General features: G+C 30.2%; 8 protein-coding genes, 1 non-coding gene and 2 pseudogenes across 11 annotated transcripts in view; 4 read left to right on the top strand and 7 right to left on the bottom strand.

The window, feature by feature from the left end:
• The window catches only part of LOC114382455 (V-type proton ATPase subunit H-like), a 6707-nt gene extending 6480 nt beyond the window's left edge, over positions 1 to 227 (top strand). The window contains exon 12 of the mRNA XM_028341886.1: positions 1 to 227. This exon is cut by the window's left edge and continues 386 nt beyond it. The gene's annotated coding sequence lies outside the window, so the exon portion shown is untranslated.
• An 885-nt stretch (positions 228 to 1112) lies between these two features.
• Positions 1113 to 3307, bottom strand: LOC114382448 (lysM domain receptor-like kinase 4). Its single transcript, XM_028341874.1, has one exon. It carries the CDS (start codon positions 3211 to 3213, stop codon positions 1255 to 1257), a length of 1959 nt encoding a protein of 652 aa, XP_028197675.1. The 5' UTR covers positions 3214 to 3307; the 3' UTR covers positions 1113 to 1254.
• Positions 3308 to 4107: 800 nt separating this feature from the next.
• Positions 4108 to 5784, bottom strand: LOC114369797 (annotated as a pseudogene).
• Positions 5785 to 10635: 4851 nt separating this feature from the next.
• On the bottom strand, positions 10636 to 11629 carry LOC114382440 (probable calcium-binding protein CML41). Its single transcript, XM_028341861.1, has one exon. It carries the CDS (start codon positions 11490 to 11492, stop codon positions 10911 to 10913), a length of 582 nt encoding a protein of 193 aa, XP_028197662.1. The 5' UTR covers positions 11493 to 11629; the 3' UTR covers positions 10636 to 10910.
• A 1044-nt stretch (positions 11630 to 12673) lies between these two features.
• Positions 12674 to 13126, bottom strand: LOC114369788 (annotated as a pseudogene).
• A 1784-nt stretch (positions 13127 to 14910) lies between these two features.
• On the top strand, positions 14911 to 14983 carry TRNAR-UCU. Its single transcript has one exon. It is a non-coding gene; the product is annotated as a tRNA-Arg (tRNA).
• Positions 14984 to 19234: 4251 nt separating this feature from the next.
• Positions 19235 to 25668, top strand: LOC114382431 (lysosomal amino acid transporter 1-like). 2 transcript variants are annotated; one of them, XM_028341850.1, is made up of 12 exons: positions 19235 to 19602; positions 19817 to 19859; positions 20093 to 20119; positions 22535 to 22627; positions 22758 to 22870; positions 23087 to 23264; positions 24247 to 24348; positions 24462 to 24554; positions 24679 to 24699; positions 24807 to 24865; positions 24968 to 25058; positions 25179 to 25668. In XM_028341850.1, exons 1-12 carry the CDS (start codon positions 19379 to 19381, stop codon positions 25266 to 25268), a joined length of 1134 nt encoding a protein of 377 aa, XP_028197651.1. In that variant the 5' UTR covers positions 19235 to 19378; the 3' UTR covers positions 25269 to 25668. The 2 variants fall into 2 exon arrangements, with proteins under 2 accessions (XP_028197651.1, XP_028197641.1); XM_028341840.1 differs by having other exon boundaries at positions 22535 to 22633.
• A 4907-nt stretch (positions 25669 to 30575) lies between these two features.
• Positions 30576 to 31893, bottom strand: LOC114382424 (probable galacturonosyltransferase-like 2). The gene has a single exon (XM_028341829.1). It carries the CDS (start codon positions 31890 to 31892, stop codon positions 30732 to 30734), a length of 1161 nt encoding a protein of 386 aa, XP_028197630.1. The 5' UTR covers position 31893; the 3' UTR covers positions 30576 to 30731.
• An 8143-nt stretch (positions 31894 to 40036) lies between these two features.
• On the top strand, positions 40037 to 41526 carry LOC114382416 (elongation of fatty acids protein 3-like). Its single transcript, XM_028341818.1, has 2 exons — positions 40037 to 40730; positions 40828 to 41526. Exons 1-2 carry the CDS (start codon positions 40209 to 40211, stop codon positions 41152 to 41154), a joined length of 849 nt encoding a protein of 282 aa, XP_028197619.1. The 5' UTR covers positions 40037 to 40208; the 3' UTR covers positions 41155 to 41526.
• Positions 41527 to 47896: 6370 nt separating this feature from the next.
• Positions 47897 to 52707, bottom strand: LOC114382405 (calcium uniporter protein 2, mitochondrial-like). Of its 2 annotated transcripts, XM_028341804.1 has the most exons (3): positions 51555 to 52707; positions 51204 to 51262; positions 47897 to 48590 (listed from the first exon to the last, which is right to left on the bottom strand). In XM_028341804.1, exons 1-3 carry the CDS (start codon positions 52062 to 52064, stop codon positions 48587 to 48589), a joined length of 573 nt encoding a protein of 190 aa, XP_028197605.1. In that variant the 5' UTR covers positions 52065 to 52707; the 3' UTR covers positions 47897 to 48586. The 2 variants fall into 2 exon arrangements, with proteins under 2 accessions (XP_028197605.1, XP_028197596.1); XM_028341795.1 differs by lacking the exon at positions 51204 to 51262 and having other exon boundaries at positions 51555 to 52671.
• A 17043-nt stretch (positions 52708 to 69750) lies between these two features.
• LOC114382396 (UPF0496 protein At2g18630-like) lies at positions 69751 to 71876 on the bottom strand. Its single transcript, XM_028341785.1, has 2 exons — positions 71557 to 71876; positions 69751 to 71450 (listed from the first exon to the last, which is right to left on the bottom strand). Exon 2 carries the CDS (start codon positions 71226 to 71228, stop codon positions 70098 to 70100), a length of 1131 nt encoding a protein of 376 aa, XP_028197586.1. The 5' UTR covers positions 71229 to 71450; positions 71557 to 71876; the 3' UTR covers positions 69751 to 70097.
• Between the last annotated feature and the right edge of the window lie 213 nt (positions 71877 to 72089).

The raw sequence follows: 72089 nt of genomic DNA, 5'->3' as shown, positions 1-72089 counted from the left end.
CGGTTTCAACAGTAGAAGAAATTTTATGTGAGGAATAAGTATGCATGATATTCTGCTGCTGAATAAATCAAGTTTTGTAATGTACTCGAAGTTGTGCTTATAGGTATGTTGAATTTGTTAGAAAACAAAATTTATCGTTGATATGGATATATGTATTTTCTTGAATATGAGCTAGTTTCAGAAGAATAATGACTTGAGGAATAAGTAAGTTATTGTCCTATTGACCTATTTCTTGCCAGAAAACAAATTTTGAACTTACTATTTAGCAAATTGTGCAAGCCCCTTTTCATTATTTTTTTATAAATCCTATTATTTTCTCATTGTTGCTGACCACCGAGGATTAACCTGCGATTGGATACAAGGCATTAGACTGGGAATAGCTGAAACTAAATGAGCTGCTTATTCCAATTTTTTTGTTTTTATTTTTTGCGAAAATGGTTCCTTTTAGTGTAAATAGTTTTTATACTATTATTTAATTACAAATAGATATGTATAGCATGTTTATTGGCACAAAAACATTTAATTACACAAATAAAAATGTTAGTTTTGTAAAGAACCTGACTGATTGAAAGTTCAATGTCATAACTGATATTGCAATTTGTTATTTTATACTAAATAAAGTAAGTGGTGACATGTAATAATTGGTTGACACTTACCTTGGTCCATTTGTATTAAAAAAATTGCAGAATAAAGGACACATTTCATTAGTATCTTTCAAAGATAAATGTATCTTGTGAATAATTGTAATGCTGGAAAAGGGGGAAAGAGAATATCAATATTGATAATTTGATACTTGCAACACGTGATACTTGATATCATATTCAATCAAAGCATACTGATGCGTGATTGTGTTGTTTACAAGAATCATATGGAGCTGGCTGATTTCGGAATAGTCAATTTTTTTTTCATAGATCAAGATTTTTGTTGACTCCTTTAATTTTAAAAGAATATTTTTAAGATGTATAGATAACAATAATGAAAAATAAGTGAGATAGAGAGTTATATACCCAAATAATGAAACTGTTGAATAATGACACTGACAGAACTTCTCACGAACATGCCTCTAGTTGACTTTGTGTTATTTCAAATACCTTCAGGAAGACAAGTTCGGGAAAAATTAAAGATCAAATAAATTATTATTCATCCATCTTTCTATCCTACAATACACAGCAACATTTACAAACAGAAGAGAGAAAATATAGGGAAGTGATTAACAAAACAGCTTATTGACTAATTGAGGAACCCTTTGTAGAATCAAAACTTCCTTTCCATAGACGTTTCCCATCTCAATGAAGAATCCAAGGCTTTGGACAAAGATGACACAATCTCGTGCATGTCAGGTCGACTTGCTGGATCTTTCTTTATGCAAGTTTCTATCATTCTAGCCACAAACACAGCAAGTTCCATTGGATAATTTCCTTTCAAAGAGGGATCCATGAACTCACTCAATCTCAAATGTTCACCTTCCTCGTCAAGCACCGCGCTTAAAACATCAAACAAATTCGCAATATTTCCTTCTGCATAAACATCAGCAACATCTTTTCCAGTGAGCATTTCCAACATTAAAACCCCAAATGCGTAGACATCAAGCTTTGTAGACACAAGACCATTTTCCAAATACTCTGGAGCCATGTATCCTCTTGTCCCAACAATATGCCTTGTCATCACATATTGATCACCCTCACTACCCTCTCTTTCCACTGACCTTGCAAGCCTAAAGTTTGAAATCTTTGCCCTGAAATCACTATCCAGAAGAATGTTACCACTCTTCAGATCCTTGTGTACATGAGGAGGAGAAGTGAAACTATGAAGATAGTCAAGTCCTGTAGCAACATCCAATGCAATTTGAATTCTTTGTGTCCAACTCAGAAACTTTCCCTTGATGTTGATCCAATCACTCAAGTATCCGTTAGCAGCATACTCATAAACAAGATACCAATAGCCCCCGTTAAAACAAACCCCAGAAAGACGTATAACATTTGAATGGTTCACTTTGCTCAAAAGCTCTATCTCCTTTGACACATCACCATCTATCTTTTTTATTGCAGCCAAATCCCCATTGATGAAACCGCGATAAACCGACCCTTTGATGCAGCAGCTAGGACTAAAACCATTCGTTGCACTTTGCAGTTCCTCATATCTGTACACCTTAAATGATTCACTTATGCCAGATATGATCTCTGCCAAATTTTCAGATTCTTCTTCTTCCAACTTCTTCTCTTGTGGTTTCTCAATAGCCACAGCCACAAAACTATCAGACACAATCAAAGAATCATCTTTCCTTTTATTACCACCCTTGAGATAACGCGTCCTGAAAACGATGGCACAAAGGACTGATGATATTAATGCAATAGCTCCAACAACTCCTACCACTGCATACACCCATGTTTTGCTTGATCTTCCACTAGAAGAAGATAGAGGCGGAGGTGGAGGTGTTGATGGTGGTGGAGATGGCTCAGAAGTTTGATTACTCGAGGGCTCGTCTTGAAGAGGTACAAGAAGTGTGGTAAAAGGATGAATTATTGGTTGTTGAGAAGAAAGAGTATTAGCTTCAACAATTGTCTCACTGCTGACACCAAATCTTTCACCAATGAGCCAAACAATGTCATTAGAAGCCACAAGGTAACTCAACAAGTACTTGACACCTTGCTCAGTTTGATTCTTCGAGGGACAAGCGCATCGAAGAGGAACAATGAGTTCATTTCCCGGCATTAAGTCTCCTTCGGGAATGTTGTTTTGGTCCTGCAATGCTTGACATGTTGAAAGGCCTTCAAAAGTGTTGTTAGCGATCACAAAATACGAGTCCCCTCTTTCAACCTCGTAGGATGTGTTGAACTGATAATACTGGTTGTTGTTGTTACCTGAACAAGAGCAATTGATTGGAACAATCACTAACTTGTTTGTTTCAAAGGTTCCATCCTCAGAAACAGAATTTGCCACAGAAAGTTGAGATGAGTCTGAACCCAACAAAGCAGATATTGAGGGAACAGTGTTGTAAAGGGGTTGAGCCCTGAAGGTGAGGTAAGCTTGGCAACTAGGATTCACGCCATTGCAAGTGTAGCCACGCATAGAGTTTGAATTTCCCGTTTGGCCACATGCTGTTGTGGCCAAACCAACGTAAGGTTGCTTTCCCTGAACATGAACCACCACTGACATGCTACATAACATAATCAAAGTGAAGATTGTTGTTGTGATCATAGGAAAGAGATTCATTGAAGGATGGATAATGGATTAATAGAGATTATGGCTGCAAAAGGGTTTAATGCAAACACTTTTTTCTGGAGAACAAGTGTGTTGTAGTGGTTTGAATATTTTGTTTCGTATTTATTTCATTAGTCGGAAGAAGTTTAGATGGAACGCGCAATCTTAATTAAACTGATTTATTTCATTGCCATTGGTCAGAATTGGTGGTTTGATATTAGAATATTCTTGCAGGGTTTGATGGGATATTAATGTCGTTCCGTTGACCAAATCTCATTGACATAACAAAGATAGTGTGTGCTACCGGAGTTGCATGACTCTGTCTTCCATATCATTGATTTATAACTTGTGAGCATCAAATTTGAATAGAATAAGAACGTGTTGCTTTCAATAATAAAAAACCAAAGTGTTGCATAATAGTAATAAACCTTTCTTATACGTATAAATAAAGTTCCATTCACTTAAAAAAAAAAAAAGCTTATATTGAATTATCTTTTTCTTTGGATGAATAATAGTAATACACCTTTCGACTCAATGAAATCCCCATTGTACTACCTTGCTGTATCTCTGAATCATACTTCTCAATATATGCTAAAAAGGTCTTTCTTTATGTACAACACTGATTGTTTTGTTCTTAAACTGTATACAATGGATTTTCAATGCATAATCGGGGAACAAACTTTCTTCATTTATTTGATTTGAATCCCACACTCTTACTGCTTATGCGAACCATCCTTTAATATATATCCTTGTTTTTCTTAGTACTTATTTGGTTAAACGTCTCAAAATATGACATGCATCAAAATCATATTTTCTTTTTGTAGTGTGAACATCTTTATTTGATTTAATGTGAAAATATAGGTATATGTGCATTGTAAACGCTATTTCAAACATCCACTCATTCACTTAAAATATAGAAGTTTTACTGTATCGTAATACTCGAGGTGAGATTGTCAATGATCTCACACATTTGGCATCAACAATCTTAAAACTTTGTCCAAGGCTATAATTTGGCTTTGATACTTGTTTGCCTTGCATTTCCATGAAAGAGAACCCATTTTCAAAAACATCCCCCACTAAATGAAATTCCTATGTATCTCTAATTTTATTACTGCACAAGTTATATAATTAGCATATTCCATGCATCCATTCTGTAACAAGTACCTTAACAGGTCACTAACATTGGGTCTACTAAAATACTTAATATATAATTTCTTGCTAATATTCTATTTCACTTATTAATGTTAAAGGTAAGATAAAAATAGAAATCACTTCATTAATTAGCTAGTTTGATTGCCTAGACAAATTACTTCCTTACACCCTGACATTCGTGCTATAAAGAGGTTTGATTCAGTTTTAAGGTTAGGTTCCATGCTTCCACCTATGGCATATTGCACTCATCCCTTGTAAATATTGTTCGCAACATATACATACCCATGATGAATTCTGCAATGTTTTAATTAATGAGATAATTAAAATCTTTAACACATGTATTTTTAACGAATTAATGTGCAATTTAGGGTTAGTGGAAAAATTAATTATCTTGGCATGCATTGGTGGCAATTAGGTCCAAAATAGTCATATAAAAAGTGACCTCCATGTCCTTGTCTCTCACATACCCATCATCGTGCCCAAGAAGCATAACCTTGTTTTGATCCCTAAACCAATTGTTGAAAATAGTCACATTAGTGGAACCCCGTGTGGCGTCAAGAAGATCGTCTTGGCAATCATAAAAAGTGTTGTGATCAATCCAAATCTTTGAAGTTGTAACCAATCTCATTGCATCTCCAGCAACTTGACCCAAAGTCATCATATTTCCATTAGGACCCATTATCATTCCCGAGGTTTGAGGTTGACAATGATGGATTCTAAGGTCATAGATGATTACATTGGTTGCCTAATAACAAACAAACATGTGGTTATGGGTTACAAAGTGGAATATATGCAATAAAAACGAAATGGGGAAAAAATATAATGTTAATGATAGAAGTTTAAATTAATTTTTCTTTGAAGAAAAATATTATAATTTCAATTATTTTTAATTAATTTAAAAAAAACTATTTTTTTTTCTAGAAAATAAGCCTTGTTGAACATACAAATTAATTGGAGCAAGTGATTACCTTAAAGATCATCAAACATGCATTATCAGCAATGTGGACATTGACATCTCGACCATCAATGGTGGTGAAATTGCTAATAAGAAGGGGTTTCTCAAGCTTAATATGCATATCTCTTTGGAAGGTTATCCAGACTTTGTCTTGAATCCTAGAAGCTCCATATCTCAAGGTGTTAAATTTGGGATTTATTGGGTCGTATCTAGGATCAATAACTTTGTAATGGATAAGGCCCATACCGATGTTGTGTGTCATCTTTCCAGCATAGCCCACCGATCATATGGCAAGTTGTGAATGATGTTTTCTCCATTCATGATTAAATCTCCAACATTGATCGATCTCATTTCATTACCAAGCCTTTTATCTTTGATTGTTTGCTGGCAAAAATAACTTTTGAAGTGAAAATGGTAACGCTCACAACAATTAAAACAAAGCACCAAAGGATGGAATTAGCGACTTGATACGTCATGGTTCCCTATGCTTTTTTCTTGAACTAATTCCAATTTGTAATATAACTAATTGAATTATTGAGAAGAATGGGATAACAAGAAAGAAAAGAAAGATGTTGGGTTTTAAAGGAGAAGTAGTGGCATGAGTAGGTTGAAGTGGATTAGTAATTGTTCGGACTTGTAAGTTTGTACATTGAAGCAATATTTTGTGAGGATTTCTACTGTCTTGTTGTCTTACATTTCTTGTTTTCTAGATAATGCATTTCTAATTCATTGATAATAACATATACAATTTAAGTTCCATTTGATGGATAATTTGCAACCTTTGTTTTGTGAGGATTTCTACTCATTAATTTGCAACCTTTGATGGATAATTTAGAGACTCAAACTTAGCAGACTTTTGAGAGAGATGCAATGAAATACATTCAAGTATGACAATGTATGCATGATATTGTCAACTTAATGTATCCATTTTATGAATATATTTCTTTTCTGAAACCATTGTAGTTGGCAGAGTCCATATGGCATGTCATTGTTGAACAATTAAGTTGTCTAGAGTATTGATTAAAGTTGATTAGTTATACCACTTCTGTTGATGTGATGAGAGTTTATGATTTGGCCTATATATCCTATCAACCAAAGATGTTTGTTTGTTTTATTAAATTTGGGTGATCTAGATTGTATTTTATTTATATTATATAAAAAACATCTTAAAAGAGTTTCATTCTAAAACGGTTTTTATATAACAACCGTCTTGGAATGACTGCATTCCAAGATGATTCTTATGTAACAACCGTCTTAGAAGAATTCTTTTTTCTAAGACGGTTTTTAATGGATCTATTGTTGAAAGTTAAGACTTTCAACGACATTATCTACAAAAACGATTTTAAACCGTCGTTGAAAGACATTTTTAATCGTTGTTGACTGACGTTTTTGCAGTAGTGTGTTGAAGTTGTTGCATCAAGCTTTGGCTAAGAGACTCTCATGACAAGAGAAATTAAGAATAGAGAGAGGTTAATCTAAGGTTTGATTCCTTATCTCAAATTCACAATGTAAGTGTAACAATTAGTTAAATTTGTACAATAATTAATTAACTAAAGAAAACAAGTGAAGATAACATTATTTTGGGGAAATTAACAATTGTTTATAACTAATATCAATCTAATGATTATATTTATAAGGAAGAATATTGATGAATTGTTATGTATTTAACTAAGAAATATTAAATATTCATGCATTGTTATAACAAATGTTTTTATTTTGGATAACTTTTTGAACCTATCGTACAACATTCATAAAAACAAAAAATTATATCTCTTTGACTGCATTCCAAGATGATTCTTATATATATATTCATTTGATGAATTTCACTAGTTGTTTTTATTGATTTTATTTACCTTTTACAGTTAATTATATCTCTTTAGTTTAATTTCTAATATCTATTTTTTGTATATATTTATTTAATTTATATTTCAAATTTTAAATATTTTTATTATAAAAACAAAAAATATTTTATTACAAAAGAAAACAATTTTTCTAAAATAAGTATTTGCACGGGTGTTTATGTGACTCAAAAGGAAGAAACTTATAACAATTTCTGTGTTTTTATTTTATTTTTTATGAGACTAACTCTTGTTTTTATCAACGTTTCATATTCATGTACCACATAGACAATGAATACAATTTAGTTTACAAATTAATTATTTTTGGTACAAAGTTTACGAATTATATTTAAGATGCTAAAAACATTTTATATTTTCTTAAAAGTTAAATATTAATTGAGAGGATGTATGACACATATATGCATATATGTTATAATGCCAAAAGCAAAATTTTCTATTTATACTTGAAAATTTGAAGTGTAAATTGCCATTTTTATATATCAAGTTCTACATATCAACGACTATATAATGTATTTTGAGTTATCAATTATGTAATTATCATGGTTTTAGAAAATTTTGAGGTTAGAACATTTTTCTATTTGTATGAAAATTAAAGAAAAACTAAAGACGGATTGAAACAACTCCTATAGAATCAGCTACTAGTGTTGATTAAATAGGAATTTTTATTTAAGTATTCTTTATCTAATGATTTTAATTATGTTTTTTTATTATCATATTAATGTGGAATATCTATTAATTTTCTTGAGGACTAATATAATAATTTCTCTTTATCACGATAAATAAAACATTGAAAATTATATTTTTAAATTCTCCATATCTTAATAACTATTTAATCTATTATATTCAAAGACTAATTTATTATAAACAGTAGTTTCTTTGTCTTGCTTCTGGTGTCGTGGTTTCCTTATTCTTTTTCTCATTGAACCAACAAAATATAATCATTTAGTTAGACTTTTTCTTTTCTCTTTAATGTTTTATCGTATCATGAATAATATTTATTCTTTCTATCACTCAAGATTACGAAGATATACACATGGCACCGAAATGTGAAAATAACAATTCTTTTTTACCCTTATAAAAAAACAATTCTTTTGTACCTCTTCAAGTGAATACAGATTATCCCATGCATGATCTATAGATAACAAGACCATCCAGACATTTGTCTTAGGCCTATTGAGAATGAAAATATAATTGTACATCACAATAAAATAATTGTGTTGTGTTTTAATATTTTAATAATTAATGTGAGAAAAACAAATAATTAAAAGTGAAAGGAGTAGAACTATAGATAACAACAAATACAGTGCACATATGCACACATTAGAATAATTTAAAACATTAATAAATAATGTTGTAGGTTAAAAATCTAGAAAGTTAATAAAAAATAAATAATTTATATTATTTTAAAATTTTATAAAAAAAAATAGTCTTAGGCCCTACCTTGACACGACCCTAATCCCATGTGTATGTACCAGTCTATCTGAGCATGTGACCATATAATTTAGTGGGAGTACAAACTTTGAATCGATAATTATTTTGAGAAAGAAAATAGTCTTTTTTTTTTCTCATGTGTTTTCCGCATATGAATGCAATAAAAATTTACACCATTAAGTTGATTCTATAGACTTTATCTCTCTCTTTCTTTTGGAGAAAGATAAAATTAAATGTGTGGTAAAAAATTTATAACAAGTCTGGTTTACAAGGGTTTTAAGAAAATTAGTTTAAAAATCAATAAATAATTTTTATATTAAAATTTATGTTGGCATTCTATTAAAAATCACAAAAGAATACAATGTTACACTTTCCATTTTTATCTTGGTTCCAATTTCTCGATAATGTTTGATGTAGGAAATCAGTAACACATATCAAAAGAACATGCTTTGGAGTTGTGGTACAATTGTAATTGATGTTGTAATATTAAGATTGATGATTTAAAACTTCACCGTAACTGCATTGGGGCAGTAACTATATTTCTCAACAATTTCTCACAATATTATTAATATATCAACTCAACTGCAATTGTAGTTTAAAATCACGACGTAAAAATACTCAATGATAGAGTAGAGTATATAATTTTTCTTAAATTACCTAAGAAACTCTTGTAATTAAGTATTTAATTAATAACTATTTATCATATAAATTTTTATGTATGAGTTATTTTTATAATTGAAAAATAAAGTAAAACTATCTTCTTACAAGTTATATGTTGTTTTTATAAGATATTGAAAAACTTATTGAAATAAACTACAAATGTCTTCTAAATATGACATAATTTATAATTTATTTTTATAAACGTAAGCTCTTCTTTTACTTCTCCTTCTCTGGACCATATGTATCCTAATCTTGAGTCGGATAAATTATGAACATAAAATCTTTTTCTCCAAGTGTTTAATGTACTTGCATACTAACTTAAATCCAAAATGATTGATTAATATGAACAACTTCATATCAGTTTATGTAATGGTTTTATTTAAGCTCTCTTGAATACTTATGCAAATACCTTTAAACAAACTAGAATAAATAAGATTAGAAATTCCATTATCAAGAGATCCAACTGAGTTTGTTAAATTAGATATATTAATTGTTATAAGTTCTCTATATCTCTCTTTGATTCTTAACAAAAAAATTCATTAATAATCTTTATTCACATAGAAATAAGGTTATATCCTGATAATATAAAAAAATTTATACAGTTATTTAATCATAATTTATTATATATGATAAATTTGTTAAATTTTATAATATTTATCTTAAAATAATTTAAATGATAATTTATATTTAAATGATGATATAAAAATATTTTATATTATTAATAAATAAATATTAAATTCTTAATTATACATATGGGATATCTCTTGCAACAAAGTAAACCGTGAGCTTGATACTATATATCTAACTTCTAGGACAACTAAAAGGTAATGATGCATGAATGCATGTTGTTTTGTGCACTTTTCCTACTTGTTCTTATCACTTTTACTTTAGCTTCAAGGGTAAAAGTACAATACCACCAATGACTTGACAAAAAACCATTCCAACTTGTGTATGCTTCTTAAAAGTACAATTCTTAAGCTCAAGCGAACAAATTATTTTCAATGGGCTTCAAATCCATTAACGATTCTTTATATGATAATTAATCGAAATTATTATAAACACACTCTTTAACAACATTTCCTAATTAAATAAACATTTTTAAAAAAAAAATCATAAGTATCTTTAACATATTTCTTGGATCACTTAATTAAAATTATTAAAAAGTATAAAATCATAAGTAAAACTCATTAAATAAAAATAAAAGAATAAAACATGCAAAATTTTATAATTTTTAATAAATTTTGATTAGTATCAAGAATATGTTCAATAAATTGTATGATAAAATATGTTAGTAGCATTTCTCGTAATTAACCTTTTATTTGAATAACCAAGTCCTAGGGAAAACTTGAAAAACACCATTAATTTAAAATATACCGGTTAAAATACTTAATATAATAATCTATTTGCATTTAAGAAACCTCAATTAAACCGTGCTTTATTTGAAAATACAACAAGTACTAGTTCCACTGGCCTCCATGTACATATTTACATAAAAGTTCAAGTACTGAAGCATCCATTAAACTCCGCAATTGGATCCGGTTTGGATTGAAAACAAACCATATACATAAGAGGAATGCTAACCACACATATTTCTCACATAAGAAACATGCATACTACATATGAATTAACATTTAACGGACCAATATTGATAATTAGGCCATCATTTGGTAAAACTCATCGAAATCAAGGAGCCCGTTGTGATCAATGTCAAAGGCATCAATCATGGCCACACACTCATCATAGGACTTGTCATCACCAAGGCGATGCAACATCCTTTGCAACCCTTTTGGGGTGATGCAACCACACCCTTCTTTCTCCCACACAAACATCTCAAAAGCCCTTCTTAGATCCCCTTCATCATCATGCTCATCACCACCAACATCCCTCTTCATGAGCTTGGTGAAATCCTTGAAGTCCAACAAGTTGTCCCCATCGGAATCTAGGTCATGGATGACCCCTTCAGCCTCCTCATGAGACATGTGCTCCCCAATGGACCCAAAATATGACCTTAGCTCATAGGCCGATATTTTCCCATCTCCATCATTATCAAAGTGACGAAAAGCCTCCATTAGCCCATTGATCTCTCGATTATTCGACATGGGTGATCTTGGACTGGGAGAGTTACTCGATAATGAGTTATTGGAGGAGGATCTTGATCTTCCACGATGAAGACTAAGCTTTAGTGATTTGTTTGAGAACCATTTAGATGGCTTGAGAATTCTCTCACTGGCCATTATTACAAATTGATCGATATGAGATAGAATATGCAAAGGCAATTGACCTCTCCTAACACATAAATAATATTGAGTGAGGGGAACACTTTAAATAGCTTTTAATATAACGTAAGAGGCATATGAAACGATTGAGACGTGAATGTATTATGATGATGCATATTAATAAGGAGAACTATAGCTTTTGAGGGAGTTGCTATGAAACTGCCTGGGGGGCAGAAACAAATGTCAATAAAGGTTATGTAAGTCATGTCCTTGGGAAGGAAAGTGCATGGGAGTTTCCTAGTGGGTCCCAACAAGTGGATGGAACAGAGTCATGAATCACCTCTTCTTTGTATTTTCATTTTCAACTCCACAGTCTAGCATTTATATTTATCTTACACTTCTTTATTTATTTTTTTCTTTCTCTTTAATTTACTATATCATTATTGTACACTTGTCATTTTGTCACCTTTTCTTTCTTATCTCTCTTCCCACTCAGAGTATATACACACTGTAAGGGGTTAAACATCGTATGATTATTATTCTTATAATTGAAGTAGTGTTTGTTTTCATTTTGTTTTTTCCCTTAAAAACAAGAGTCGAGTCAAACACATATTTTGAAATCATCTTGAAAAATTATATATTTTATTTTTTATAAGAAAAAAAGGAAAACATGTATTTAAAAAAAAACTAAGTGAATGAAAAAGAAAAAGGAAATGTCCATGAAAGAAGCAAGGTACGCCTTAATTGCAATGAACCATGTTGATGTCTTAAGTGCCTTCTTAATTATAATGAAAAAATAAGTAAAAGAACATAATGCAAATTGCAAAAGGCAAACTGTCAGTAAAAAAACTTATTATGCATACGTGGTGAGGCAACGGACACGTATGAGTCGGGGAATTTGAGTTACATAAAGAGGCTTTGGCTGTATACTTATTACTTGGAGAGAGTTATTTAAGAGGAAATGAGTATCAGAAACAATATTTTACCATTTAAAATAGACTAAAATGTAAATTTATTTTTCCTATTTTTATTAATATATAGTCTCTTTTAATTAAAATATTTAGTCTCTTTTACTTTTAAAATAAGTGATTTTGATCAAACAGTTAAAATCTAGCGTTGACCATCATTTGTGTGTTTTTTTTTCTTCTAAAAAAACAAATATATATTTTAATTAAAAATTAATAAAAGGGATTCTTTAACGGTGATGAAACTCTGGATTTCACTCAGGAGGTTATGAATTAAGTCTTTGGTTGGAGAAAGCCAATTAACAAAACGATTGCATGAAATTGAAGAGATCCTCTCCAACCTTCATCACCAGTCCTTCGATTTGTTTCTCCGCCGCCATGTCGAGCGACGACAACGACGCCAGATATTCAACCGACAGAGATTGCGTGTCCGCCGTCAGCTGCAGCGTCCCACCGGTGCCGGGCTTTGGCCTTGGCCACGTCAACGTTAGCAAAGCGGAGGGCCGCGCCGCAAAAGACGAACGATGATGCCAGCGACTGGATGTAGACGACGAGCTCCTTCTCCGGCGGGAGCGTGAAGCCGTTGAGTAGGAAGACGCAAACGTCCCGCACTTGGTTGTACACCTCGCCTGCACACGTCAGAAAGTTAGGGCAATTAAAAAATAATGTGTGATTTTTAGTTAAAGTTTAAGATTATTAACGAAAGTGCGACCCAGTGGAAGGTGCCGATTTGAGTGAAGTTTGAGATGTCCAGTTCGGAAAAACTACTCCCTTTTTTTTTCTTTTAATTAGAATACACTTCAATTGCCTTTAAAAAAATTAAAATACATCTAAATTTATTTTTAAAAAAAAACATATAAATGACTTTCAACGTTAATTTTAACCGTCAACAAATCAATTTGGATGAAAAGACCAAACTCAATGATTTTTCAAATAAAGAAAACTTCAATTAGCTTTAATTAAGTTTTTTAAAATCTTATAAATAAGCCTTATGGAATTATTCATTGATTAAAGTTACTAATTACCACAAATATCATCAAGCATGCATTATGAGAAATGTGAACATTAACGCCTGGACCATGGATGGTGGTGAACTGCTCATGAGAAGGTTACCTTGAATCTTAGAAGCTTCATATCTCAAGGTGTAATGTTTGGAGTTTATTGGATCGTTACTAGGATCAATAACTTTGTAATGAATGAGGTGATTACCAATATTATTTGTCATCTTCCCTGCATATTGCTCACTGAACATTTAGCACGTTGTGAACGGTGTTTCCTCCATTCTTGATTCAATATTCAACATTGATCGGCAAGAGGCACATATTGTCTATTAGTCCTGCTAGTGAAAGTGATATTCCGGTTAAAAATTCTTACAACCCTAAGATAAGGGATATGGGCAAGGCATTGTTTGTCAACTAGCTTTGTTTTGAAACGTAACGTGATCATGCTAGATATTGTAAGCACTCGCATTCTTGGCCAATTCGGGTTCCTTGCTAAGGTATTTTCAATCTTCGAAGATTTAGACGTATTAGTTAATGTTGTAGCTACAAGTGAAGTCAGTATTTCCATTTCCAAGTTCATGGATACTGAAGAATGAATGATGCAATTTAGTATTTTGTTGTGTTGGTGGATGATTTTGTCGATGGTGGGGTGGGATTGGGATGAAGGAGATAGGGATAAAGTAGTCTTTTTTATAAAAAAATTATATTTAATTTAATTATTATCTAGTTTTAATCTCAACCATTCAAATATTTTGATGATAAATCGAAGGAGTAATAATAGTGGTTCACTCATAAATCATTTGATGCACTTCTTCACCGTAGACTCCACCTTTTTCTTTTTCTTCTTTCTACCCCTCTTTTCCATTTATCTACTTTCTTTTCTTTTTTCTCCGCTCAAAATGAGTCCTCGAGACCCAATCAAATTAGTATGTATCAATTGTATTCTTTAAAAAAGAAAAAAAGATTCTTTGATGTTTCCAGAAATATTTTGGTACAAAAAGTAATCCATTTTTTGAGCGGGCTATGTTATTATTTGAACTCAAAAAATCAATTGTTTGAGGATAAATGAAATATTTATTTGATCTTGAGATAATATTTTATTCTTCAAACATCAAAGGTTTGTTGAAGAGTGAAATTGTCCAAAATCAATAATCGTTAATACTGTTTTTTAGAAGCAAAAAATTATTTCATTATTAATCGAATATTGCTTAAATTAGTTTCTCTGTCTCTAAATTATTCTAGAATTTTTAAATAAGATTCTAATACTTTAAAAGTTTACAATTAAGTTCCTAAAATTTTAAATCACTTTTAATTGAATGTCCATTAAGTTAATTGAATTTTTAAATAATTTATAGAGTAAGTTACTAGTTTAAGTATTAATTAACGAACTCTCAACAAAACCGTGACTAAATACCTGATTACAAATAAAGATGCATTTAAATATTATTTAATACCTTAATTTATCAATAAGCGCCCATGGCCTAATGGATAAGGCGCTTGACTTCTAATCAAGCGATTGTGGGTTCGAGTCCCACTGGGCGTGGTATATTTAATTTTATTTTATTTTTTCAGCAAAAAAATAATACTAGCAAAGTATATATCATTTATTTAAGATTTAATACTTTAATCATTTAAAACATTTGAATCAATTAAACCCTTAAATGAATTTTATTACATCAAATACATATTTCTCTCTATTCATCATTCCACTTATTTTTAAGATTCAGGTGAGTTTGTTTAATTTTAAATAAATAATTTTTAAACAAACACATCGAAAAAAAATATAAATTTACTTATTTTATTAAAAAATACCTATTTTAAAAAAATAAATTGACCCTTAAAAGTTATTTTATAACTTAGAGAATCAAAATTATCTTAAAAAACAATGGGCCGTATCAAACTTCTTCCACCCAAAATATATGTATCTGGACTCACAAAACTTTGGGTATAAAATAATGTCATTTCTTGAAACTAATTATTTGTAGGCAAACATTAGGTAGTAGAAAATGACTTGATTTATATGATTATATAATTTTGAATTTGACCTTGCAAGGATTGATAAGGAGGAGGGCAAACGATCATTCAGCTCACATAAAGTGGTCTCGCACTCCATTATTCCATTATAAGTTATTTCCTTTCTTAATAATTAGACTTCAGCCATTCTGTGAAGATCAATTGGGAGGCCAAATAATCCCATCTAGTTGTAGGCAATTTAGGACTTTGTATGGCGTTGGATATTTTTTTCCTTTTACATAAATAGTTGAATTACCAAAAAATAAAGTTTGAAAGTAATGTTAATATTTGAAAACTGAAACGGCAAAATATTGAAATCCGAAATTGCTGCTAAAATAGCATTCTACTTCTACATCCTCTACATCTAATCATTATTAATTAGATATTGATCAGATTACTTTAAGTGGATAAGTGAATTAATTGAAATTATAATGAATATTTAAAGATATATGTTTGTTGGCCAACAAGGGCTGACTAGTTAAAATGCTTAGAACATTCTGGTTAATGTTATCTGCTTGAGTTTCTTTCTTTCGCTATCAAAATGAAAGTATCATTCTTTCTGGATTCGCTGCATCCAAGTAATTACTTGGATATGGTCGAGGTGGAGTTTGTCTCATTGGCAAGATAAGCATTAGTACCCATTAGTTACACGTCCGCATTGGATATCAAATTGCATGCGGCGACCGACGCTGTTTCTTTGTGAAATGGCGTCTAGTCCTTCTCCTCTGTACTCATCATGCAGATTGGCACTTATAATAAATAGAACCATGTTACAACTGTAACAAGTCCCATTGGATCAGATATGAACATTGAACCTCTACCAAAAACGTAGCAGAGTAAATATATGAAGAGTTAATTAATTAGAGTAAATAAAATAATACAAATACAAGTTTACATGTTCACTTGCACGTAAGTTTATAACTTCAGTTCGCATATTTATTTTGAGTACTGTGAAATGTTGGGTTTATTATATTCTCCAAAAAAAAAAATTTAAGTTATTTTTTTTATTGGATTTTAGTTTGACTGAACCTTTTTTCAGCTTGCAAAACTTCATGAATAATCTTTTAAAATTATTTTTATTTCTTTTAGCTCTTGTTTTTTTTTATCAATGAGTCTTATATCCATTGTGAATAATCTTTGAAATTATTTAACCTTGATAGATTTATATCATTTCCTCTCTTAAAAAAGATGCGTCCTCAAATCGAGTTTATCGTCTACATCAGACAAGATTACGTCAATTACATACAATTAAAATAACATTGACTTAATACTTATGTAATGATAGATAAATTGCATTTTTTTTTTTTTGTAAACAAAAGATAAATGATTGATATACTCGTTGTGGATCACTTTGTGGTCATCAAACTGTAATGGACGTTCCAAAAAGTATACATTCATCCTTCATAGGAATCACATCACATAGTACTTCATCGTTTTACTTCCCAATAGAAAAATATTTGACACTCTTCTTACTACCAACAAATCTTTATTTCCATCTATCTTTTGGTTATCTTGATCACCTACCATATTAATGAACAAGATGAAGGAATAGAAGATGATAGCAATATGCAGTGCTGCCTTTCACTACTCCACTACTCTAATATGCCTGTAGTTTGTTATAACCACCTACAACATAATATCAGAATTTACTTAATGAGCAGTTATCATCATTTATAAATACTTATAAATAGAATGAATATATTGAAGAAAGACAGAGAAAAATTATGAATTATCTTTTAGTGTAGTTAGCATAATATAGTTAGTCCTTTGTTGTTAACAGAGGATCTCACATCACACTTGTGTTTGTTGCTTAATTTGTCTTCTTTTTCAATATTCTTTTCACCACTCAACTCCCTCTTATAAGTTTTTAAGAGAATTTTATCCATGATTCTTTTTAAGACAACAAAGGAACAATCAAGTGACTTAAAATTTAGAGAAAAAGAAAACAAGAAATATGACAAGAGTAAGAGAGATAGACACAACAAAGATAAAGATACCACAAGATCAAATTTCACAAGAAAGCATAGAGCCATTCCAACTCAATAAAACAAAATGTTGATTTTATTGTTTAGAAACTGGATTGTGTTATATGTTGTTGATGCACTCTTCAATCTTCATAGATTTTTTCTTATTCACAATTTTTTTTTCTTATATGGATTTTTTCTTTCTTTATTTTTTGACATAACTCAATTCAACTAGAACACAAGTAAGATGTAGGGAAATGAAAAGACACAAAAGAAGAAAAAGAAATCATAAAAAGAAAATAAAACAAGGCTGGATGAAATAGAACATAATAACACAAGGAATAAATAAGAGTAACACATAAATTGAACAAAGAGAATTAGACAATTTTTAAAAGGATTAAAATAGAAAAACCCAAACTTAAACTTTAAGGAACCGAAACTCTAATACCAAAAGATACAAACATGAAAATGAGACGGATCATCCCGAATAATTTAAATTTAAAAAATAAATTTAGTCTTCTTTTAGGAATAAATAAGTAGGAATATGAATAACATCATATTCATTTTATTGTTCAAGAATCAAGGAAAACTCTCAAAAAAAAAAAGGAAGAAAAGTTATGATTTTTATACAATAATTTTAGAAACAAAGAATTTCATTAAATTTAAATACTATGCTTAAATTTAATATAAAAATTTATGCGTACACATAACTACAAGGAGTTTATATTTTAACACTTTGGATATCAATTTATCGTGCATCATGTAGAAGAGTATTTAAAAAAATCCTTTGTCAACGAGAAAAAATAATAACTTTATAGTAAATATATAATATGTATTTACTTTATATATTAAATACAGGTGTTTTAGAAGCATGAGATCATTAAAATAATACATAAAATACGTATTGAAAGGCGGTATGAAAAATATCTAAGGAGTTTTATTTAAGCCTTGTATTTAGAATAAAAGACGACAGAACTTAAAAAAAATCCTTATAGAATAATTTTTAATGAATACCATATATATAATTTTATTTATAATTTTCATAAATAAAAATAGAATAATTAAAAATAACTCATATTTTACTTTCAGAAAAACTAACACTCATCTCTAAAAGCATTTAGAAAGCGTTTCCTTTGTGTATATCTGCTTCGGATAAACATGGAATGAGCCTAGCTCGCTCCGGTGTACAGCACTGTTGACCCACGCATATTTTTCTTTTTCTTTTTCTGCACAGCGCATAATATGGTTATGGTAGGTAGCGTTATTTAATTATTTATTTATATTTTCTGCACGATAATATTATTTTTATTCTTCTCAAAAACCCACTTGTTTTAATTAATTCTTTTATTTTATATTTTTTATTCAAAAATATTATTTATTACAAATAAGTTTCCTAAAACTCATATGCAAGTGTAACTCATTTAATAATAAATATTGAATTTGTAGGAGAACAACTTGAATTTGATTTCCACGTAATATATTCTTAAAAAATATTATGAGTCTTATAATCAATCCAAATGATAAGATTGTATGAAAATTCCTAAAGGTTAAAAAAACTGATTTTTTGTTGTAATGTCTCTTATATTGTTTTCAATAAATATTTATTTTTTAAAAAAATGCTACTACCATTAATAAATAGCAGCTTTGGTTTTTTATTCAAACTTTATTTTTCTTATAGTGATTTAATTTCTCTCTTTATTTGATATGATTAGGTACGTTACACTTTCTGATATGTGTTCTCAAATTACAACACAATCCTAAAAGGGCAACAAAATCCGATACATTTTTTACTCCATGTCCATGTCTTGTTATGTAATTTCAAGGCCTCTCTTTCCTTCCTATATATAAAACCAGCCTCCTGTATCTCTTTGCGCCAAGCACCTTAGTTTTCTCAGTTGAACCTCGCACACCACAAAGAGAAAAGAAAGAAGAAAGATAAATTGAGAGAGAGAGAGAGAATAATGCCACCTTCTTACTGCGTGAATGAGAGAAAACCATGTGTGAGATGGGTGGAGAAATATTTCAAAGATTGCCTTTGCAATTTGAAAGATGAAATCTCGTTTAGTTTCGGGCTCACAAGTCTAGTGTTCTGGGGTGTAGCTGAAATTCCTCAAATAATAACCATTTTTCGTACCAAGAAAAGCCATGGAGTTTCCCTTGTCTTTCTCCTCACTTGGGTTGCTGGGTTCGTCATTCTTTTATTATTTTAATTTCTTTATTTCTTTCCATTCATCTCTAATTTCATAGTCAATGCAATAGTGTAACAAACTTTTCCACTTTCTATTTTTTTAACGAAATCTTTCGGATCATGTCCACTAAAAGAGGCAGCACTGATTGACTTAAATAATTACTACTAACTATTATTATGATTTGTTAAAATAATTTTTGATTTTATGCAGGGATATATGCAATTTGACGGGATGCATTCTTGAACCAGCTACTGTGAGTAAATTCTGAACCATATGAACTGTAACAATTTGTTTGGGCATGGTAGTGGTCCTGTCCATATATGACATGCAACTGGGTGGTCTTAGTCTCTTTGTTATCATCATATATTCTGCTTCATTTTCACCCACTAAATTCTTTTTAATCTTTTAATTGTTTTATTTAACCCCCTTACTCAATTTCATGCGATTGTCTTTGTCTTCTTTTGGGAACGGTGGATGGACATGCAGTTGCCAACACAGTACTACACAGCTCTGGTAATTAATTTTTTTGCAGTATCTTTTTTTTTTTGTTCGTAAAATATTAATCGTTCGTTGATCCTAAGAATCCTTATATAGAAAGCACATGATACGAATCACCTTATTATTCATTCAGTACAAAGTACTATTCTTGAAAGGTCCTACTAACGATTGTAAATCATCTAATCTTCTCCTTAATTAATCCGTGTCTTAATTAATTAAGGAATCAACAAATAATTTTTTATTTATTGAAGATTATATTAGAAATCATAAAATAAAGCATGATCACACTTTCCAATTAAAAAAACTTTCTATTCTACAAAGGAAAATGTGCTGATTTGGTTCCAAGTTCTACTATAGGATTCCGAGGTCAATTTAGTTTTGGACACGTGTCAGCTGTTCAGTCACAACAAGCATCGTTGGCTTCACTTGGTTGGTGGTGTGGTCTGGCGCAGCCTAGAAATACTGCCAAATCGGCCTTTAACATTCATTTTAAAGGAAAAGTCTCATTTGCTCTCTCTCTTGCTTTTCCTCACATGATTTCACATTTTACAAGATATATATACAACTTTTTATTAACTTAAAACGAAAATTAAAATAATTGTGAGAGATCCCTCACAGAGATGAAAGAATATGAAGATGATATTTTGACAACTCAAATGCTAAAATATACCTAAAAAAATTATAATATTATAAATGATATGATATGATTAAAAGAAAAAAAAATATAAATGTTAGTTACTTGATTGAAAAGTTGTGTTTAAATATCATCATTGTCTTAAACAATAAGAGTAAGCATAGAGACTAGAGAGAAGTGTGAGGAGCTGAGAGGGAAGGAAGAGAAATTTAGTTTTAGTGAACACTTTTTAGATAGCATTTTTTTTTTAAAGTTACTTTTAATATAAAAGTTATATCACTTGTTTTTAAAAAAGTATAAAACTTTTTTAGTTTAACTTCTTCTAAGGAGCTAGAATAGAAGTTCATAAAGAAAAAAGGAAACCTATGCACCAGGAGAAGTCAAATAAACAAAACATATTTGAAGAAGCAGGGGTCGTTTGTTATCTGCATTGCCAAATAGTAACAAATCTATAGTTACTATATAAGTATCTACACTAAGAACTCAAATGAGTGCTACTTCCTCTAGAGAGAAGGAAAGGTTATAATCATATTGGATAAAGTATTTTAGGTAGTTTTTAATTTATTTATTATTTAAAAAATTTATTTGAATGTTTAGTAAATAAATTTTTTTTAGTAATTTTTAACGTTTTTTTAAATGTTATTTGAAGTAGTATTTTTTAAGATGTTAGCATTTAACTTTTAATTTTTTATATTTTCTTCCACTTTTATATCTAATATATTTATTTTTCTTTCTTATTACTTTTTTAAAATAAATTATGATTTTATTAGTTTTTTATCATTTTGTATTTTTTAATTATTTCAACAATTAATTTTATTAAATACTTTTAATTTAATATGTTAACTTTTGCTGTTAACTAACTTTTTAGCTTTTAGCTAGTTTTTTATACCTAATATATTTATTTTTCTTTCTTATTATTTTTTTTAAAATAAATTATGATTTTATTAGTTTTTTTATCATTTTATATTTTTCAATTATTTCAACAACTAATTTTATTAAATACTTTTAATTTAATATGTTAACTTTTGCTGTTAACTAACTTTCTAGCTTTTAGCTAGTTTTTCCAACAAAGTTGTTAGCCGAAAAGTTAACCTATTAAATAAAAATTATTCGGTAAAATTAGCTAAAAAATAATAATATCATAATTATTTAAAAAAATGTAAGAAAAGAAATAAATAAATATATCTAGAAAAAAGTGAAAATAATCTAAAAAAATAAAAACTAAAAATTATCATCTTAAAAAATATTACTTCAAATAGTATTTAAAAAAAATAAAAATTATTTAAAAAAAATTAATTACAAAACAACCACATAAACTTTTTAACTAATAAAAAAAATAAAAATTACTTGAAATATTTGCCCAACGTAACAATAATCTATATGCTGCTAATAATATATCTATAACATGACAATAAAATAAAATAAAATAATATAGTGTTCAGTGTTTTTCTAACAAGAGAACAATGAGGTTTGAACTTAAAATTACATGCATATTGTCGAGACCGTCTACCACACTAAGATAACTGTTTAGATTTTATTAGTTTAATGAACACTTGTTATAAAATACTTTAAAAACAAGAAAGTACATTTTATTTAAAAAAAAGATAAATTTACGCAATTATTGGATTAAAAAATCATTTTAATAATTCTAACATATTTTGAAGTGACTAAAATCAAGTAGGACTAGAGTTCCCCCATACTCTGTTGTAGCTAGTCTGTGTTATGATTAATCTTTTTATCCAACGAAAATTACAACCTTGATCTTATTAATGATCGGTCAATGTTGTGATTCACAGCTTTACACGATCACTACGATCGTATTACTACTGCTAATAGTATATTATGACTACATCAGCAGATGGTACAAACATCGTCAGAAGGTCAACCTCGTAAGGGTACATTTCCAATTTCTTAGATTCCTTCTGATCAAATGTGAAATTCACACACTCTGTGCTTAGGCTCAAGATTAATTAAATACTAGTTTTTACATCATCATCATCATACTTTATTATGTTACAGGATCACGAAGAAGAGAAAAAACCATTGAAGCCACCGAAACCCACTAACAAATCTGGAATCCCAATACCAAATGGCTCACCCAAGGCAGCACCTAGACAGGAGTACTATTATATGTATGGATATAGTTTCTTCTCATTTTGTCACTGGTTTTAGCAATAGAACGTTTTGTAAACAATGATGATGAGAATCGAATGACTTTGTGCATTTACCTTAACTTCCCACTACTAGGTCTATCCTAGTAACACTATTTTTTTTCTTAGAAATAAATAAAATCTTAGGAATAAAAGTGTATTTGTTTTTAATTGAATTGAATTAAAATAATTGTGCAGGTCAGCAAGATCATTGGCTGGGAGTGGCACTCCACCCTGGGGAATCTACATGAGAGCTGCTAAAAGTGGTCCTTCAGCCATCGAATCGATCGATGACTCTTCTTCCGATGACGAAGCACCTCCTGCTTCCTCAAATAATTCTGCATCCCAAGCTATGCCAATCCCACGTTCTGTTGCTGTGAGTATTTCAACTGTTTAACTCAAGCATGCTGCTGCTAACTTGATTACTAGCGTGTTTAGTTCCACGTTTTTTAGGTGATTTTCCACATCTTGAATGTTATTTTAAGAAGTTAGTAATAATTATAATTTCCACGTCTCAAACGTGATTTTTTCCCTTCTTAATGAGTTTTCAAACATGTTATATATGGTATTCATCCCAATTCTAGGATAGTGGGTGTGTTTGCTTTTCGGTTTTGAACTCCATTTAACGTTGTTTTCCCTTTTTCCAAGACAAAAACAGAGAAGAGAAGGAAGGGGAAGATTGGACTCACATTTAGTTGAACGTAACATAAAAACAAACACACATTAACATCATCCAGATACCAAAGCCCTTTGACCCCAAAAGTTACAAGTATCCTATTAAAACCTTTTATTTCTCCTTTTTTTTGTATCACATCAAATTATTATATGATTATATTAATCACTTATCTCTTTTTTCTCCGTCTCTCTTAAAGTATAAACACCTAAAGGGTGTCCAAGAATCATTATCCCTTTTTTTATATTCTCTTAAATTTATCATGCATGTTTATTATGGTCTAAATTTTGTCCTTGAGAAAGTTATTATTGTTAGACCATTGAATATTGATAAGATAGAATAATTAGTTACACTTACATTTTAAATTCAAGTTATAGATAGTTTAGTATATAATTTAGAGTTTTGTTATTCTTCCGTACTCTCTGGATATATATTTCTTATACACTCAAAATTAAATATGAATAAAATAGTAATTATTTCATCTTCCAATAATTATCATCTAAATGGCACCTCGATTACTTATAATGCCTTTGACATTTCAACTTTACCCTTAACTCACAAGTCTTTTTTCCTTGCCCAATGATGATTATTTCTATTCTAATACAATTAGTCTTCCACATTTGTGTCCTCACCTTATACTAATACAAATACTGCTATGTTTGTCAAATTTTGTGCACCATTTCAGGGAAGTTATGGAACATTTCTAGCAGCTGCTGTTAATTTGCCTCTCAAGGGTAATGCTTTGAGGCAAGGATACATAGGATATGGTGGAAGAAAACTTTTGCAGGTGGGACTTGCCAGTGGTACTGGAAACCTTAATTAATTCACACTCATCATTTTCTTTAGTGTTGGGTTTGCTTCATGGCTATAGTTGCTAGTAACTAATGCTCATCATCACAGGAGTACGAGAAACATAGTACATTTGGTCAATGGCTGGGATGGCTCATGGCTGCTATCTATATAAGTGGTCGAGTTCCTCAAATATGGTTGAATGTAAGTGTCAAAATAAACCTTTTTTTTTTCAGGTTTGAACTATATTCTTTTTAACTTTGATTATATTTTCATACATGCTTTGTTATTACTGATAAGTTATTGTCCTCAATTGTTAATTGATCAGATTAAAAGAAGCAGTGTGGAGGTAATACTCAATTAATCTTAAACTCTTGCTTTCTGATTACGAATTATGTGTGCAAAGATTAACTATCTCCACATTTTTATTTATGCTTTCCCTTTTTATCTCAACAGGGCTTAAATCCTTTCATGTTCGTCTTCGCATTGGTTGCTAATGTCACTTACGTGGGAAGGTTACAATCTTCTTTATCCCGTATACATAAATTCGCATCCTGATACATTTATTCTTCAAATTAAGTAAAATTATTTAATGATTATAACATTTGTTGATGCAGTATTCTTGTAAGAACCACAGAATGGGAAAGCATCAAAGCTAATATGCCATGGTTATTGGATGCCGTAATTTGCGTGGCATTGGACATTTTCGTATCCTATACATGCATTTCTTGATGCAGACTATTATTTTTTATCGTGTTCATCTAACTATAAGTTATATACTATTGAAGAAAGTAGGATTATAATCAAAACCTTAACAATAAATGACAGATAATATCGCAATACATCTACTACAGATACTTTCGAAGGAGAGAAGCAAAAGATGATTATAAAGAAGCGGGAAAAGTTGCTGCATCTTGATTTTTGTAGCTGTGTGCTGTAACCAATTGATATTGGATTGAAAACTTAATGGGCACCTTCACAAAACTGAGATATTAGCGTACATTCTTCGTGAGAAGTATGTATGCTGCTAATGTTTATGTAGGGATTATGGGAAATTAGTACACACCCATAGGATATGCATGTTTAGTTGTTGAAGACATGATAGTCGCTACTTTGAAGTGGTTTTGTAGATCCAATAACTGACAAGCTTGTTGGAGGACTATGCTAGGACTTCCTCTTGTAGTTGATACAGCATCACAACTCTCAATTCAACTATGTGCTCTGTAGTTTACACTCCTTCATCACAACTTTCAATTCAATAAAACATACACCTAATAATTACTATTTGAACTAATGGATTATAAAGTATTTTGGATGATTCATCATTCTTCCAATGACAAATGATGACGCAATTCAATTAATCCATGAAGTTTTTAGTTAAATTTATACTTGATGAATTGATGAATTGAACTATTATTGAATAAATGAATTGATTTGTCATTTTTAAGAGGCCTTCTAGCCTCGAGAGGCATCCTTCAAGTCAATTAATAACCTTTATAACGAGACAAAGAAAAATTACTTCCCAAACTATCCAACTTCGATAATTCAATATAATAATTAATACACATAGTACGAGAAACATAGTACATTTGGGCAATGGCTGGGATGGCTCATGGTTGCTATCCATATAAAGTGGTCGTGTTCCTCAAATATGGTTGAACGTAAGTGTCATAACAAACCTTTTTATTTTTATTTTTCAGCATTTAACTATATTCATCTTTGAGAATATTCTATTTGATTATGATTCGCTATTACTGATAAGCTGTTGTATCCTCAATTATTGATCAGATTAAAAGAGGCAGTGTGGAGGTAATACTCAGTTAATCTTAAACTCTTGCTTTCTGGTTACGAATAATGTGTGCAAAGATTAACTAGCTAGTATTAACACATTTTTATGTATGTTTTCCCTTTTCTTATCACAACACGGTTTACTAGCTAGTATCGTCTCCACTTTTTTATGTATGTTTTCCCTTTTCTTATCACAATCTTTTTTATTTTCGCTAATGTCACTTACGTGGGAAGGTAACAATCTTTATCCAGTGTACATAAATTTGCATCCAATTATATTTATTCTTCAAATTAAGTACAATAAATTAATGATTATAACATTTGTTGATGCAGTATTCTTGTAAGAACTAAAAAATGGGAAAGCATCAAAGCTAATGCCATGGTTGTTGGATGCCATAATTTGCGTGGCATTGGACATTTTCGTATCCTAAACATGCATTTATTGATGCAGATTATTGTTTTGATTGTGTTAATCTAACTAAAAGTTATATACACTATTGAAGAAAGTAGGATGTGTAACCATAACTTTAACAATATATGGCAGATAATATCGCAGTACATCTACTATAGACACTGGCGAAGGAGAGAAGCAAATGATGATTATTGTTAAAGTTAATGGACTGTAAAAACAAATTATTCTTTTATCATTTGGGGTAATTTTTTTTTAAATTATCATATGTAGATTTTTTTTAATTAATTATCATTTAAGGCCTAAAAATAATTACAACTTTATAAATAAAAGTGATAAATCTTTATGCAACTTCAATTTAATTACAAAGTCTTAATTACAGTTAGAACTTATGTGTAGAAACATAATCTTATTCTGATTTTCAACTTTTATAAAAAATTTAGTATATTCATTATTTTATATAGTGGCAGATTTTTTGGACTATGTCCCATGATTTTTACTCTTACATTAAGAGAATTTTTTCACATTAAAATTTGGGGTAAATTGGTTTCACTTGCTCATTTTTTTTAGGGGGTGTATTGGATTGGGATTTTGAGAGAATATTTTGACAAAAACAATCTTGAAGATTTTAAAAGATTATGTGGGATTGTATTGATTTTGTGGGATTTTAAAAGATTTTTTTTAAAAGACTTTTTACAATCAGGATTCTTAACCCAAGATTTTAATGGATTTCTAACACAGATTTTTAAGATTTCAAAGTACTTTATGGATTTTTAAGATTTTGAAAGATTAATACATTTTAAACAAAAAAATAACGGAAGTTACAAAAGTGAATGAAAAAGATGATAAATAAATTATAATGTTTGAATAAAGAAAATAAAAACGATAGAAATTTTAAACCTTTTAATAACAAAGTCATTATTGCCTAAAAAAATAATAACAAAGTGATTCTCACTTCATGTTCGCCTAATTATTAGCATTTCTCCACATATCTGAACCTATATTAGTCCTCCATATATTAGCATCTTCTCGTTCCTGCTCTTGTGTTTGAACAATGGGTTCATGATCATTGTCTTCGTAATTTGGTAACACTGAAGATGAAGATGAAGACTCGTCAGTAGGTTCCACTGGAAATTCATCAGAACGACATTCTTTGCGAAGAAAATTATGAAGTGCTGCACATGCCAACACAAGCTCTACTTGTGTTTTAAATAGAAATGGAGGTGCTGACTTAAAAATTGTGAACCGCGATTTAAAAATACCCTCGAGCTCTCTATCTCTATCTCTATCTTTTTCTCTTTTCTCCATCATGTTGGATATTTTTTCAAAATTCACAGCAATAGTCCCAATGCCAACAGAAAGATTTTCCAGAACGTTGCCTTGATTGTTGATCCCAATAGCGCTTGAACTCCCTCCATACTCGGATCTCCTTCGCTTGTGTCAGTTTTGTTTTTCTATGGGAACCTCTGAATCTAAAGGGGGGTGGGATGGTGGACTTGGTTGGTTTGGTGATGGAGGCTGATATGCTGGTTCATAGTTATTTGGTGTTATGAATGTATCACTATTAGGATCATATGAAAATTCTTCTATCCCAACAGTTCTATTTTCTGGTTCAAAAGTTGTTGCATCAGTATCATCTGGATCGACTGATATAGAATTATTCCCGCTAGAAACTCCACCCCCAACAACGATCTTCAAATACTCATAATCAACCATACTTTTTCCTCGAAGTTTGCTGTGACTTGGGTGGGACTAAAAAAAAAATCATTGTTAATATACTACAAATATTATAATTTACTAAATTTACAACTATTAATATATTTAAAAGATTATGAACTTAGCTCACCTTTAAGTAATCTTTCCATACATCCTCATGAGTAGTGAAAGTTTTTCCAATTGGGTCCCATCCAAAGCCAGAGTTGTTGCGCATAAGGGTTGACATCATGTTATACTGGTTTCGAAACCACTTCATCCGACTCAAATAATGACTATAAGTTTTAGGGAATTTAGTTTTTGCATTGAGTTGAGGAAGTATTATTCGTTCTACATTTTGTTTGCTAAGTGACCCATTGGCATCACGCAATCCCCTATTCATAGCATCCACCAAGAGGTGCAACAACTCATTGGTATCCTCCATAGTCCAAGATACATAATTATCTTTGTCTCTACTCTTTCCTTTGTTATTTTCTTGTGAATCCCCCATTTGATCGCTAATATATATATAAGAAACTAGTTATTTGACAAAAATAGTTATTGTTTCCTAATTGTCAAAAGTATAGTGACTATATCCCGAATAATATACAATTCAATAGAAAAACCAATAAAAAACTACCTAATAATAAAATAAGGGTCATGCTAACATGCGCACTTAGGGCACATGTTAAGGATACTTCCAATAGTAACTATGTCTTAAAAACAACAATTTTTGACTTTTAAAAAAGTAAATTGCACAACTTTCAATACAAAATTTCTATACATAATACACTAACGAGTGTCTTAAGGGCACATGTTAGCATTTTCCATAAAAATAATACTCATATATCATAAAATCATTTAAAAAAAAACTATTAACAAAATAACAATAATAATAACACAATAACAATTAAAAAATTATTAACACAATAATAATAATAATAACACGCTGTCAAAAAAATAATAATAACACATTAATAATTAACATTTTAATAATAACACAAGAAAATAATAATAATAATAATGGACGTTGTAAAAAAACAAGTTGAAGAAACAGAAAAAAAAAGAGTTTTTTATTTTGATTTGCATATACAGTACTAAAAAAAAAGCAATATGAAATCTTGATGCATATCAATTGCCATTCTTTTGATGCATATTCATTGCCTGGACATTGAAAACAATATGAATACGAAATCTTGAAGCATATACAGCACCCTTTTCTTTTGATTTGCGTAATATACATATAGTATGAACAATATTGACTATCGATTGCCATTAAAAAAATAGGTAAAATTGATTGAGAAGTTGTAAGAGAATGAACCTGATAGTGGTTTGTGTCTTGTTCGGCAGGAGAAGAAAAAGTCTTTGGAAGATTATGAAAAGTCTCAAGGGTTTGGGTGAGATTGTTGGAGGAGTATTTTATGTGTATTTCTAACTAAAATGTCTCTCAAAATCCATTCCACAAAAGAATCCATCAAAATCTATTTACTTTTGAATACCAAAAGACATTTTAAAAGTGATAAGAAATCTCAATTGAATACCAACAGATTTTGTTGCCCTGAAAAAAAAATCTTTATTGTCTTAATTGAATACCACAAGATTTGTTTATATTTTATAAAAGTCTTGATTGAATACCACAAGACTTTTTAATCATAAAAAAATCTTTTAAAATCCTTTGAAATCTTAATCCAATACACCCCCTTAGTTAGGTTTACACAAGAAGATGAGACTTTTTGAACTCTTAAAATTATACTGTGTATCCTAACAAGTAGAAGATAAATGAGATTATTGATAATTACTTTTTGCAAAAATGGGCGTATTGAGCTTTGAATTTGTATATACGGTAATAATTTAGTCGTCCAAAAAAATATTTATTCATTTTAATTTTCGTAAATTTTCAAAGAAAATTCTGTTATTACTTATAATGATAACAACATAATATCCATTTAATCATATGAAGTCATAATCATTAAATAATACTCGTTCCGTCTTTAATTATAAAATCATTCTCATAAATTTATTTGTTTTATTATAAGATTATTTTTTCTAATTTTTAGATATGTTAATTATTTCTTTATTATATATTTTTATTTAATTATTTTCTTTTCAAATATTAATAGAAAGTAATTAAATGGATATAGAAATTAAAAAAAATAAAATTATAATACAAATTAACAATTGATATTTAATTTAATGTGATTAATTAAATTATCTATTTTTTAAAATGACATAAATTAGTCAAAATGTTTTATAATTAGAGAGGAAAGGATTACATAATAGAAATTATATGAAAATCTACGATAACCAAAATTAATAAAAATCAGTCTTTTAAAAGATTAAATCCAAATTTAACCATATTTACAGAATAAAAAATCACATTTCACCCTAGTATAACCCTCTCATCAATTAATTAAGGCATGAAAAAAAAGTATATTTGAATTTTGTTTATGAAACTAAAAAAGAATGAGAAATGCTAGGACACTCTTTAGTCTTTACGCTTGAAGAGCAGCGAAACGAGTCTCGAGCAGATCGTAGGGAGCCCACAATGCGTCCAAAGGGCAAGGCCTGCCGGCGTCAAGCCTGGCCCACGGCTTCCCTTTGCCACTCCAATGCAGCAGGCTCACGGGCCCGGGGTGAAGGTCTCGGCAAAGCCCGCGGAAGTTATCTCCGCCGAGCCCGTGCTGGTTCCACCGGTGGTCCACCGCCGCAATTCTCCCGGCGAACACCAGCAGGAACGGCGGCAGTGAGCCGAGCTCGTAGATCCGCATCCTCTTCTGCAGCTCCATCCACTCCTCGATCTCGGTCGTGTACTCGCCCTCGCGCCATTGCCGGAGGTCGATCACCATTACGCCCGTGTTGAAGTAGCACGGTGGCCTCCGGCGGTTAGCGAGGACAAGCGACAGCGAGGGGTTGGACCAGAACGAGGGCGTGAAGTACGCCGAGAAGTTCGCGGAGCAGTACTCCGGCGCGGCGAGCACCGCCGTGCCAGAGAGCGGTGTCTCCGCGAGCTTCGAGATGTCGTCGACGAGGATCAAGTCCGAGTCGAGGTAGACGATTTTCGCGACGCAGGGAGGGAGGAGGGTGGAGAGGTAGCTTCTTGCGTAGTTGAGGGGGCAATCCAGTGCTGAGCGGATGGAGGTGGAGATGAGGCGCGAAACGGCGTCGTCGTCGAAGGGGTAGATTTGGAAATTCAGGTAGGGGAAGGAGGTGGTTAGCGTTTGGTTTAGCTTTGCGGCGGAGGAAGATTTAGAAGCTGCGGTGACGAAGTGGAAGATCACATTTTCGGGGCATGAGGTGTGTTGCAGAACGGAGAGGATTGCGGCCATGGAACCTCGGAGGTAGGAAACGTCGAGGGTCATTGCCACGTGGACAGCGTTGTCGGGGCACGTGTGGTTTGGGTTCGGGTGGTGGCGGAGGGTGGCGCACGTGGGGGAGTTGTAGAATTTTGGAGCTTCTTTGAAACGCTGTTGTTGGGTGGTGGTGGCGCTGGTGCATGAGAATATTAAGATGAAAAAGAAAACGAAGAAGAATGAAGGTGGTGCCATTGCGCCTTTGGTGTTGAGCGATGTGGGATTTGAGTATGTAATGACAGTGAGAGAGAGGGAGAGATATAAAACGTTTGAAGAAGCCAAAACTTGAAAGACTTCATTCATTTTCATTTTGTTGTGTGGGCCTTTCGAGTTTCAACTAAAATGAGCTGCCTCAAACACAAGTCTATGATCCTCAATTTTGTCTTTGATCTTATTTATTATAATTATTAAATTGATAAACAAAAGTAAATTGATGCTTTAGACTGTAGTCTATCTCTCCTTCTCTTTTTGCTCATTTTCTTTGAGAAAACTACAGGAAAAGAAATTACTCCATTTCATTATAATTATATTGTCTTAAATTATTTTACAAAGAACAAAAAAACTACTAATAAATAAAATACTAATTTTATGAAATTAATCCTATCATTATTTATTTATTTTATTTTTGTAATCTATATTATTAATATTATAACTAATATAAATTAAAAAATTAAGATAATAATTATTTTGATACAATTTTTTTCTTCTTAAATGTGTAAGGTCAAAGTTATACTAGTAGTATGTGTTAAACCAGGGAGAAGGCACTCATTGGAGGAAAATTCTTGTAGGCTACAAAACCGTTGAATGCATGTGGTTGTTAGTATAGAAGGTCCAGTAACCGTCATGTTATGTAGCAAAAAAAAGTCACCGTCATGTTAGATCGGTAATGCGCATTACTGTTTAAACTTTATAAAATATAAAGTAAAGTACAGCTCCATAAACACATAATGAAACTGAAAATAACAATTGTTTTTATTCTATTTTTCAACTAGAACAAAATATTGAGTTAAACATATATTTTAATTTTGATAAGAGAAATGTAGAATTAAAGAGATGAAACTGTGCATAATAGAATTTTATTTTATTCAATTCTCACGCACCAAAGACCTGATGATAAGTGAGAAATCCACATATCTACATACATATATTTAACTTTGCCATTGATTGGACATTAAGTACATTCCTACCACTTTTTCTAGTCCCGTTTAAATATTGGGAAATACAGTTGGGCACTTTTTTTATAGGCACAAGCAGATAGTATGAGTGTAAACGATATGTATGTTAGCACTAGTATATATAGGTTTTTTTTTAGTAAATTGCACTATCTACTTCTGAAAATTTATAAATTATGCAAATTATTTTAATTTTACCAATTCTTACACTAACTTTTCTTAGTTTTTTAAAATTATATATACTGACATTCTTTTATACATTATACGAACTCTCCTCAATTATTTGAAAACATTATATATACGGCACAAACTTTCTTACAAAAAGGGTTACTGCAAATATTAAAAAAACATGAAAAGTTTGTTTAATTTTAAAAATTTTCAGAAGTAGGTAATGTATTTATTCTTTTGTTTTTTATTGTGAAATTGATGCTAAGAGTTTCCTTAAGTCCATTTCCACTTAAACATAGTGTTAGTATTAGTATGTATAATTAAATAATTCATAACTAGTTAGTTTCAAATGAAAACACACAAGTCTGTGTTATATTCAATTACAATAATTAATATTTGATAGATAAATAAAATGTATTTGAGTAATAATTTAATGAAATGTAAATAATTAAAAATTCATAAAAATATATATTAATATTTAGTATGATATATTAATTTTTTAAATAAAAAATAATATATTGAAAAGAGATAAAATACTAATGTAATAAATAATTAATTTAAATTATCTTTTGTAAAGTTTAGCCAAATTAATAAATTAATTTAAATTATTTAATGTTGATTTTGTGGGGGAACCTAGATTCCACATAACACATCATATCATATCATATGTGGAGGAATAAAGAACTTTAAATATAATCAAGTCTTGATCTAATGATTAATTTCATAATTAATTCAAAAGACGAAAACTCATAAGAATATCTCGAGATTTTATTATAGAAGCAAAAGCCCTAATTAAAATAGTTACCAAAAAAAGTTATATTATATATCAGTTAAATTATTTTTTATTATTATCAATTTTTTTACTTCATTTTTTATCATTATGATTGATTAAAAGCATGATAAATATAATAAAAAAAACAATAATAGATATAGTCATTCTTTTTTGTAAGAATTACATATGTCTTCCACAAGAGATAATCATGTTTGAGTTAAGTAAGATAATTATGAATGACAAAATAAGTCTCAATTATATTAAAAAATATTATAAAAATATTATTAATGTTCAATATTCATCACCAATATAATAATAATAAAAATAATGAGATTTTCAATGAATTACTTTCATTGATTAATTTACATATATTAATGTTGGAATTATGGTAACTACAAAATAATTTTTAAAAATATAGTTTAACAAAGGAAATGGAATAATTATATATGGTATTGTCATGTGAGATCATCTATGTTTTTATGAATTAATTGATATTCCTTATTCTCAACATGAAATAAGTTATAGCTTTTTTTTTGGTATATAAGATCATAGCTATTTATTCTCACTTATTTCAGAGAGATAAGTTTGTTGGACTAATTTCTGCAAGAGATAGAGTATGTTGACTACAAAGTTGCATTTAAAAGCCCTACTTTTGCGAAACAAATCCCAAGTAAATGTATCATTTATTGGCATGTAAGGCTCACATGCCGTTTCATAAGGGCATTTCATGTTTCATGGAAACAATTTTTTACAAAATCTCAACGTGTGCTACACATGGCAAAGCCTACCAACTATTGAGTTGGCAAATACCAGAAAAGAAATGGCTTAAGTAGTAGGATATCGATTCGAACCGATGGAAACTTGATGTATACCAAACAAGGATTGATCTTTTATTCAATTAATAGAATTTAAGAAGACAAACTACATTGTTAAATAATATAAAAAAATATTTTGTTTTATGACCTGTATTATCACATGATAATGATAAATTTTACTCCATCTTATTTATTCAGGCTACATTGCCCAAAGATGGTGAGCCTTATGTGGACCTGTGCTCCTTTAATTTTAAACCTCCTTCCTGGCCACGAATATGAAGGATCTCTTGTATATACCCACCTTTTAAAACATATCTGGAAAAGGTGCTCTCATAATTTTCGTGTGCATTTTTTTTTTCCCTTCACAAAACTACATGTATATCTTCTAAAATAACCAATCTTATTCAAAAGATTATTATGAGCTACCAAATTTTCCTTTGTGCATTTTTTTTAAATTTTAAGGATTTACTTGGTATTTATCTCCTAATCTTTTCCATTTGGACAGTTGTCTTCTTTTTATTATGAATTTGTTATCATTTTTTCATTGTGCAGAAAACATTATACTGTTACAAATCAGATATTAAAAAAAATGATGTGCAAGAAAAGTCAAATTAGCACCGACAAAGGAATGGCTGGCTTGCCGGGTCTGGCGGCCAAAGACGGCCGGAAAAGTCATCTCTGCTCAAAGGGTGCCTAGTTCACTGTCTCAACTTTTTTTTTTCTTTTTCTTCTCTAAAAAACAAATTAACATTTCAAAATTCAAACCCATTACATATAAGTATTCTCTAGTGGTTTGTCATGTTCCTAAGCGCGTATTTTGGGTCTGGCATTTGGAAGCAAATTATATGTACATACTAGAGAAATCAACCTTTTTTTACATTAAAGATTTGGACCCACAGTTCCATATGCTGGGATAATTTTCTATTTTGCTTCGTATCCCTAAAGCCTTTTCTTTTAAAAAAAAATTAATATATTTCGAGTATCTATTTGACCTTCATTAAAATAAAATAAATAACTAGTTGGTGGGAGAAACAATATTATAAGCGTGCCAAGCCTGAACAACTTCCTTTTCTCTTACCTTTATTGACTCCTTTGGCTATGCTCGGAGACCGGTACGATTTGTTTGGTATCATGAGACATAAATTGAACCAACTTCCTAATTAATAATGATTTATTAACTGTCTTCTACATTCAATTATAAGTTGATGCATGCCTACCTGAAGATTAGCTTTTCTTTCCTCTTTGTTTATTGTCTACGTACAGTGCAAAAGAACAACCCATATATAAAAAATACGAAACAGTCAAATCATGAACGTTAAAATACCACGGACCAATGGCCCCAATATACAAATACCTAACTTGCCTGCTTTTAATGCCAAATATTGTGTACGTGTATGAGTTTTACGTCATGCTTAAATTCCTAGATGACACGTCGAAAATTTGAAGTTAAATGCTATATTGGTATTGCGATTCACACTATATATGAAGTTCGTTCACACTCTAAAGATAGGTGTGAGATGGTCGTACGCTTGGCGGGGTGATGAGTTATACACAATGTGCTTCCAATTAAAAAGACATTTGTAGATATTAAAGTGATTCTGAGGGAAAATATAAACCGAATTAATTTGTAACTAGTTTTCTCATAATAACTTTATTTTTAAAAACATTGACCTGATTTAAATTAAACTGAATTAATTTGTTTTACATTTTTAGGGATGATATGAAAGAGTATGGATCCTCTTTCGCCTCTCCAACAAATTTTTCCATCCAGGATAAATTAAGATCATGTATTATTTTCGCTCTCCATCTTGATTATTGTGTATTAATGAATTAAGGGAAATAGATTTGACTCAATTAACAACACATTATAAATTTATAAGAAATAATTTGAATATAATTCTCACATAATATATTCTTAAGAAAAGATGAATGAATCTATACCTGACCCATTTAAAAGTTATGACCCATTTAAAAGTTAGACTTTACCTAAAAACTTGTTTACTTGGCCTAGTACATAGAAAGGCCCATAAGAAGCCAATACGCCTTACAAGGCCAACGGGACTGAAGATTGAAAGATGACAAAACATTTCAATGGGTGAGTCTCCAATTGCAAAACTGAAATGGTTTAAGAAAGCCTTCATTAGAACACAAAAATGGATGAGAAAATCATAGAGAAATTGCTCGAAACCTCTAGAGAAAACATACCTTCTCAATGAACCTAGAGGCAGTGTGCGAGCCCAGAGCTTTTTGCCGGAATTGGTGCATGGCAAGCTAGCATCAGAGGTGTGGCTAGCAATAGAGGCAGTGGAGGTTTTGACTTGTGAGCTTCTCCACGCACCGGTTTTGATTTCTTATTTTAGGGTTTGAAAGTAGGCCAAGTCTATCGTGGACCACTTGAAAAGTGGTTCATTGTGGACAAGAATTGTCAATCGTTGGATGAAATTGTTATCAATAACTATTACACCATTCAATAACTTTCAATTGAATCATGTTTTCTTAAAATTTACTATTGAATTAAACGTTTCTTTCACATAAATTATATATACAAATTTTTATATTACAATGAAAATATGATTATGTTATATAATGTGACGTGACAATGATTGGTTATGAGTGGGATGCACGCAACGAATCTAGTTGTCAGTGCCACGCACTCGACCGATTTGGACATGGGTGGGGTATGTGCGACCTGGTGATGCTCAGGCAATGGCACAATAATGGTGCGGTGGTCCAGGGTTGGTGGGGGTGAGAAGAAGGTGAAGGGAAGGGTAAATAAGTTTTATTCTCATATTTGTAGGGGCCAATAGCAATGTGATAGCAATGTGATAGGGGCCAATATCTACTTCCTTTGGGCTTAACATCCATCCCATGTAGCCCAACAAAAGAGGATCCACATTAAAAATAGGAAACGGGCCTTTGCTATATCTAGCCTCAGTTTTACCAAGTACACTCCTATTCTTCTTTTTTCTCATTTTTCTTATCATATAAATCCTTTATACTCATAACATTGATTCAAAATTATGATATCGGAATTTATTTTCTATAATAATGTTTTTTTAACATTTTGAAAAGTATACTCTAGAATGTTAAGAAAAACATTCAAGAAATTCAAGCAAAACACTAAGATTGTTAACAAAGACCTATATATAGGAAAATTTGCAAAATAGTAAGGAAATTGAAGTGAAAAAATATATATAATTAATATAAGTGCTTCAATTTGGACAACAACTCTCATGAAGGCTCCGCCATAGCAACTGGGACAAATTTAAGATTTCTAATTCTAGAGTAATAGACCGAGTAACTGAAGAATAAAAAGAGAGCGAGCAAAAGAATGAAGGGGTGAAGAAGGTGAAAGAGATGTGGGAATGTGATAAAAGAAAGGGGAATGTGTAGTTGCTATGAAAGAGAGAGTACATATTTTTGCACGGAAAAGATGAGTGTGTGAGGGAGAGAAGAAAGTTTGTAAGGAAAAGGTTTGTTCAAGTAATTTGATTTTAAAAAAAAAAAGGGAAAGAGAGCGTACTTAACAAAAAGGGGGGAATGAATAGAGCAAAGGCCTTGGAAACATGATTATGGTCCAAATCAATGTCCCTGAGCTTAGTCCAAATCCTCAATGTTGTTGTTCCTCCATCCCTATGTTTTTTTTATAACTATTATAATTAGGACTCTTCACTCCCAAGATAACTTTGGGTATTTCCACAAACTTCAACTATTTAAACTGACTATGGGTTAATTATTAATTTAAAATTTAGTCACATTTAAAATTTCTCGTTCTTTCCTAAGCATTATTTTGTGAGAATTGAACTCAAATTTTTCTCCACAAATACAACATATGTGTTGTCAATTAAATTACACTCACTGACTCATCACCATGTTTTAGTTTTATTATTCATTCACTTAACAAAAGGTACATGAGTCAAATATTTCATGTTTAATACAATAGTTTACTGGTTGCATCAATTGATAGTTACAAAATATGAACCGAATATTGCTGGAACAATAATTATATTGTGATTATATTTGGTAATGAAAAAAAAAGATATTTTTCACCACAGCACAGAACCAAACACACTAGGATAAAATGAATTTAATTTAACCTCTCATGTTAAATTCCAATTGAGAGAATGCTTCTTCATTTCTAGCATTACTCATATGGTCAAAATGACATAAAACTAAAAGAGAAATGATTAGATAACATTGGATCACTACTTGTCTATAGTTTGAATTGATTTTTACATAGTATCCATTCAGATTTCAATTTCTAAAAAAAAAAATACCCAATTACATATGAAATAAAAATTACAATCATCTGGAACTAGTCAGTAATTTCTGAAAGAAGCACTCAATATTCTAACTCGGAAATTAATTTCCTATAGGCCTTGTGAGGTTAGAAGTCCAAATCACGACCATAATAATGTGGGCCGCACTGCATGGGAAATTTTGTAGCAGCAAGCCGATAAATTGCCCATGTGAACGACAAATCAAATCAGTATTACTACTACTCCATCCCCCAACTGTAAAGGCGGTGGTGCTTCAACTACCCACATCATCCATCCCCCAAATGCTACTATCAGCTTCTTTCAGTAAAGCCAAATAAGCCAATTCTGGTTTCTCCTCAAGAATACTATTTACACAGTCTCTTCAATCATTTTAACTACACACATAAATGGGACAAATTCCTCCCTCTCTAAGGAGAATTTACAGGATACTCACTGTGGTCAACAAAAGTGATCATTCATAAGATATGCTCCCTCCCTGGGAAGGACAGGTAGAGATTATTGTACCAACACATTCTATAGAAGCATGATTCATTAAAAATTTAATGTAATACTAAGTAAAATAATTCTAACAATAGCTTTTTTTAATTTTCTATTAACTGTAGTTGTCTCATACAAGAATTATTCAAAGGATTATTTATACTTATATAACAATTTAATTTAATATCGCTCTTTTTTTAAAAAAAAAATTATATAAACTTTTATCTAATTATATGATAACTAAAAAATGTATATCCTTCTCGTTAACAAAAAATTTCTCTTATATCTTTTATAAGCAAATCAAAAGAGAGATCAAAATAATATATAAAAAGATGTAATTTTATTAATCTTCAATGGATTCAAATTTACCCTTATTCTAAATACATGTGAAGGGTAGAGTAGGGATAACTTAACCTTAGACTTCTTAACCACCAAGCAATCAAGTCCTTTGCCCTCTTGGAGACAATCTTCTTTAAAGTGAAAGCTTAAGTCAATTTTTTCATATCATTGCCATTATTAATTATAGGCAAAAATGTGTTTTAAAATTCATATCAATTCTCAAACTCTAAAAAAACAAGAAAAATTACTCTCTTTAACTAAGAATCCATCATGTTTTAAAATATATTTAATTCAATTTAAAAATCTACAGTGGTGGTTGTACTGGAACACTTCATTATGAATAGAAGAGCAAAATAAAGAAGAAGGCGAGGGGAGGTGGAAAACAATAGAAAAAGCAAGTAGAAATAATTTTGAATTGCACGTGGCAAACCCTGTCGGTATGTTTGACACTCGTGTCTCCAATGAGAACGCGCCACGTGATCAACAATCGTTTCCCCCTCACTTTAGTTTCTGTCCTCAAAAGTGAGTGTCATTACTCACTGAGTCCAAGTTCCAACGAAATGAAATGTGAAGAGTGAAAGAAAGAAAAAAACACCATGATCCTAATCTACTACCTCTCGGAGCACCCGGCTATCGTGGGCTTCCGGTGGAGCCACGCCCAATCATGGGGAGCCACCTGGTCCTTCCTCTTCACCTCAATCGCCTCCTACCTCTTCCTCTCAATCCTCCTCCACCTCTCTCTTTCTCTCCTCTTCCGCCGCCGTCAAATCCCTCTTGGCCCATTCCCCGCCGTCCACAGCCTCTCCATGTCCCTCGTCTCCGCCACGATCTTCGCCGGCATCCTCCTCTCTTCCGCCGCCGAGATCCGCGACACGCGGTGGTTCTGGCCGCGCTCCAAAACCCCCTTACAGTGGCTCCTCTGCTTCCCCCTCGGCACGCGCCCCTCGGGGCGCGTGTTCTTCTGGTCCTACGTCTACTACCTCTCCCACTTCCTCCACATGTTCCGCACTCTCCTCACAATCGTACGCCACCGCAGGCTATCCTTTTTTCATCTGCTTAGCCACTCAATCTCCGCCTTCGCCTCCTTTCTCTGGCTCGAGTTCTCGCAGTCCTTCCAGGTAATGAGTATAAACATCTACAAGAATATATTTGATGATATTCTATACTCAAAGATTAATTTGTATTCTCATGTTATGACTTATTCATCATTATCAGGTTCTAGCGATCCTCTTCGCCACGCTCGTCTACGCCGTCGTCTACGGCTACCGCTTCTGGACCGCCATCGGCCTCCGTGGCGCCTGCTTCCCCTTCGTCCTCAGCTGCCAGATCGCGCTCCTGGCATGCAATATCGCCTGCCACGTCGCCGTCTTCTTCCTCCACTTCTTCCTCAAAGGCGGGTGCAACGGCATCGGCGCGTGGCTCTTCAACTCAATCCTAAACCTCGCGCTTCTCATGCTCTTTCTTAACTTCTACGTCAGAATGCACGTGGTTCACAAGAGGAGGAAAGTTAGGGATGTTGTCGTTGCTCCTGCACTGTCTTAAGAAGCGCGTGAGTGCAAAAATGTTCAAGTTCAATTGTAAAAATATAATATAAGACACGAGGTGGTTGCTGCAATTTGGGGTCCCAAGTGTGTTCCCTTTTTAATGTTCATCATTTTTAGCATGGAACAGGTGAATAGATATTATAGTATAGGATTGCTGGAAAGCAATAATTATAGACTGATTCTGATTTTGTTGTAATATATGATTAGTTAATTAGTTCATTTCTATACTAAAAATTCAACACAGTAGGTAGATAACTGTGTTTGTTAAGTAGGCTAATAAAGATTTAATTTTTTGACCATGTGAAAACACAAGACTTTGTGAAAAACAAAACTTACTTCAATAATATCGGATTCCTATCCCATTTTCTTAGAGCATTTAGTTGGTTGCTGGTTTGAAAACAAAGCTTTTCTTCAGCTGCCGATGTTCATACCAAACACTGACTATATATGATCCGAGTTATGCTTCAATTGAATAATATGGGTGGAGGAAATTTTGGTAGCTTTTTAGTGCTTGCTACTTATCATCGATGATGTACGAAATTGAAAGAGAATAGCATCCACACAATGTGACTCCAATTTAATGTACGCTGTAATATCATTTTCGAGTGTTAATTTTTTGGAGGAGTACCAATCGAGCATCCCTTCAGAGTCCATTTACCTGAATCAATTACAGCAAGCAAGGTTTCTTTTATTTGTGAGAAAATCTCTAGTTCTACACATGAAAAACAAAAATTGTCTAGTTTGGTAGTTCGCGTGGTCACGTTTCTGGTGGTTTGACATGTTGCATTGTCTCTATTGTTCAATTAAGCTCTAACCTTTATTTTTAGGTGAGAATGTTAGTTTGGAAAGCATCCAAGTAGGTGAAGACGCATTCATTTGGTAAAAGCACGGTGTTGTTGTCACGTATCTGACCAAATTGATTCACTGCTGAGCAATGAGCATGGAGTATCTGACCAATTTGAAGACGAATATGCCTTTGAAATAATGATGATAATGATAACCCATTCAAGTGATGGGGGAAACAAAGATGGAATACTATTATGGAATGGTCAAATAAAGTGAGAATATTATGGGCCTGAAATTGGACCAGTGCATTTGAAGTTGAAGCAGCTTGCCTAGTCTGACCGGGGTTAAAAGAAGCAAAATCTGATGAAATTGGTGATTTCTTGGTACTTGCTGAGGAATACACAAGGGCGAAGGGAGATTCTATGTGCATCCCTTTTTTTTTTCTCTTAAACCCCTCTTTATGTTTTTTTAATTCCAGTTTTTTCATCGCCTGTTGAATAAATAATAAAATTAAATATTTTGATCCTCTTTTATTGTTTTTTTTTTCCTTTATCTCTACCAAGCTAAAAAAAAGGGTTGAAGGTAGGAAATTTTTTTTTTTTTTGCTAGCGTCCAAGCACGCAAAGACGGAGTCATTTGGTGATTGCATGCCGTCGATGTCACGTATCATAGTCTCTCAAGATGATTTGGAATATAGAATATCTAATATTTGAATATGAATATGTCATCGTAACAATAGGTTAACAAGTAACAATTCATCTAAGATGAAGAGAATTTAATTCAGTTGATTCAACAAGTGATACACAACAAAAACTCCAAAAACCAAGCCCAGAAAAGCCCAATAACCAACCCAACCCATAAGGGATATCTAAACATTCCCCAACCCATCCTAAGACACGTTTCAGCTTCTCCAACATGTAGGAGCATCGGGTGGTATTTTTCACCAGGAACTGATTTTATGTTGTAAGTTACGAATCACTTTCTGACACAGGTATATAGTCTTAACCAACATATTTAATTTTTATAATTTAAGAAAAAATTAATAATACTTAATTATGTATATCAAATGAATATTATTAAGGATGATAATTTTTCAGATCAATCTAATATTTTTTTTTCTTCTTTCTTGTCCTTGCATTAATCTTTTTCCTATAAATACCCTATGTAAGCCCTCCTCCAGATATGCTCTCTAACCCCAGTTCTGAAATTCTATCAGAATAAATATTTAATTGAGTTTTGGAGTATTTACATGTAATTATCACCTTTGACAATCCAACCGTTGTCGTTTCTTTGGTGCAGTCATCCGAGATCAAACTATTCTTGACGTACGTGTTTGCAAAATTAACATTTCTAGTTCATTTTAAACAAGGATCAAAGCAGAAACTTTGGTCTAAATAACATCAAAGTGACCCTAACACGAATCAGTATTATAAATATATAATAAAAATTAAAATTAATTAAGGTAAAACTTGGTTGAACCTGAATATCTTTTTAAGGATTTCATCAGTAAAAATAGTCTATAAATTTTTTAAAAATTAAAAAATAATTAAAACTCACAAAAATAATTAATAAGTAATGATGTGATATACTAATAGTTTGTTATATGATCATCATTTAGTGTAGACCCTGACAGACGGTACGTAGATACTAAAATCAAACCAACAAATTAGGTAGTAAAATAAACAAATAAAAAATTTTAGGTACTAAAAATAAAATAAACTATATTATAGGTATAAAAAAATATATTTAAGTTTAGTTTTTTTATTATTTTTTATCCTTTTCATTGAATACCCTTTACAATAATGTATTATTATTATTCATTTATATTTTTTTTTCTATTACTTAGTTGGTGTAAACCAATTACAACAAAATATATTGTTTACATTGTTCTAATAACATGATTATGTATGAATTTTTGGGCAAAACCATGTAGAACTTTTTTCTTTATTCTCAAAACAAAATTTTACACACTTGCATAACAGGGGCCTTGATTGATCCGAACCAAGCCAAATAAATTTTTATTAAGTTGATTTGGTTTGAATTGTGTAAAAAAAAACAGAAAATTCAAATCAATTCAAACCAATAAAAGTTGATTGATTTGACTTTTATTTTTTCTCAAATTTAATCCAAATCAACCCCTAAACGGCCCTAATAAAATACTCCAAAACAAGATCCATAGGTTAACAATTTCTCACAACTTTCCTAGGGAAAATTCATCATCCTGTTGTTAAGGAAGTATATGCTTCTACACTAGCCAAATTGTATACCTTTGTGTGGTTTAGGCTTGGCCCCGTTCAACAGATAAAATCCACAAAAGAACCTAGGTGTACATATTTTATAATTTTACTTAATTTGAGAGAGAGAGAGAACTGGAGAGTGTGTTTTATCAAATAAAATATTGTAGAGTCGAATGAATGAATTAGATATCCATGTAGAGTACAATGAATTAATGTATATTTGCACATCTATCCGTTAATGAGTTTTTTTTTTTTTTAAGAGAAGGAAGAACATCCCAGCTATGCTGCCCCTCACCCACACCAAAGAAGGAACAAAGCCACACCCAAAATAAATTAAAAATGAAAGAGGTAAACACTTAGGGGATCAAACCAAACCCAAGGAAAACAAGCTATTAGCCACTGTAAGATAAGATCATTGCCTATATCTAAGGAGCTCATGTTTAACGAAAAATGAAGGAAAATTTCACCAAAAATATACCGTATGTTGTGCATCAAAAGACGTCAACTTGTGCACCTAATGAATTTTCAATTGGTAAAAAAAATTCAAATAAATCCTAATTGGATTAAGTGTTCTTTTATCAACCCATTATAGAATATGCTTAGTTTGTCGAAAAAGAAATATTCCAAGGGCTATCTAAATAACATTTTAACTAGACGCTATTTTTTTAAATTGGTATGAAACGGAGGGTCCATGGCCCAAAGACAAATTACACTATTTTAATTATACACTATTTTGACACAAAATAAAATGGGAAAAATGCTAATTAATGTGTTAGGACACTGGTTAAGAAAGTAAAATAAGATTTTTTAGGCTAAAATTTAACTTTGATTTTCTTATTTTGTTTAATCTGCAATTTGATTTCTTATTTTAAAATAAAAACATTTAATCTTTCAGTTTTCAAAAATTTATTATTTTAATATAATTCTCAATTTTGCCTGCATTTTTTAATATTTTGATTAATTAAACTATTTTTTTATAATGCTTTAAATAAATATATTATTAGGTCTAGAGTTCAAGTCTATAAAAAAAATCAAACATATACAAAATTAAAGATTGAAGCATAGCCATGTATGACTATCTGATATTAAATATCTTTACTTAAAATAAGATATCAAAATTATGAAGTAGACAATAGGGAGACAAAAAATTATTTTACCAATTTTTTATTGACATTCATTAAAAATGTGCCTTCGATAGTTTTTAAACATGTTCTTATATAATTTTCAATAAAAAAGAATTCCCTTTTAATTTCTTAACCGGACACATGCACTTAATGCAAAATTCGTCTGGTCTATTCATTTTATGTCGCATTTAAATCTTGGTGTGAGTTCAATGCATGGTCAGAGTTTGATTTAGGCACAGAAAATGATGTTGATCTATATGCTACGGGATTGAGTTGTTTCGTGTAGGTTTCTATCAATTCTACGTTATATCTCTCCTTAGTGCAAATCACCGAACTCAAATTAGGTACCAGAATTATTGATGTCATGATTCATGGGATAAATTATGTACACTAGTATTATTGTTACACATTAAATTATTTTTAAATGTAAAAAAATATTAATCCCCTAATAATATAATTCCTTGCTGAAAGGGATGGAAGAACTGCAAGTAGAGATATAGTTGTGGTGATGCAACATTTAATTTTTATTCCATAGTGAATGATCATGGATTTGCATTAGTTTTAAGTGCATTTTGGACCGCACATTTTAGATGGTATGGTATAGTGGTAAGTCAATAAGTGCCTTGCATTGCAACAAACCGCGCCTCCCAAAGTTCGAGAGGACAATTGATTAGGCCTGTCCAGAAACTACCTTCCCCAGTTATGCAATTTATTATGTATGTAAATCCTCAATATGAATAAGTTGATACTTTCATCTTTCACATACACGTAGAAAAGTTTAAAAATTAATTTATTAAGATTATGATCGGTAAGATATTTTAATTTATTTTTAATTTTCTTTACTGATATAAATAATTTTTTAAATTTTTTTCATAATTTTTAATATTTTTTAAAACGTTACTTAAAGTAATATTTGTTAAAGTGCTAATTTCTATTTATAATTTTTATATTTTCTTTCACTTTAATCTTTAATATATTTATTCATTTTTCTTGTTATTTTTTTAAAATATTTTATTAAGATTATGATCGGTAAAATATTAGTTTAGTATACCGTCTTGCACTTTGCAGCTTTAAACCTCCATAGATAGTTTATTGCTAATTATAAAATAACTAATTGAATAAATAAATACAAGACGAAAGCAAAATTAATGTAATCCTAGTCCAAATTCGGGTAGAAATAGACAGGGTTTATCTAAGCCTTGACCATGACCTACTTTATAACCTTTTAGTTTATTACAAACTTTGGCCTGCTATTTATATGAGTTTGGATTAACTTTTGGTTGTCTATTTATAAGTTTATTTCATATTCATATCAAAGTTTTAAATAGGCCGATCACGATAGATCTATCCTTAAACAGGCCAATAGACTTATGAGTTAATAGACTCATCACTAAAAATACCAATAATTTTAGAGGCTAACATACCTATCAGTCTTTTCTTAAAAAAAAAAATCATACCTATCAGTTTATCACAAAATGAATAGATTAATAAACTTATCGGTTAACGGCATACTATACCTCAAATATATATTTGTGTTTTTAATTAAATACTTATATGGCTGTAAAAAAAATTAAATATTTATACATAAGGAAACCTTATTTATTGTTTTGTTCTAAACCCATAAAATATCAAGACAAACCCTAAGTTCTAACTCATTTGTTTATGACGTCCTAAACCCATAAAATACATAAGAAACCTTATTTAAGTAAAGTTTAGCTCTAACCCGTAAAATGGTTAGGACGTATGAGATTTAGCTCTTACAAAATGTATGACTAATGATTATTTTTACTTATCATGCTACCAGATGGTTATTAATTTTAAATTTTTTATTAATAAATATTAGTTATTAATTTATTAATTTTTTTTAATGAAAGAGATTGAGATTTGAACCACGATCTCTTTTTCTTTTTTTCAACCACCAAATTAATTTTATAACTATGTTCTAATCATTTTAATATCACATAACAGAAATACCTGTACTATAATACTTGTTTTAAATGACCATTTTAATTTTTATTTCTAATTTTACACTAATTTAATCAATCTGTGGTAAATCTACAAATACTTAGACTAGGGATAATACTCTTACTAATTAACAATATGCGTTAGACTTTTGATCAATTTGGATAAATTTCTCCAAAAACATTCAAGTAAAAAAAATTCATAATCTAAAACTAACTTATGCATTAACTAATTTATAGAAATTCTTTTATTTTTTAGAGAAATTATTGAAGAGAGTTCCTATAAATTAACTTACATAAGCTAATTTTATAGATCAAAAAACTTTTTTTCCCTTAAAAGTACTTTTGGATAAGCTTACCTAAACATACCCTTTATTTACTATACCTTTCTCTAGAATAATTTGCTATCCCTGCCATTGTTTTGTAGACTTGAACAGTAAAATATGATCTTGATTCTTGTTCATCAAAGTAGGCTTGAACAGAAAAATTGGACCTTGTTTTCTTGTTAATCAAAGTAGGTGAGCCAGTCATATTATTTGGCGTTCGTTGTCTTGAAAACTGATATTCTTTTTTCTTCCACGACAAATTAAAATTGACATCCAATATTTTGAAAAGGTTGATGCAATACCATGTTGTTTCAAAAGGGTGAAATCAAGGGGGTAAAGAAAAATTAAATTATCACTCTGCATATATTATACACCAAGCCGCGTCTAATGCTAACACTCACCTTAATCATAAAGTTTTTTTTTTTTTGCCTCTCTTTTGTATGATTTTTTCTCTCTCTACGGATTTCCGTGATGAGTATGATATCAGAAAAAAAAGGTGGATGATGGTTCCCAATAATTTGGTGGGTGATATTTGTGCAATTATAGTATTCTATAATTACTACAATTTTTTGTGACCAATAATGGATGAAGAGGGTGGTGCCTTAGCCCTGAGTTCATTATACCTTTGAATGTCAAAATTGTGAAGTTTCATTAGGCTTTTCTGCTTGCTGCTGAAACGGCTTTGGTAGAACCCTTCAAAGCAAGGCTCTTTCGAGGTCCTAAGGAAGAAGGTGTAGCCAGCCATGAAGTACATTGAGGTCACGTAGAAGCAAATTGGTTCCATCACGTCCCAAGAAAGTTCCCAAAATGTTAGCCTCATGAATGCTGCTGTTTGCACCACTAGGAAGCCCAACCCGGCCCAAAGCTCACGTCGAACCATTGTGTTTGCTTTGTTGTCAATTGTTGCTTTCTCTTTCTCCAATTCTTCGAGTTCTTTTCTTACTGATTCGTGCATCTTGGGTTCTGGCACAGGGAGTAGAGATTGGATGGTTTGTGCTACCTGTGTCACAAATTTGAGAGAGTTCGGGTAAAAATTTGCTCAATTTGGATGGTTTTTCTAATGTTTAGGATCAAAATTAATGAAGAAAAAAATAATCATAAAACCCCTCTTTCAGCAAGGCCTATTTATTTGAACATGAACTTTCACGGGAAAAAATAGGATTTGACCTGAAAAGGTGTTGTAAATGCGCCACTAGTACGCAAATGGAGAATTCTTATACGAGTTTCAATACTCTTGAAAATGGACCAGGGCATATTCCATTGTAGTGTTCCGAAAGATACGATAACGGGGATATTCCTTGTCACCCAAAAGATAATAGCAACTGCCCAACTTTTTTTTAGTTCTCATATGTATCCTCTTTGTAAGATTAATTATGTTCGAGACTAATTATAAACACTTATTCTAACAAAAATTCTAACCGTGATTCATTGTGAGGAATTAGCATTTTGCTAAACTTAACTCTCACTGATTAATCACTAACAAACCCGGTAATAATAAATTGTCTGTACGCTACAAGGACGATACTTGATGAACACACAATTTTATAACCATTAATAAATCATATATACTTGTCCTAAATTTTAACAGAGAAAAAAGATTTTGGATACCAAAAAATTAAAAAAGTTAGAATAAAATTTAAAACATTTATTAAAGAAATTATTAATTGAAAACATTTAATGAGAATATTACGTGTTGCTTAATGATGCTTAAGGGCAAAATTTATGATAGAGTTGTCATTAAATAAAATTTAAGTTTTATCTCACTGATACGAAAATAAGCAATGAGGCTCTATCAAATTAGTATTGTACAAAAAAAGTTATTATAAGCATTAATATGACCAAATTAGTTTTTCAAAGACAAATTTAAGATTTGCGATCTCAGGAAAAATGGGTTGAAGATCATGACGTCTAAAGTTTGTCCTATCTCAAAAACTTTGATCAACTTGTTTATAAATATCTAATAAAATTTCAATTAAAGTATTCTTTAATAATTTAAAGTGTTACTTTTGTATTATCTTTTTTCGCTGATGACATAAGCTGATTTGTACCAGTTGTCAACCTCCCAGATTTCTATGAAACGCTGCCTACCCACTTGGACCGTGAAATAAGCCGGACTTTCTTTCTCCACAATCCAATGCCCATTTATTGACACAAAACACAAAGAACCATGCTAACACAAAGCTTATACTTAAATACTTAATAGCATAATGCATATTATTTTCATCCTAATGTAAACATAAGTTGATTTTTATGTTATACTATGTTTTTATGGAATAAATTGATTTGTTTGTATCACTGCAAACATCCCAAAATTCTGAAAGCTATGAAAATAGCAGCCAACCCACCTGCACCGCCAAATAAAGCATTGCTTTCCAATCCCCATAATCCACCGTCCCCCCAAATGTTAATATTATGATTATGATCAATGGGGACTTTTTTTTTTCTTTTTTTCTACAGAGACTTAGTACTATACAAACACAGTCAATACTTAATAGCATTTTTATCAAATTCGATAGAATTCACTGTCAAAACAAAAAAAAAAATCGATATAATTAAATTAATCTTCTGTTAGTATTTGATTTTTATATTAACAAAAGTATTTTGTGATTGAAAAACTTACAATAGAATCAAATGTTTTAAAACACACTTGAAAACTAATTGAATAATATTTTTAATATATTTTTCAAAAGAAAGTCCAAATAAAGGTTAATAACACATAGCACATTTCAGAACAAAACCTCAGGCTGTGCAAAGGAAATTACTCTTAGTATTCATCCTTATCATCTATGCAGGTACTGAAAATGAGTTATTGAATAATTTATTATTATCATTTATATTAAAGTAACCTATACCAAATTATTATAGATCTACTAATAGATAGTGTTTTGGTGTTGAGCAATTATTTTTTATTTTCTGACCAGCAATTATATTACATTTATTCTTCAATTATTTAATATTTCAAGATGACGGGAAAGACAAAATCTTTAATTACATTAATAATGAAATTAAATTATTGCTCTGACTGCATTTTATCCTGCCAATCTGTCATCTCTTCCACCAAGTTTTAGTTTTAAAAAATAAAAAAATAGAAGAAAAAAAACTTCTTAGGAAACATTATTTTATAATAGATGCTGCAATTTATTTAAGTAAAACGGGCATCTACTTAATAATTTAAAAAAAGTATTTAAAAAATATAATGCAAACCAATGCATAATTAACTTTAATAATAATAATAATAATAATAATAAACATTTTTTGTATAAAAATGATTTTTATTAAGGTGTTCTCAATTAATAAGCTAAAAATTATCTCTTTCAAAGGGATTGGATCCCAATAGATCTATTAGGCAAATCTCACCTTCAATAACGGTGCTAGATTGGTTATGAATTTGAAAATCTTCAAATCATAGTTTAGATATAATTTATCTGATAATTTGAATCCAAATTATAGATTTTAGAGATTCATAGTAGAAAACCAAAAGCCATGTCCTCTGTATCACAGAGTAAAAGGCCAAAAATGGAAGAAAAAAAATCCCCAGGAGGAGAAAAAACGGGTGGTATGAAAGCAGAAGGGCTTTTTGGTTGCGGGTCCGTTAAAAAGCCCCGAAATTTACCATCTCAAACGTAGAGAATCAATCCTTTTCACGTTTGCAAACAACAAACTTTCATTTTCCTGTTGAAAAAGCACAAAACAAACAAATCACCACAAAACCTTATCAGTCCTTGGCCTTCTCCAAACAAACGCTCCCTAAACTTATATTAAATTATATTTAAAAAAACTATACGTTCTTCGCTAGAAAGCCAGACCAGACAGAAACCTATGTCGTATCTTATTTTCCTATTCTCCATCATCACCCTCTCTGTATCAACCCAACACAACAATAATAGCAAAAAAAAAAAAAAAACTAATAAAAGAAATTAAATTTGTAATTTTGAATAAATAAAAAGGAGGAAAAGAAATTAACCTGTTCGGGTCTGAGGAACACGACGTCTCCGATGATAATAACCGATGCTGACTCGTCGAGCATCTTCGCAACGCTCATTGCTTGCTCTTGATCAGAGCAATTCTCACTGCACATTCGAATGAACTCTGAATAGCTTATGCAACTCTGCGGAATTTTTCTCAGCTTCGATTTCACCGTTTCGATTTGCACCGCTCTGAGCACCTTCCTCACGTGTTCCGGCGCCACCGTTTGTTCAGTCTCCGGCGGAGCGAGACCGTCTAGCCGGATCCGGCTCCGCGCAATGTCCATTTCCCGGAGCCTCTGGAGGAGGCTGCCGGCGGGCAGCGGCGGGCGGAGCTCCGGCGGGAGCACGGAGGCCCTCTTGTGGAGGAACCTGCGGCTGTCTCCGGGATCCGGAGCAATGTCAGGTTTTGTCGGGTTCGGGGAACGGACTACGGAGGAGGAAATGCGGTAATTGGAGATTTTTGTGATGTTGAGAAGCCGCTGGGCTAGCGTTTTCTTAAACGCCATAATTGAATTTAGAGAGAGAGGAGAAAAAAATTGTGTCGTTTTGTTGATGAATTGAAGTGGAAGAGGTTTTGGGGGAAGTTTATTTATAGGTGCCCCATAAGAACCGGAAGGAACTCAAATTTTTCTGTGATTGTTGTACTATGACATGTTCTAAATGAGTAATCAAGAGATAACGTTGGTGTAAAAAGACGCGAGAAATTGGACGCGATATCGTCGGTGAGATTTTGAATCATTAGGAGAAGAAGAAGGAATGTGGTTATTGGAACTTACTAGGAGTATTTGTGACATGGCCATGAATTAGGAGAGGGAGAGGAATATTCGGGGGCGATAAATTGAAATGATTGAATAAGGAAGGGAGTGAGTGATGCACACGTGTTTGGATGAGGAGTGAAGACTAGGTCGGTTGCGAATTTGAAGCGTGCGATGGAATGGGTTAGCTTATGGCTGATGGGCTGGTTGGTGAGGATGCTGACTAGGTTTGAGCCTGGAGGGTGCGCGTGCATCGTTATCTGATCCAATAGAATGGGAAAGATAAAGAAGCAAGAGAGGATTGAATTTGTTTATTAGAATACTAAAAATAATTGCATGGGAGGGAAGAGGGGTGAGGAGGATAGACCCAGAAACAATTAGCGGGAGTGCCTGTTACGCCACCAACAATGAAGCCTTGCGTCCACGCAAACCTCTTCATGCCCCTTGCCACAGGGATCTTACTTATATTAGCCCATCTTAATTAGTTGGTATTTGTTCATTTCTGTAGCTGATTATTATTATTAATTACATTGCAGAATTCGGACTTCATATCTGTGGACTTGTACACTTGCATCAATTGAAAAATCATGTAGTTTTACCATGTTTGGTAAATCTTAAAATTATATATATATATATATATATATATATATATATATATATATATATTTAAATTATTAATAATAATACTCTCCAAGATCATTATATCTGATGGTAACCTTTTCTTGTTTTTTTGGATTTGAGGTCGGATGAATGTGTATTCTTTGAGTTTGTTAGTTGACAACGTTGTTTGACACGTGAAAGGTATATTTTGTTGTCAATATATGATTACGTAATTTGTTTATTTAAGCATTTTACACCTCTTGAGCTTGAGGCTAATGGGTTGTATATTTTTCATGCAAGATATTTAATTGCATTGTTTAATACAGGATCGGCCATGAATCAGCCTTACAATTTATGCCCCTTATTTGTATCTTTTGCCTTGGTATTGGTTGAATATAGATTGATTGCTCCTTGAAGTCGTGGTTAGATATGCATTGAGTTAGGAAATAACCATTGTGTGCTAAAAAATAGTGTACACATATACAACACTCGAGGGATCGACACAAAGTCGAATCATGCTTAAGGGAATAAAACTCAAGAGGAAAACTCAATAGACAAAACACATTTAAATGTGCGTCTGTTGTGATCTCTATGTAGATCCCTTATTTTTGTGGTTTTAATCATGTAAAGAATCAAGTTATGGGTATTGATCTTGAGTTGTTACTATTTTCATATTTTGTTACATTTGTGGTCAATGCTTGTTTTTATCATCAATGTATATAAAAAATGATGATGAAAACAAAAAATGAAACAAAGGTAGATTTTGTAAAAGAAATTGATGTTTAGTTATTGTTGTATACAATTACAAATACATTGTGTTCAGTTTATCTAAAGATGCGAGAACAAAGGAAGTAGTGAACAAAATATTGAATCATCAAAACATGTTTTTCTATTCTCATATGGTGTAACTTGCTTATCTTGCAAAAGCAATATTTTTGTAGCTCAACCATGTTACAACCCTAATAAGACTTTTATGATCTTTGCAAGTGTGTAATTTTATGGTTTCAGTAGAGATGGATAGTAAAGTTGGTATGTGTGATTTCAAAGTGTTGATTTTGAAAAGTAAGTCCACTCGGATAAACTTGTGCATTTGAGAAAAATACTATGACTATGAGAAGTGAAGTGTTCTTTGATTTTCACAATTTTAGTTTGTGCCATGTCTATTAAATTCTAGAGGAATTGTCTAATTGACCTATATCTTTGCTATGACTTTGTGTGCAAGTACCTTAGTGTTTGATAGACCAATATTTGATTATCTTGTTCTAAGACTTAGTTTGAAAGCATGCATGGATGAATGTGTGGGGGTGTAAATGATTTCAAAACTATCACTAGTTTTAAGTGTTCAATGTTCATTTCAGTTTTAGGTTTAGTTAGTTTAGATTTACTTTTGCTTGAGGATAAGCAAAGCTCTAGATTTGGGCTGTTTTGATGAGTGTTGTATATGCCTACCTTTTTGTGCATATATAATCACTTATCTTCTCATTTAAAACTTTGTTTTAATCCTTGTTAGGTCAATAATGTAAGTAATTAATTAATTTAGGCTTAATGTTATTAATCCTTTAAAGTTCTATTAGTTTTAATTATGTTTTGTCTAGGCTAGAAAGGAGAATTGGAACCCTTATTGAAAATAGCATAAATGAGAATTAGCACTTAGCATTGACTCTCCCACGTTTAGCACCAAACCTTTATATTATAGTGGATTTCTTATAGCGGATAAAGCCCACTATAATATAAATGACTTAACCCACTCTAATTGTTTATACATTCTTTCATGAAAGTACTTTTATAATTTTACTCATAAAATACCAACAACTTTTTCTTCGATATTATTGAAGGTCAAATTACTACGAAAGAATCTATTGTATTATACTTGAGTTACTATGAACTTAGTCCATTGAATTATAGAGAGTTTTTTGGGGTTGTTGATGAAATTTATCCATGAAGTTTTTTTTATAGAGATATAAGTATCTGTTGGTAATTTGTTGATAAATTTAATTTATGGTGAGTTAATTTAATATAATAGACAAGGTTATCAAACTCAATATCTACATAGACTCAACTCATTAATTATAAGAGTTTACTTCATATTTAAAAAATATATTAAATACATATAAATAAACATAATAATTCAATCCACATGTTTAAATAATTATATTGTATATTATTTTTTATTTAATTTTTATTACCATTATTATTTATTTTATTTTATTTTTTATAACTATTATTTTTAATATATTATATCATATATTGTGTTTTAATTATTTTGTTTATTATTATTATTATACTATTCTATTTAATTACTACATTTTTAATTTATGTATATTTATATATTATTATGTGATATATATTTTATCTATATTATATAATATTTCTAATATATAATTTTATACTTTATTCTTATATACTAATTCTATTCAATTATACACTTTTTACTTATAAAGAGTGGGCCAATTTTGAGTACAAGTCCAATAATTCAATATCCATTGACCTAAAAAAGTCCTAAATTTTATTTCTCTTTCATGCATCATCTCTGTGAGTCATCACCTTCCTCATTTTTTTAGAAAAAATGAGGCCCTCATCAAATGGATTTATGATGGAGATTAGTAATGTAGTTTGCAGTTGGGAGATCCAAAACCTTGGATATGATTAGAAGAAAGACAATTTAGATTAAAGATTCATATCGAAGGAGACATAAGTTCAGAACAGATCGAAGGAGACATAAGTTCAAAACAGATCAAATGAGGCATAACCCTAAACATACAATGTGATTCAAACAACATGTGTTTTGGATAAAAATATTTTGAATGAGTAAATTCGTCAACTCGATCATAGACTCGTGAGTCAGTTCAAGTTTGTTCGAGTTAGTTTGAGTTTGTACAAAAATGGATATGACTCCGAGTTAACCCACACCTCACATCTAGACTCATAAACTCGAATGAATGAACAAGTTAACTCACAAGTTTAATAGTTATTATTATAAATTTTATACATATATATATATATATATATATATATATATATATATATATATATATATATATATTGAAGTATTAAAAATTAATATGTAATAATTTGTAACTATAAAATCTTATTAGTGTGGTCCTCATTCTTTAAGTGTTTGATATTTTAAATTATGTTACACATCGTATCCATGTGTAATAGGTAGAGAGAATATACATAATACAAAATCAATTGAATAGACCTAAAGACTCCTTTAAAAATATAACCATAAAAAAAGATCTTGATTGTAGTAGATCTAGAAGATAGAACCTTGACTAAAATTAAACAAGTTATTTAAGATGAAAGGTAATGGCTAAAAATAATCTAGCTACTTGAGATCACTTCCACAAAATCTAAAAAGAAACTATACTTGTTTGATATGTATAACATCTTAACCTCTTAGCTCTTTGACATGATCCTACTACTGAATAAGATCAAAATCTGTCAGCTATTTGCCAAAAACTGCATTCATTAACATTTCAAAAGAAATTTATTTATTTCATTCTTCCTTACGATAGTAATATTGATTGCTTATCAGTAACTCAAAATATATATCTTCATCGTGATATATGCTGAGCCCATTCGCATTAAATTTTTTTACATATGGAGACACAATAGAGGTGATATATATATGAATGGCTAAAACTATTGGCATGTGTTCAAATAGAGAAAATTATTGGATGGAGAATTCACCGTCATATTAATTATTGATTATAGCCAATAAAATAAATAGACAATCTCCGCACGATAGGGAATTTATGTGAACGACGTTGTTTATTGAGTATATCTCTTTCCTTCATCATATTTCAATAAACAAAATCAGGTAACAACCATGAAAGTGACTTGACAAATTAATTATGCAAACAAAGGAAAAACCCACGAAATCGCATGCATATTAGCTATTACATGGAAAATCATCAACTACATAATTCAAACTCACCATGTTTTTTTTTTTTACGAGGTCTTATTTTATTTTCTTATTTCTCAAATAATTATTAATTATTCATAAAATTTTGTTTAATCTTTTCTCTTTAAATTTTAACTTCAATTATTAGTCACAATAATTATCGCCTAAAATAACTTTTGGTGTAGTGGTGGACTTGCATGTGATGCAAGTACTGTTGTGTTATTTTTATACATATTGATCATTTTATGGTGACAAATGACAATTTAATTCTTATTTATATTTGCTAATTATTTGAAGTTAGGTCCGTAAGAAATATCTTTATACATTTTAATTCTTGACCTAAAATGGACCTTAATTGGATAATGGAGAAAAATACGAGAAGTGCTAATGTGACCATGAAAACCCATCTTAAATAAGAATGAACAAGTTGAGCCGATATAAAGAAAGATTCATGAATCTAATGTTTTAAATTTTTTAATTGAATATAGTGTTAAATTCCCTTTTGGTTTGTTTGTGATATCACGGTAGAAATCTCCTTGTATTTTACCTTCCTCGTATTCTAACCCAGGCTAACCAAAATATTATCAAATAAAAAAAATTAAATAAATTTGATTGTTTAACCAAGAGTTTTTTTTTTTAAAATAAACGTTACGATGCTCAAAATATTATTAAATAAACGTTACGATGCACAGAGAGTTTTTTTTTTTACTGCATGAACAAATATATATTTAGGATAAGTGACAAAATAAAAAATATAAATATATCATAATTAAACACGAGATAGAACTAATCTCAATCTAAGTGATAAAACAATACAAATATAAAATATTGTATACAAGTGTGTGTACCAGATGTAGCATAAACAATTGGAAATCAAAATATAAGTATTAAGAAAAATGGGATAAAACTAATCTTAATCTAAGAGAGAAAAACTATACAAATATAAATTAAAGTATGGTGTACATGAGCACGCACCATATGTACTCTAACACAATGCTGACTAATTTAATGTTATGATTGTTTTTATTTTTTAAAGGACAAGATACAACAATATCTTGAATAATACCGTAAAAAACAATATCTTGAATAAAAAAATATTTGTACTATTTTACTTCGGTGTATAATAAATTAATGATTATATAAATATCTGATAGCATAAATGATATTTATGCATTCAATTATGTAGACTTTGTTAAGCAAATAAATTAATTTTGGGCTTATTTAAGAAAATTATGCCTTGGAGCTAGCTTTAGAAAAGTCAATCTAGCCTTATAAACTGATGGCCTAATTTTAAAATGTATTATTAAGAATTTAGCCTTTTAAAACTGGCCTATTTATTTTTAAAAAATGCAAAGTTTAATTTTTTGACCTATGCAAAGATTTATATATGATGTAAATACTCTAAATAAGCTTTAATTATTTATTTACTAAAAGTTCTAAGTCTAATCCTTAAACAAACACCTATAATAATAAATGAGACACATTCGGACATGTTATAAATAAGGTTGAGATATAATACATGCTTATAACAATTTATATAATATTATTTTATGTGTCTATTTTTTTCTATCATATTATTTATTACATTTCAAAAAAATTTCTCTCTTTTCACTTTTTTCTCTTTCTCTCCTTGTTGTAAGATTTATTGTATGAGTTATTATACAAATATAATTTCTCAATAAACTTCAACCTATATTTTGAAATGTCAATAATGAATTTGATTAAAATAATTACATAAAAAAATTCATATGATTATATTGCATAACTAATTAAAGATAAAAAAAAATTAAATTAATTTTACAGCTTGTAACTTGTAAGATGTATCTCAAAGATGAGAAATGTATGCAGGTATGGCAATCCATGTGCGTAGAAATTAAACCAGTTCGAGTAATGATATTGGAGTTTTCAACAATAAAGTTATGTTTCACAAGTTGTTTCTACAAGTTTTAAACTTTTGCTAAAAGGGGAAAAGTGTATTTAACTATTTGATAAATATTTTTTAAATAATTTTCAATAATTTTAGTAATTTTTAACATTTTTTAAAATATTACTTAAAGTATTTTTTTAAAAGCATTAACTTTTAATTTTTATATTTTCTTTTCTTTTTAATTTTTTAAATATATTATTTTATATTTTTCAGATACTTCAGTGATTAATTTTACCAAACACTTATAATTTAATAAGTTAATAAGTTAACTTAAAAACTTTAAACTATTAACTTTCAAGTGACAATTAACTTTTTATCTAATTTTGTCAAATATAATCAAAATAAATCAATTATTTATCACCCACTAAATTTAATTAAAGAATTTAATTTTGATATTACTATTTTGGCTTAATTATGTTTTGCCCTTGAATTAGGGGTTTGTTTGTTTTTATTTAGTCTTCAATTCTTTTTTTTTTCTTACTTTTTTTAGTTCCTCACATTTGAAAAGTTCTTTTTAAGTGATTGTTAAATAAAATTTTGTATTTGTTAGTTCCTCAAAGCCTGACAGAGAAACTAAAAAGTATTTTTTTTTTAATTTTAAAAGTAAAAAATATAATTTTTTTTGAAGGACTAAAAACAGCATACTTCTAATTTAAGAGACTATAAAAACATAATTAAGCTTATTAATTTTATATTATTGACTAATTAAAATTTTCCATTAAAAATTAATTAATTTTTTTCTAATATCTTTTAGAATAATCATTATAAAATCAATAATTATTAATTATATATATTCATAATAAATAATTTACAAATCAATAATTATTAATTATTTCAATTAAATTTAATTACTGACAACATAAATATTGTTTATATTAATTATTTCAATCATAATTGTTATATTTTAAATGTTATATGTACTATTGTACAATCATAATTTTTTTATATAAGCAAAACACATATATTAAAAATATCAAAGGTCACAAGTAGCGACCAAACCAAAGCATAATATACAATCATATTTATAACTATTAATAATAAAAATTATCTCATTTGGTGTTCACACTTTACTAAACAATTTTATTCTTAAATCACTTTTTAAATTTCAAAATTTTTCTTTTAATTTACATTAATTTCCCATTATTTTTATATTGTTAATTTTTTATTAACTGTATTTAACTTTTATTTTTATTATTTAAAAAATTTAGAAAGACACTGAGTGTCTCTCTACCCCTAGTTGTATGAGAAAATTATTATTTTATATAATAACTATTTTAAGTAACGTACTTAAAATGATTTCACATTAGTTAAAAGTATTATAATTAAAAAATATAATAATTAATTGTATAAAATAATTTTATATTATTATCCAATCATCATGAATTCATGGTAAATTTATTTATTCTTATAATAATTACTTAAAAATTATATTAATTGTGATTTTTAATTGGATGGTAGTTGTTAAATTCTTAAAAAAATTACATTAATAATATATGAAATACTCGTTTATTTTTACTTACACGTTTTTATTCCTCCAATTGTTTTCTAACCATTTCTAATATTGATTGCGTTTTTTCTTCTTCTTTTCATATCTTTCCCATTAATATTCTCTTCCCAAAGGGTGACATACTGGATACACCCTAAAAAGAAAATAAAAGATAATTTTTCTTTCTATGATGCACAGTTCACCGTGTAACATGCGCGGCGAAAGTCCAAAATAGGACAGTACGAAAACAAAATGTCAAAAATACGACACCTTTTTGTTTTCCTAAATGAAAAAAGAATGGAAAAATTCTACTTTAAATTCTTGTTGAGGTTGTTGGTATTTTTTGGCTTGGCGAGTCTTTTTTTTTTTAAAATAAAAAAGGCAAAATAAAACTAATGCAAAAAAAAATGAACCGAGCAAGTATATCTATAACTGAGTCTTGATTTTTTCACACTCACAAATTTCAAACATCTAGTTTTTATTTTCTCTTTATATCTTTCTTTCCGGGGATGGATATAGATTCGTGGGTGAGAGGGGGCTTGATTATAATTAATATAAAAATTTAAAGTAAATATATACTAATAAATTGTTATTATAATTAATATTTTAAATATTTTGTATGAATTATATATATATATATATAGAGAGACGAAATTGGCTCCCGTAGAGTCTTAATTTGGTTGACTTCATTCCTATTTCTTCCTAACAAATCATATTATTTATCATATTTATACTTTTCTCTAGCTTTCTCAAGATATCAACTATTGTTAAAAAAATCTTTTTTCATCAGTAACAGCGGTCACAGACCCTAGGGGTCACTATTCTCATAATTAATGCATATTGTTCACTCCCCAATCGTTGCAATATAGAGAGAAAAGAATTAGTGGCTTTTATTAGTTTATGTATGGAAGGAAAAGAAAGACTTCCGTGATTAGCAAACGAACAAATTAAATTTTTACGAAGGTCGATTTGGTCATCAGAAAGTTAGGTTAGCGAATTTACTGTTTGATTATGGGCGGCAAGAAGTTTAATATTGTAAGATTTTTATATACCCCGTGACTGGTGAGGAAGACCAGAATCTAATTGTTTGGTTAATGTAATTTGTCAAAATAATGAAGCAGATGAAGTACACAAGGGTATTGTTTTTATCAGATTTCAAGACAGATATTGAAAGAAAAGTGTTCATGGAATATTATTAGTTTTTACGGGACCATGCAACTCAACACCAAAAATTGAAAAAAGTAGTGAAGCCGATATGGGAACGTAAGGAACCTATATGGAAAAGATGGAACAGGAACTTGCCATATCTTAAAATGATGCACCAATATTTGTGACCATACATTTTTTCTCTTTTTTGATAACTAATACCAAGACCTCACATTGTTTTTTCTTTTTTGATAACAAATATATAGTTCTAATTGAACTATTGTGTATCTGCAATATGTTCTATAGGATATATTCTGTATCATTATCGTCCTCTGATTACAGCATGATGGAATATATTAGTTTTATCATCCCTATTGGGGGAAAGAGACCTAATTAACCAGTTGGCATGCAACTAGGGCGTTGACATTGATGCAGGAACTTATCGCTACTAATTCACTTCATCCATGTGTCATTTGTTCTTAAAATAAGAGGCATTGGGCGACTCTTTGGAGCCATAGCGATCACCAAAATTGTTTTTTTTTTTTTAAATATGTTTCTTTGAGTAAATCATAGTCGTCCTTAAAATGTATTTAAATTACATTATCATTTCCTATGGATTCGATTGAAAATTAAGATAATGATAGAATAAGATAAGATATATATAAAAATAAAATAATAATAAAGTAGAAGAAAAACGTGATAAATTTTCATATTACTAAATATTTGATGTGTGCTAAATACTCTCTTAGATAATTAATACATATGTTGTCCTATTTTATGTTTGAAATGAATTAAATAATATCAGAATGAGATAATATATGTGTGTGACAATATTACCATTTCATCAAAATCATAATATATATATATATATATATATATATATATATATATATATATATATATATTTAAATTAATTCATAATCTGTTTCTAAACTTTATAACATTATCTTTTAAAATTATATGAAAAATTATCTTCAATATTCCTTCTTGAATTTTATACATCATTTCATTTTTAAATTTTAAAAATTAAATAAAGTTCAACTGAAAGATTAATGACACAATGAACATTAAATATTTAATAAAATATTATAATGTAATTATAACATATTTTAAACAACCGATATGATTTTTTTATCATAATATAATATTTATAAATTCTATTATTTTATTTTTTGAAATAATGTTTGAATATTTTTCTAATTAATAATATATTTCAAATTTATACTAGACTAACTCAACTCCCTTTAATTTTCAGGATGCACTAGACTAACTCAATAGGATAAGCTGATCATAATAAGAAAAAGATACCTACAAAAATATTTTTTATTAAAAAAAATGTAAATGTGGCATATATTTATGATTTATCTATGAGAGAAAGAAAAAACATATTTTAAAATATAAAGACATAAGAATGTAATTTAAATACGTATCAAGATATAAACGAATATATAATTTATTCGTTTTTTGTTGTTGAAATGTATGCTTGGTCTCCTAATTAAGAAGTTCTACTTATTTTAATTTCTTTTGTAGCTAGTTTATAGTTTGACATCCTTGGCAGATAGCTTTGCCAGATGTTAGGTAATGGCGTGAGTACATGCATTAATTGTACAAGGAAATATTGAAAACAAGGTATTGTACTTCATGATCTGACTCATATTCGAAGGTGATAATCCAATTAACAAGAAGCGTTTTGAAAAAAATAGTTGATTTAAGCAAATGGTCTTAAGCTATTGATTAATGCAGGATGTGATTTTTTTTTAATTAGCAGAAAACACGTCTCCAGGCTATGGGTAAATCTCCAACACGCACTAAAATTTAAAAAATTCTATACATGGACAACTAAAATATATATATATATATATAGCAGTTGTATATATGCAAGAATTTGTTAATTTATTTTCTTCATGATAAATATTTTCTTTAAGAATTAATTTTTAGTTATTTCCCTACGACACATTCAAAATAGGAGTTGATGTAGATCAATCTGCCAGATCAGAATGATGAAGCCTCTCCATTAGACGGCCTGCATAACGTGTGAAACATTAGGTTAGGTTATTATAGATATATAATATGTCTGTAAGGAGAAATATGAGATAAATAATAATGTTATATGCCTTCCGAAAAAAAATGAGATGATGTTATATGAATCATATAATTCATTTGTGGTTATCTTAATGACATTCGTCATTTCATCTGTTAAGTGTTCATCTATTTTAAAGTTAAGTACAAACGATTTTGATAAAAATTACTTAATGGCATTCGTCATTTCCTCTATTTAGTGTTCGTCTATTTTAATTATTGAACGTAACTAAGATGTATACTTATAGTAACTTTAATCAGAATTTTTTCAATAGAACTTATTCACCGTGATGAGAAGAATTGATTCCAAGGTAAAACAATATATGAGGCCTGAGTTGGAAAAATAAATAATATTAGCACAATCGAAAAGTAATACCTAATCTAGTAAATGTTTTTCCCAAAGAATGAAGCAGCTTATCAATACTTTTTTTAAACATTCATTTTTCACGTGTAATGAAATGGAATATGGGGAATGGGATGGAGGATAAAACTTGTCAACATGCAAATTAATTATTTTTTTTCCATTCGTTCCATGTGTTTTACGTTTTTCTCGCTGCAAAACCACTTTCATACGAATTCCAAAATAATATTGGTCTCCCTCCCTCTTATATAACATTTTAATTGGATTATGAACACATATTTGACTATTTTTTTAGAGGACATATTTGACTATTAACGTTACGGAATAATGTAAGGACTTAAAATCATTAATTAAATAATTTGTTATAATTAAATAGTTTGTTATGTTTGTGCATATCTTTAACCATAATCTTAATGGTTGGCCTGTCAATCAATAACTTCGATTTTAAAATTTATTCTCTAAATAAATCAGTTGCATAACACATGCTGACATGCATGTCTTTGTGAATCAATTGCTTTGCACTCCATGCAGCTCCATTTTGTGTTAACTTCACCACGTACAAAATCAACGGGTACGGAAAGATTCATATATATATAGAAGTTGAGAGAAAGAGAGAGGAATTTAGGAAGGTCCAAAATTTTCCAGTAGTAATAACTCCAATCTACCAACAACCATGGTTAATATAAATGATGTCAATTTATATCTTATCTCTTCGTCGTGATCCAAAATTCGAATCTTAAATTTAAATATAAAATAAATTATATTGAATACTTATCTTATTTGTGTTGATAATTTTTAATAAAGATTAGTCATTATTTTTAATAGAAATATACTTTATATCAATACAATGATGGAATAAAAAATCAATTTTATTTTAATTTTTATTTTGTTCAATTTAGGTGATGACGTCAAAATAGGCAAAATCAAAGACTGCATAGATTATTTTAGCCCAATTAATGATTTTGAACTTAAGTTTTGAATATATAATTTTGTTAAATATTTTCATAAAAAATTATCTTTTATAAATGTTTCTAAGTTAAATAGGACTGTGTAATGTTCTCTATATAACAAAAAAAAATATGACCAATGTTAAAAAGAAAAAAAATTACTAATATGGTTGGATCTTAATTTACTGTATAAGAAAATGGTTGTATCTTGTAGTAATTAATTTGATTACTTATTCTTAAATAATCTTCTAAAAAAGTCTTAAATAAATAATAAAGTTAACCCAAATTCCTATATTTTTTTAAGAAAAAAAATCTATTTATCAACCTGTTACTAATTCAAGTAGAATAAACTCAAAACTTTTTAAGTAAAATTTTATATTCAAACATTGTAAATAAAAAAATATAATTAAAAAAAGAAATTTCATTAATATAATAAGTTAATTAATTAAATTCTTTAACAAATAATAATTATCAACAAAATTAATAGATATCATGAAAATCCTATAACTGTATCCTATCACTAAACTAATTTTTATTGTAACCTAAAAAAAATATTTTTTATTGTCGATGTAGTTTTTTTTTTTTACTCATTATTGTCGATGTAGTGAAACAAAATCTAGCCGTCACAAATATCACTTCTCCTAACGCACAGAAAATTGTCACGAAAGGTACTTTTCAAAAGCCAGTCACCGTCAGGAAAAATTGGATATACATATTGGCAACTCTGGCCATCAACACTCAAAACAAAGCAAATGGCACTTTCGTTGTTGAGGGGTTAAGTTTATTGACCAGAAAATTAAAGAAACAAATTTAACAATTTTATAATTTATAATACGTGTCTTGTTTTGTTATAATCTCAATTGTTAAATTTCAAATTATTAGCTACAGTTTCTATATTTTTCAAATAAATCACACACTTTATAATTTTCTTTTTTACAGTTTATGCTCATATTGTCATAGTAACCTCATTCAAAGACCATAGCATGCTGCATGCAAGATATTATTTATTTGGTATTGAAAGCATGCAGGATATAACATTGCAAACTAGATTTTTCTTCTTCTTTTTTTCTTTCTTTTAAACTACACTTTTAAATCTTTTACTGTGTCATTTTAACCCCTCAGAAAAAAAAATCTAAAATCATCTCTTACTTTTCTTAATTGTTATAATTAAGTGGTTGTAAAAAAAAAACTAGTTATAATTAAGTCTTTCTTAAATCCTTAAGTTCTCTCTTTATATTCAAAATATCTATGGATCAAATTTTTAGTTGTTAGTTGTTATCAATAAATATTAATTATTAATTTATTAGTTTTTTAAATCAAAAAATTTGAACTTACAACGTATTTCTTCCTCCTTCACTCTTTATCATCAAACCAACATTATATCTCTTAGAAAAACAAACAATCTCTTATTCCCTGTGTTGCTTTTAAATTGTCAATTTTTTTAGAATTTCTATTTTATTTATATGTGATTTGTAAAGTTTAATATCACATTAATTATTTTTTTAAAGTTAATTACTCTTTTGTTAGTTATACCTTTACTCGTCTCCTAATGTTTAATTAATGTATACATATATTTATTGTGGAGTGAAAAAAAAATATGAAATCTCACAATTGCTTTATTAGAATAAAAAATATTTATTGCTTTTTTTTTTTTATTTCTTCACAACAACCTTAAAAGAAAGTTAAAAAGGAATACAGGGATTAATATTTTTTTTACTGGACCTAACAAGAATTTTTAGAGAGCCAAAAGTCACACGTTATCCATAGCTGAAAGATATAATAAGTGAGATTAAGTCCTTTTTTTTTTTTTAGGAGGAGATTAAGTCTTTTATTTGTTTTATTGTAAACTTTACAAATTATTTGCAACATCACAAACAATCAAACTGTAATAAGTTAATTACATGCATATGCCGGCACTAAGAGAAGGAAAAATAATAAATGAAACTAAAAAATAGATACATGGCAAAAATATATAAAGACTACGACACCAATAAACAAAGTTGAGTTCTCTTAAGAAAGAAAGCATAACATGTCTTCAACTTATTTTTCAGCATCATAATTGGTTAAAACTGCTAACGAAATAAGTCGGTGTGGTAATTTTTGTGTTGATCTTTTCTAGCATGCTAGTACTACCTACTGTCCCATATGATTGAGGGTGTCATCTTTTTTCTTTTTCTTTTTTTAACTATCATAAATATTGATGCTTAATATTTATTAATTTTATTAATAATTAATCTTTATTAAAGAATTTTGTTAATTATCTTTATTTTTAGTAAATATTTTTTCTTAATCACATTTTTTTATTTATAAGACTCATTCTAAATCTTATTTAAGGGACTAAGTCCGTACCATTTAAACTAATAACTTGATGTCATCTCTTATTTAATCACTATTTTGATTAGAAGATAAATATTATCATTCTTATTCATTTTATCCTTGAAATGTTCACCTTAGTATCAAATTCTTATTCATTTTAATCTAATGGGTTGACATTGTAGTTAGGTACCTTAAGCTCACATATTGTGAGAACAATCTATACGGGAAATCCAATGTTCAATCTATGTGATATACGAAAATCCTTCAAGCTGTCTAACTTTTTTTATATATATAAAATCATGCTTTCTAATTATTGTTTGAACTTTTTATTTAAGGTCACAAATATATGATGATGATGCTGATATAGCTGCCCACAATAACTCAAAATGTTTTTTTTTTATCATTTTCATATGTATTTACCGTATTTTATCTATTTTACATTTTAGTTTTGCTTATTTAATTCTCTATTTATCAAACGTTTTGCCTGTTTTAATTATTTTTCCTATTTTTTTTATAAGGGAAAGTACCTACCTAAAATGCACCCGTACAACATTCAAGTCAGAGAAGCATGCACTAGCCCAAACGAAAAGATAGGCGGAACATTCTTTTAGCAAAGCCCGATAACCTAAAAGGTCCTTGCCATTCCTACAATCCTTATTGCTAAGTTCACTCCCACCCGGTATAAAAACATTGAAATTTCCTAAGCTACCCCAACTCTTTCCCCTCCCCAACCTCCCCATCATTTCTCCTTTCTTACTTACTCCTCTCCTCACCCCTTTCCTTTTCTTTAAATACCCTTTTCTTGGAAGCCTTAGGACGTTACCATCGTTGCATGCCACTATAAGCCCCCCATCATTGAACTTTGAGAGTTTGAATTTTTGTGTGTGTTTGTGATGTAATGGAAACATATTTTTATTGTGCATCATACACAATAAAACATGTTTCCATTGTGTGTTAGAATCTTATACACAACAACAATGTGTTTGTGTTGTGTGCTAAAATTTGATATTCAATAAAAATATGTTTTTGTTGTGCAAACAAGACATTTCGTAATACTCTAAGGGGTATTACCTAGAGATTTACATTTTTAAGAGTGCGGAAAATGATGACATAAATAATTTCATTACTCAAGAATTTAATGTTTAAAGTCATACAACATTTGCAAGTAACATTATCATATACATATCATGAGTGTGATTCTTATACAAAGAGATTCTTTTAGAAAATAATACAACTAAAGCCTTGCCAAATAACTAGCTTAAAAAGATATCAATGCACAAAACACGATGTCTTCAGGACCACTTGTACGTCTTCATCCTTTATACCTGATCAATTTAGAACATGAAAACTAAACTAATAAGATAATGTCCTAGTGAGTGTTGTACATGCAACAATATACATATATGTCCATGGAAGCATCATAGACATAAATTTTTTATTTAAACATAAATTGATATTAACTTTGGCATGCTTAACATTACACTTTTCCTCTTTTTTGTTTTTCTACAAAGTATTGAGCTCAAAACTTCCATTGTTTTTATGACATTACCTCATACTTATATTTTTCTTTATTCCAAGGGGCCTTTACCGCTTCTTTGGGGGATAGGAAATGATGGAATTTTGTCTATCACCAAAGAGGGCAAGTCTTTTGCATGCTTTAGTTCTTACTCACATAGGTTGTCTTTCATTGGCATTCGAAGGGGTTTTTTTTCTCTCTTCCCAATTTAGACCTTTCACATTCATGTATATATATAAATACTTGGACAAAAAGTTGTCTCCTAATGTGATTCTATTTATATTGACTAAGATTATCTCCCTTAAAAAATATCATGTGACTTTGCACCAAAAGAAGACAAAATAATTTTAAGAAATAAATCAAAAGTTAGCACCATTAACTAAGTTAGACCACACACTAAGTTATAGATCACATATGTCTTTCAACTCACTAAGTTAAAGACTAAGTCTGTTCGCGATGGACGACTGTTGTTAGTCTTTTTTTTTTTTTTGCATATGATAAAAATCAAATACAAGTTCTCACGTTAAATAGATCATTCTCCCATATGTAAATCATTTTTAAAGTAGGATAAAAATTTATTGGTGGTTTTTCTTTTATTTAATTTCATTAAACTTTAACTTTCAATATTTTCTCTCCAAAAGTTGTTAGTACACTCATTCTTTCTCTCTCTTATCCTTCTCGTTTATTAAGTATTTTAATAAATTTATCTTTGACCGAAGGTGAAGTGGGGTGACAAAAAAAATGAATGTTGGTTCGAACATGGGTTTTATGTAAAGGATTTAAAAAGAATTGGTCTAACTTAGACAGCTGATACCAGATTTTGTTCTTTTACCAAAGTATATTTTTGTTATGGTTTCGTTTTCCTACAACATTTGGAGTTGACAACCATAGCAAGTACCCTCTTAATGTAAGAGTTTACCCAAAAATTTTATATATCATACAAGCAAGCAGCTATACATTCCACATCCATATTCCGAAATAGAAACTGAAAACCCAAATAGTTGCTATAAGCAGTATTTTTTACATGTTGCGCAGCTAAACTTGAGAATGCAGGTATCAAAGAATCAAAAATAGTTTGCTAAATATCAGCAAATATAAATTTTCATTTTCTTCGGATCTCATACTCTTAACATTTTGAAATTGATACTTATCGATCTCCTAATCATGGAGCTGCTCCATTAGATTTATTCCAAACTTAAGGTAGTCTGTACTTACAATTCATCATCAACAGTCCTATACTTTGTTCCGTGAGCTTGTCATGATTTCATCATTATGTACTCAGATGATGGTCAATTGCATCTAACAAAAGTGTAAGCAGAAACAGCTAAGCAGAAAACATATTTGTAATCATTTATAATCTAAATATCTATACAGAGAAATTAGAAAGTACAGAATGTTCTGTACAAGTTCTATATTCATTTATCTTTATAAGCATCTTACTGAAGTAGTCTACCTATTTGAAGCAAAGGAAGAATCCAGCAAGAGAAAGTAAACAAATTTCAATCTGGTTTCTTGATTATATTTTGTATAACCACAGTCCTCGCTCTCCGTATCTGGCGACTGCATTTATCAGCATGAGCACTTAAACTCTCCATAGTTTCTGAAAATGTTTCTATTTTCTTCTTAATCTCGTCAATTGCAAACTTCATAACATCCTCATTTTTAATAGCAAAATCAGCATTCTGCAATAATGATTCAAGAACTAATTCCAATTTGTTGATAAGCACTCGAATGTTGTCCAGGTCCTTCAGTGAAATGTAAGTACCAATCTGCATTGAGCTGACCACTTCCCGTTGTCCCTTTAGAGCTTTCTCATAGCGCTTGAAGAGAGAGTTGCACCACTTTCCTACTGACCCTATTGGAACAGCCAATGCAGCAGCCAAGGCTGTCACAACCGGTGGCGCAGCAATAGAAGCCGCCACAACCGAGAAAATCAAGACAGAAACAAAAGCAGCAACAAAAATGGCATTTGACACCCTCCTCCATGTCTTGAGGGATTTCAATTTCTTATCGAGCTTTCTCTTCCTGATTTGCAATTTCTGCAACATTGATGCCTGTTGCGTGTAAACCGATTGAAACAACAAATAAAACTCTTCAGTAAAGGGGTCCCCGGCATCCTTAAACTTCTTAAGCTCTTGCAATGTCTTCACATAAGTCACCCCTTCGGCCCCATTTTGCACCTCTTCCTCAAAGTAGGTAACCACTGACTTGACTATCATCTGGTTTTCGCGTGCTTGCCTCAAGCATTTCTCAAGTGAGTTACAGAACTCCAATGTGTGGAGGCTATTATCAAAGTAATCATTCACCAAGGAGAACAATTCTGAGTTTCCCCATATATCTTTCTTGCAATCCAAAATAACTTTGACTACTTCCTGGTTCATCTCAAGAAGACTATCAGTCATTTCTCTCAGTGAATCAAAAGACAAGGATCTGACCTCAACCCCATGAGCAAGGGAACTAATCACCCTATTGGTATGCTCCTGAATGCTCACGTCAAAGGATTGCAAGTTTGGATCTTTAACACAAGCAGCTTCATAGGAGCTCAAATCAGCAGCATACAGAGAATGGGTACCCATTTTAATGGGTGTCGGGGATTCAACACTAACCATCTTGCTTGATTGCCCTCCCATCTTGATAGCTCAGAAACAGAAAGATCAAATCCAGCTTCTAAAATTTAGGATCCGAAATATTAAAAAAAAAGGTCACTTTTTCCTTTCCTCCTTTTCACACCAATCAATCACAAAACCTAAACACCAATCAATCACAAATAGTCCTAAGCCTCAGCAACAATGCCCAAAATTAGTAAAGTTTCAGAATTTTACACGATTGGGCTCAACTGGATCCACGGCTAGCTAGACGAACGAGGAAGAAAGATGCGTTGACTTTGGTTAGATCCAGCTGTATTGACTATAAACTAAGAACACCCAAATGAAAGTTGCAATTTTTATGGTTGGTTACCTGAGATTCAGCTGAAGATTCAGACTAAGTTGGTGGCATTCATTCTGATTCCTTCCCCCAAGAGCAGAAATAGCTACATATGAAGATTGATGCCCAATTGAGGAAAAATTGTGATACTCTTCAGAAACTTATTGCTTCAACTCAAGCTTTGATTTGGAAGAGGAAGAAGTGGTACTTAGATGTTGAGATTGTGTCTTGGATTGAGAACTAAGGTGGCTTCAGTGACCTGCGAAGTTGCAGAGAGAAAGTCAAAGTAAACAAGGGAAGGAGGAAGGTGTCTTTGACTCCTATGCAGCGTTGTGTTGTGTGGCAAAAGTGCTTTGGGGGGACAATTGAAGACAAAATTATGAATAATGGGTATTTTTATTTTTAATAGTTTCTATTTTTTTCAACTTATTGTTTTTTTTCTTGAATTCGTATTTCTTAAAAAAATAATGAATTCATTACTATCCAAAAAAAATGAATTCATTACTATTTTTTTTTCAAAATATTTGAGTATAAAATTAACTGAAAAAAATGTCACGTAAATTTAA

This window comes from Glycine soja, chromosome 2 (assembly GCF_004193775.1).
Source record: "Glycine soja cultivar W05 chromosome 2, ASM419377v2, whole genome shotgun sequence".
Classification (NCBI taxonomy): domain Eukaryota; kingdom Viridiplantae; phylum Streptophyta; class Magnoliopsida; order Fabales; family Fabaceae; genus Glycine; species Glycine soja.
The sequence above is the reverse complement of the archived record's forward strand: the minus strand, read 5'-3'. Positions and strand labels throughout refer to the sequence as shown.

What these genes read in the sequence shown, in the direction of transcription:
- LOC114382448 (XM_028341874.1), bottom strand. Translation starts at nt 3,213, where the DNA reads ATGAATCTCTTTCCTATGATCACAACAACAATCTTCACTTTGATTATG.
- LOC114382440 (XM_028341861.1), bottom strand. Translation starts at nt 11,492, where the DNA reads ATGGCCAGTGAGAGAATTCTCAAGCCATCTAAATGGTTCTCAAACAAA.
- LOC114382431 (XM_028341840.1), top strand. Translation starts at nt 19,379, where the DNA reads ATGCCACCTTCTTACTGCGTGAATGAGAGAAAACCATGTGTGAGATGG. An exon ending in CTCCTCACTTGGGTTGCTGG is followed by an intron (nt 19,603 to 19,816) that starts GTTCGTCATTCT and finishes GATTTTATGCAG; the next exon opens with GGATATATGCAATTTGACGG. An exon ending in GCATTCTTGAACCAGCTACT is followed by an intron (nt 19,860 to 20,092) that starts GTGAGTAAATTC and finishes ATGGACATGCAG; the next exon opens with TTGCCAACACAGTACTACAC.
- LOC114382424 (XM_028341829.1), bottom strand. Translation starts at nt 31,892, where the DNA reads ATGAATGAAGTCTTTCAAGTTTTGGCTTCTTCAAACGTTTTATATCTC.
- LOC114382416 (XM_028341818.1), top strand. Translation starts at nt 40,209, where the DNA reads ATGATCCTAATCTACTACCTCTCGGAGCACCCGGCTATCGTGGGCTTC. An exon ending in AGTTCTCGCAGTCCTTCCAG is followed by an intron (nt 40,731 to 40,827) that starts GTAATGAGTATA and finishes CATCATTATCAG; the next exon opens with GTTCTAGCGATCCTCTTCGC.
- LOC114382405 (XM_028341795.1), bottom strand. Translation starts at nt 52,064, where the DNA reads ATGGCGTTTAAGAAAACGCTAGCCCAGCGGCTTCTCAACATCACAAAA. An exon ending in TGTTCCTCAGACCCGAACAG is followed by an intron (nt 48,591 to 51,554) that starts GTTAATTTCTTT and finishes TTTGTGACACAG; the next exon opens with GTAGCACAAACCATCCAATC.
- LOC114382396 (XM_028341785.1), bottom strand. Translation starts at nt 71,228, where the DNA reads ATGGGAGGGCAATCAAGCAAGATGGTTAGTGTTGAATCCCCGACACCC.